This window comes from Metarhizium acridum, assembly GCF_019434415.1.
Source record: "Metarhizium acridum strain ARSEF 324 chromosome Unknown scaffold_141, whole genome shotgun sequence".
Taxonomy (NCBI): Eukaryota; Fungi; Ascomycota; class Sordariomycetes; order Hypocreales; family Clavicipitaceae; genus Metarhizium; species Metarhizium acridum.
In genome coordinates, this window is record NW_027094020.1 from 2,686,093 (window position 1) to 2,754,468 (window position 68,376).

The following is a 68,376-nucleotide window of genomic DNA, read 5'->3' on the forward strand; positions in this document are numbered from 1 at the left end:
GCCGAGACGGATAGGACAAGGGTCGATGGTGTTGCAAGGGTGGGGGGCTAAGAATAATAACGGATAGTTTGTCTCTGAGCTCGTCCTCGGACAACGTCCTAAATGAGGAGCTCGCAGCCATGGCGCACAAAATTGCGGCGCGCAGAGCGAGGACTGCAGACTGCAGATTGCAGATTGCAGACCGCAGAGCAACGTGCAGCATGCACAACAGCGACTCGGGGTCCACAGTGCGTCTGCACTCACGTCGCCAGCGTCTGATGCTGTTTGTAGGCAGAGATTGAGATTGATAACATGCAACTGCAACGGCGCAATGATGGGCGGCGTGGCATCGTCCTGCGCCGGACTGTTCTGTGGCACTCGGTACTTGGAGCTTTGGAAAGCCATTGCGCGCCAAAATAGCACCACATACCAGCCATGACGTCCAAGCGACTGGAGAAGACGAAAGGGGGAGAGGGGGGATGATTGAGCTTACCAGTTCTGGAGACTATTAGGTTTGAATGTCGAGCCAGTTGAGCTCGTCGGGAGCTCGGCAGCTTGGGCTGTCTCTGCAATGCAGGGGTGGAGACGTTGACTGTTAGTGGTGTCAGCGGCCAAAACCAGCACTAAACATTTGGACCGGTTGACCAGTCGACCCTAACAATGACGGGCGGCTGGAGCAGGCAGACCACAAGAAACTTTGGCCGAGCTTGGAGCGACTGGAACCCTGCCTTGCCTGCGGCCCAAGGGGAGGGCTCCCGTACCTGACAAGCCCACGACACTTTTCCAGGCGTTTGGGTAACTAGTGGGGAGACCAGGAAGCGACCCGTTGCGCAATGTATGTATGTATGTAGCCGTGGCAAAAAGTGACTGCACGATCCAGAGGCTTGGGTTGTCAACGAAGAGCCGCGAATGTCGTCGTCCAAACCACACGCGTTGTATAAGTCGAATGCCGTCAAAGTATCATTGAGCGACAATGTGTTGATTGATGGTCGAGTATGGTCAAAGATCCGACACCAGGGGGAGGCCGGACTGTTGGGTGACGGGCAACCACACAAATTGGTGGCGCTCCAGCTCGGTCTTGGTTCACGAGCTCGCAGTTGTCAATGCCGTTGGTGCGCCGAGTAACCAGACAAAGGACGAAAGTGGTTGATGGTCAGTAACCAGCAGTCGTGACAAGGACGCTACTTCGTACCGAGCCTTGCGAATGCTGTTGAGGAAGAGTTGAGGCCGACGTGACGAGGGTGACCTTGCCAGTGTCCCGAAAATTAAGAAACAATGCCACAGTCGGCAACGAAAAAGTCGAGCTGTGGGGAGGAACGCGACCTGCTGGCTGGCTATCTGAGTGCTCTGCGTCGGCTTTGCCGTTCCAAGAGCGTTTATTGTTGTCGTGATGAAATGCACACCGATAGGGCTGTTTAGTCGAGGTTCACGACACGCGTTTGACAGCCTCGGTGTGTCGAGTCTGATCGCAAGTTTTGGAAGAAGACAAAAATGGCAGAGAAAGATAGCGTGGCAGACAAAGGTGCAGGGATGAGTCGGGCTTGGGAAGGGGGTCAGTCTACAATGGATAGATAATGACTTGCCTTGGCTCTCTGACTTACCCGCACTTGGAGCACTTGACTTGAGCAATTTGGATTTGGCACTCCGTATCCGCATCTCGATTCTCGAACATCCACTTGTCCATCACTCGCCAGGATGATGCAGAGGTGTCAAGGCGCCCAAGTTCGTCATTTGGGTCTGCTAGGGGCTCAAGACTCAGGCGCAAGGCTCCACGTTCAGGCTCAACATACTACTAGTACATACCTAGGTAGTCGTCGTCTGCTATTTCCCAGAGTCAGCCCCGGTCAGCCCCCCTCCCGAATCGTCTGTGCCTTCTCATCAAGACCCAGACGAGACATCTCTTTCGGGTAATTGGGTAATTGGGTCCAAGTTATTTGAGGACGTGGGGATGAAGTGGCGTACTCCGTAGTCGCGTACGACAGAAAGGACACAATGCCGAAACGCTATGGTATCGGAAAGGTCTGGTGTTGATTCATCTATTCTAACATTGACAGGTAGTTACATTTTACATCCGTACTTCGCGTCCTCGTCCCCATCCACCTACCAAGCACGTGCTGGCCCGTTCACACGACAAGCACAATCGGCGGAGATGATGGGATATCGATATCCTGACGGGCCAACAGTACATATGTACGTACATACCTACCTACCACCTAGGTAGGTAGGTAGGTAGGTACATCCATGTCGGTCAGGGCGAGAGACAGCCTTCAAGACCAGGCCAGGTGGAAACGGAATTACCCATCAGCGATGGGCAGGGGTTGCCTATCACAATCTGTGCAAACCCACAGGCATCTATTGATCATGGCGCAACATCTGGCCGTGGTCGTAGAGCCGTCGACGCATGGCATGGAGAAGACATGACAAGGTATCATTGCAAGCTCGCAACCACCAACGTCAGAGGGCAGTCTCGAATTGGCCTGCAACTTCGAAGTACACATTCTTAACAATGTGCGGCCGAGACAAGCCAGCGACAACGTTTGATGGCGTGGGTGGCGCCGGTCGCTCGACTCAGCACAACGTGCTCCAGGCACTTGAAGAGGCTCTTTTTCGCACTTGGGGACTAGGCGCTCGCCGAGATTCACCTAGTTGGGAGTCGGCATAGTTGGCATTTGGGAGTTGGGAGCCCAGCGCTATATTGCGCTGGGGATATTTGAGAGTAGCAGATATCGGTACCCTGCCGTGTAAATGCAGAAGGGAGTGCCGTCGGTCGGAACCACATTTCCGCGGGAAGCGTATTGTATTGTGCGGAGGAGATACTAGGGATACGTGGTAAACTTTACGAGTCGGCATCTCTTCCTCTTTCGAGTGCAAGCGATTGAGCAACTGGCCCGTCCTACCGGCGCCTGCAAGGCGCTGATTGATGATTGATGATCAGCCGACGCCCCATTCCGGAGCAGGGACGACGGTGTTCGCATTATTACAGAGAGGTTTACGGAGTAGGATGGAGTCTGGTACAACTTGCAGACTTCACAAGCCCACCGTCGCTGAGTCGCGAGAATTGGGAACTGCTTAGCTCCAGGAGGCAAGTGGCGCCATTTCTCCGGGCGTTTAAGACTATCACGGAATTACGGGACATGTAGTCTATGCACGGGGTATGTATGGCAGGATGTACTGCGAACTCCTCATAGTTCCGCATCGTAATCGTCTGTAGAAAATTTTTCCTCCTTCTTCAGCCGATAGCACATGAATTAATTCGACCCAAAGGGAGGGGCCATGGGAAAGGAGAATGCTAATGCTGGACCCGCAATCATGACCATGTCTCCAATTTTTATCGCAGCTGGCGAATAGGCCGGCGGCCGACACGCGGTGCTCATTTACGACTCGTATAGTGGGCGTGCCTGCCGTCCTTGTCTCCGCTCCGCACTAGTTGCCTGAGGCGTTTGAGCCAGCGAGACGTCAAAGGAGGAGCACTTGAGCGTTTCGAGCAAAACTTAAAAGTTCCTGTTCCTGATCCTGTCCTGTTCCTGTCTATGGTCCCCGCAAGAGACGCCGTTGCGCAGTTAAACAGACGCATCTCTAGAACCGCTGTCGTCGTCCACACTTGCGCTTTCCACGGTTTATATACAGTCAGGGTTGCATGCATCAACCACGTCGACTGTCGCGCATCTTCGTCTGTCAGATGGTCCCCCGTTCCCGCGACCAGGGCCGGGCACAACCGCCACTGTCGAGCACAGGGGGGCAGGGCCGGGCTTCATCCACAGGCTTATTCCAAGGCGAAGGAGTGGCTGGGTGGCTGGTGGATAAGCGAGCTGGTCAAGCATGGCCGAAAGGCTTGACACCTATTCACCCACACCGGCCAACGCTAATCCAGGACAGCACGAGGCATAAGCCGCGCACACGTGGAGTCGCAGGTTGTCGAAATGTCGAAATGGAATACGTAGGCCTTCGGGCGGAGTGGCATGGCATGGGTCCGAACAGCGGAGCCACAGACGGACAAAGAGCGACAAAGCTACTAGTACTCCTGAAAGAATAGAGCAGAGCTACTCTGTGCAATTACAGCCGCGACCATTTCAGCGTCAAGCCGGGGCCGATTCGGGCCTGTTACTGTTGGATGATATGCTTGTGGCTCCTTTCTTGGGCAACCCGCCAAGTGAGTACTTTTCATATAGGGTAGGTTTTTTCCCCTCGGGTGGTTGCTCTGGAGTGTTTCGCATCTGTCCATAAAACCGGCCCGTTTCTGAATATTGGCTTTTCCTTTTGTTCTTTAGTCTAGAGGGTGTATTGAAATAACGTTTTTCTTATCCGTTGCAGTAGGAACATCCATTGTAGGCATGGGGTTTCCTACTGGCTAATTGATTAAACAGATGGGAAACCGGCTGCCGAGAAACCTGTGGCTCGGCATCCACGTTATAATGCGAGCTGCACCGTTGATGCGGCAGTCGTTTCTCTTTATTTTCTGCCCCAATCACCCCGCATACGTGTTAGAGAGGTCGCTGGGGTATCGATGTAGGCCATGGAAAATGGTCACACAACGGGATGGCCCCTTGGGTTGCTCAACTGACATGCCTGCGATGCAAGGTCGACTTCCCTTGACGCACGTTCGGGGGGCGGCCCGCGTGTAGGGCTGACGAACTAAAAGCGCATGCCGAGTGAAGACATTCCAACCACCATGTTCGACGCGGGCGCCCTGGTCCCTGGGCGCCTTGCGTTGCGCACCAGTTATCGACATGGCATCCCCACCGTTCCAGAAGAGTTTAAAGTCGCAACGGGATGTGAGCTACTGGCGCACATGCGTGCGGAGAGCAAAACAGCCCGGCAGGCAAGGATATCGTGTAACATCATCCCCCGTCACCAGTGGACGGAATTACACCCTTGTCATGTTCGGAATCACTCGAGGCCAGCCAGCGCCCGAGTTTGCCCAGGGGCCCGGCAGTGTTCCACAGCAGTGGAAGCCCAAGATCCTGCCAGCCTGCCCACACAAAATGCCTGATGAGTGCGGGAGTATGGAGAGCAGAGTATCTACATGCACAAAAATCATCACCTCGCATATTCATACATCGCAGACAACTCGGCGACGGAGGTAATCAAAGGATAAGAATCGCCAATATGGATATTAAATATTCACCATATTACCCTGCCTACTTCTCTGTCCACTGCCCTGCCATGGGCAGCTCCGGTTTGCAATGGTAGTCGTCCCTCAGCCCAAAAGAGAATACGCGCATTGGGAGAAAAGTGCTGACTTTTTGCCCTCCATAATGACAGTACAAATACCCAAAGCCTAGGCCAAAGCAATCGTGATGGTCAGACATCATGATACATGCCCCACCGCACTACCTTGAGCTTGCCACTTAAAGTCTATTTTGATTTGAGATGTGCCGACCCGAGGTAATTGGGTCGAACTGGACATACACACACAAACGTCCAGAAGCCGCCATGTTACCAAGCATGGTCCTGAATTTCCTCAAGGTTTCATGACTCCACGGAAAAACTTGCCGGAGCAAGTCAGGACACGACTGAACTAGTTGGCCAGAAAACCACAAAGAGACGCAACAATTGCCGATCACAGAGATCTTATCCCGAGAATCCGAAAACATCTGTGCAGAACACTCGATATTAAGAATGTGGCCACAAAACGTGTCAATCGAATGCTTTTGGTTACTTAAACGACTCTTTGAGGCTAGAAATGCCATGTCTTTTTAGCAATATTCCATTCGCGCGATCTCATTGTACCTTAACCACGCAAACAAACCCTGAGTTGGCTAGTTGACGAGCATTGGTTCTATAAATATCTTTCAGCAATAACATGGCACAAAGTTACGTATTAAATACACATCATATTGAATTCGGGGATCCCTCTTTCCGATCACCTAACTAATGTAAATTGCAGGATTGCCGGACAGGTCAAACATGGGACATCTGAATGGCTTATCGGTGCCGGAGTCATATGGAAACGGCTCAGAGGACATTCTCAAGATGCACAAAGAGTTCTGGGCATGCCCCAGAATGCACTTTGTGTTCCCTCAATGTACAATACCTTCCTTGTCTTCGAAACAGACTCGCATTAGTGAGTGCTCCTCATGGGGCTGTTCTATCCTACCACCACTGACTAGACTGGGCTGATGCTATCGGATTCTGAAGGGGACGTAAGCGATACTTATCAATACGAACAGGGTACGTATGTAGTATTCAGCCACAATCATCGCATGACCACGGGTCTTGGTAAGTCACTACCTGGCTAGCGTTGATATCCCGACGTTGTACCAGACAAGGCTGGCTATATTTTTGGCTACAAGAAATATTCTCGGCATAAAAGTTTGAATTGCACACGTTCTGGAAGCCGCAGACGACAATAACGTCAAAATTCGGTTGCCAATCATGAGAAAGCTTGTGGTAGTAGATGTCTAATTTTACTTCATGCAGTGATCCTTTGACTTTTTGTCTTCATCAAACCCAAGCGCAACCATGGCTGGCTGGGGCCCATGAATGGAGCATCCACGCCATCCGTTGTGGGACATCGTCCTTGGACTCACAAAAACTAGCCTTCGCCTTCGCTTGGTGTAAATTCCCCAAGCATCAGGTGTCATCATCATCCCAGGATACACGGGTCGTGTGTTTTGTTTTGAGGAAAAAAAAAGGGGGGAGGGGGGGGGCTTTAAGCAGATCCCTGCTGACAGCACAACGCGAGGAAGTCTCGCAATGAAGGCCTTCAGCCCTTCCTTCTCCCTGTCCCTACAAAGAAGTCAGTGACATATGTACACATGGCTGGAGACTACGGTATAGGAAAGAGGTACCAACACCAAACTATTTTGTTCCTTCTCGGTGTCGAAGTTTCAGCCGTCGGAGCACTCTCTGGAAATTCCATTCCACTCTTTGTTTTGGCTTTTCAGAGTCTCGTTACACACTGCAGTTGACGAGGCTAGCTGGATGGTGCGTTGTCGTACGGATAGCGTGGGAATACTACGGAGAATTTCATGTAGATATTTTCTCCATGAACAGCTAACTGGGCGATCATGGCCTCGTTTCATTCACAATATGCGCCATCATAACATCACGCTTCGACACATTGCACGGCGCACCCAATATATTGACTCGTTGGGTTGAGGTCATGCTCTATAATAGCGGTCCGACACACTGGCAGGCAAATCGCTTTCAAACAGCCCTGCCCACCTTCTATTATTTGTTCTAGACCCGGGATACACTTTTCTCTTCAGCCTCTGATCAGGCTCTTGATCAACAAGCTCGAAGGGCGGACCTTTCCCGGCCAGTACCAGTTTGTGAGATAGTGAACGCGAACCGGCACCCAATTGGAAGGCTGGCAGAATAGACAGCAGCGTGGGGAATGAGAGAGGTGTTATGCCATACAGCCAATAAATGGCGGTCGGGGAAGCTCAAAATCAAGCCGAGTGGTGCAAAAGGTCCTCTAGAGATTGCAAAAGACAGCAGCAAAACGGAGGGCGTCAGTTGTAACTGCGGTATTGTATCCAAATGTCCTGATACATACTCCGTATTTGTGGATACCTTTCTACCTGGTAATTACACCCTGGCAGCAAGTAGGGCACCAGAGTCTCGACGAGTCGATGGCCCAGTCCTTCACTGGTCTTCGAAGACGCGCCAGATGCCATTGATGGGCCGAATCGTCGCGCGATCGCGATAAGAAACGCGACCAAACGATGAGGAAGACAAACAATGATGAAACGTCCTGATGGTGCCCAAGGGTCTCTCTCCGTTGATGAGACCAGGGGCGGCATTGTATTTGTGTCGTGCTGTGGTACAGCCAGTCATCTTTGTCTAGTGGGAGCAACCCGACTGCCACGATTCCTTGCACCATACACATACATCCGGAAGAGTTATTGGGTATGGACGTGTCGAGTCTGGTAATGTTGAGTAACCACAACAGGTTTAACCCATGCCTATCCGAAGTCTACTGGCACTCGGACCCATAACTGCAATATGTGCCACTTAACGGACAGACGACAGATGGGCAGACGGGTTAACCGACGGCTTCCGGAAAAAAGGCAACACTTTTAAAGGATACTCGGTCGTTGGGTGAACTGACGGTGGATGATTGTGGTGTCAAAATGTCAAACACAACTTGTCGAGTGTAGAGAAACCACAAAGTCATGGAGGGGAGATTGGCTCCGCGTTGCAGCCTGATACCTCCAACACATGTCGACAGTCGAAACGTCAGTAAGTGATAAAATGCCTCACTTGTGACATGAATACTATGCCGGGTGTGCTATTTTTATATAACAAACAAGCGTCGAAACTTGACGGGTACATAATACTACATACCTAAGCACATACCCACCTCGGGAGACATGTAGTCTGCTACTGTACATATGGCGCGCAAGTACTCCGTATCGTTGTAATACTCCATAGGCTGGGCCAGCTTCACAACCCTCCCCATTCTCAATTTGCGGCACATCTGAATGCAATACAAGCAGTCCCGTCTGTGACATTGGCAAAGTACAGACGAAGCTAGACGTCTGGCACACAAGGACGCCGACGACAACAATGAGTGCTCGGATCCCCGCCTCTTTCCCCCGAGTCTGCAACAGGGATCTTGGATCTGCACCATCGAGGCAAGATGAGGTGATGATGAGAAGGTTGGTGGTAGTACTTGGTAGTTACAAGGTGCGAAAATATGGGCTGAGGGCCACAGGGACGAGCAACAGGGTGGCCCCACACGTTGCCACTCACATCCATCAAGGCCGACCCTCGGTTTTGGGGGCGGGAGGGAAGGGCGTCCCGGAGGTTGCTTGGTCTGCTTGGTCTGCTTGGTTGATCGCTTGGCTCTTCATGCACTTGCTCTACCGAGGTGTTGTTTGTTGCAAGTAATGCGATTGTCGGTCAGGAAGTCCTCGCATTAGGCCCGGAAGGGCAACGGCTCTGCAGCGACAATGAGGTGACGATTGGACCTGGTGGCACATGTGGGTGGCCATCAGGCATTGCTTGGTCAAGATGGTGCCTCGGCCACTATGAGAACTCGCTTCTGGAACCAGTTGGAAAGGGCTCGTCGACTTGGTATGTTGCTTATTAAGGCGATGCACGGCAGGCATGCGCTTTTTCGGGGCGGGGGGGGACTGGGCCGGCTGTGTCGAGAGACTTTATCCTTACCGCTTTTTATCATGCTACTTCTTGGTACATACAGAGGTTGGTGGTGGCGTCTGCATTTTTGCGCTCCTTAATGTCCGGACTTCCGTGACCGAAACACAAGTCAGTTCGAAGCAGCGGACAATCAATAATGGCCAAGCCGACGAGTTGACGTTGGCTAGGAAAGAGAGGCAAGGCAACCCTCCAGGCTATGTGTGTGACGGTTGGTTAACGATGGCCGCCTTCAACGACCAAAGTGAGGCGGGTTCGGTTCGTTTCAGACAAAGTTAACTTGCACAAGATTTCCAACATGGAGTGCATCCCAATCTTACCCCAGAGCACTTCTAATGGAGATAACCGACGCCTTGGGAGCTACTAGCAATTAAGTATACGCGGCACAGGCATAAGTTCTTTTTGACTTGTTCTCAATGGACTCATGAGACAGGGTAGCCTCGACGCAGATCAGATACCACTACCGAATATCTGAGGTAGCCAACCCCGGGTCTCCAGACGGCTTTTCCTCTCCTTTTCCATTTTTCTTTCATGTAAGCCGACAGTTACGTGGAAGACGACGTTACTCGGTAGAACAGGAAGAAGGAAAATTTGAGTAGCAATGCATGTCTCAAGCGAGCTTAACTGAGGGGGTTTGTTCTGCAACGCCGAACCCAAGTATCTTGTTTGCCATTCCTTCTTTTTTTTTCTCTTTCCTCTTTTCTTCTACTCTAAACATGCTCGCGCAATACTACATTTGTAGTGTACATACGTATACGGTTCGAGAGAAAACTCGAGGGGTGTATATATAGTATGCCATGGCCTGAGATTGGTTTTTTATTTCCGCTGCGGTCTTCAGCTTGGACTGGTATCCCGAGATTCCGCCATGAGAGATTCGAGAGAGAACGGGACGTGTATATTTTGGAATGGCAGTCATGTGCATACTGTTTTGTGTTGAGCAAGTTATAGGAAACAAGTCACATATCACGCCTCCCCTGTCCTAGGCAATGCCCACGAGGTCTTTGATGCATTCCACTCTTATTCTTCTCCCTCTCCCCTTGTTTTCTCTTTGTGTGAATTACTAGTTGCTCATGTCATCTTGGTGCCGATGGGATGGAAATTGTTGCGTCCCATCTCCACAGGGCCAAGACATATCATGTCGTAAGTATCCGTTTGACCGCTCGGGATAACCCTGCTGGGGGCACAGCACTCTCAAACATGATCTGTGACCTAGTTCAGATGAACTTGCCATTTTGCATGAAATGGGGTGAAATGAAGGCAAAAATTGTTGGTGGTAGTTTGCATCGTTGCATTCGGGGAGGAGGGAGAGGACGCCGTTCTGCCTTGCTGCCACTACTTGGCGTGCGTTTGAGGTCCATCCGGCCATTGTACTAGAAATTTCAAGTGGCCGTGGAATGGGCGTTGCTACAACACATGTGGTCAATTCCTGATGCTTGATGCTTGCTTGCTTGCTTGCTGCGTAATGCCATGCCCCCTCCTCCCCCCCGGGCGAGCACGTCGTGATGAAGCATGGGGGTCCTTTTTCTTTGTGAAACACGATTCCCGATGGTCCCTACGCGCCGGAGCCGGGAAACGGGGTTGCATATCGTCTTGCTGTGTACGAAAGGCAGGGAACCTGGCTACCGAGCTTTTTTCATCATGACGATGCGGATGGCGGGTGTGATTTGAGAGCAATTCTTCCCCCGCCCCTTTTCCCGCTGAGCACGCGCTTCTCATTGTCTCCCGGAAACGAAACGAAAGGGGGAACAACAGAAGCGCAGCTAATCTTTGGAAATGCAGCGTACCATGGTCTTGTCGTTTCCGAAAAAAGACCTCGTATCCATCCGCCACGTCTCATTCCCACGTCGCTTTGCAACGCTCGCGCTCGACACAATGTACGACTTGACGATGGGTTCGAACCCCATGGGCTGAGGGCTCGGGCTTCGGCTGTCTCCACGGCCTGCAGATTGTAAATCTCTGTTTTTATTTTTGCTTCTACGGCGGTGGATGGGGTGGCACGGAGGGCGAAGCAGGTCGAAGAATACGGGACTTTTGTGCAATGTTGTACCGAGGCGCTTTCTGGGTGTTCCTGGCTTGCCGCGGAACCGACGGCCAGGTATGGGGAGCGAGGCTGGAGATGGGACGAGCACGGCGGGAGCACTGCAGTCCTATAGCTCGGGGCTGTAAGTTTTGGTGTTTGGGAGCCGAATATGACGGTGGGTGTGCGACGCTTCAACGGACGTGGTCGTCGGGGACGCGGTCCTTGCCGTCACCAACTGGCGGTGAAACTAGACGTGTGGGCAATATTTGCCAGTTGATGCGTTTTGAGCAGGAAACCGCCAGCGTGCTTGATATCAAGCATGGCTCATTGTCGTTGAGCATCATATATATGTACACCGTCTGTGGTGGAAGATTGGCCATCGACAAGTCCACTGACTGAAGATACCATGATGTAGTGGGCACGATAGCCAGGTGTTCCGGTCTGGTTGATTCCTTTTCTTCTTGGCCTCCATTTGACAAAGGGCAACTATGCTAACTGTAGTGTCCACCGCTTCCGTGCCGTTGAACCACAAGGTTCACCTGGCCGCTCGCATCTCATCACACAGTAACCTCTAGCCTCCCCAACTGTCCAACTCCAGCACTCCTGGCTCTTCCAAGCATGCAAGCTGCCCTCGACGTCTAGATCGTCTTCGCCACCCTCGCAACCGGCTGCGTTCTTGGACGGGACGCCAATGTGATGCACCCGCTGTCCGACTCGTCGCTCACCACAAGACTTGAGAAATCTCCCGGGACCCGCCAAACTTGTATGATACTTGGGGGTCATGTCGCGTCCCTCTCCGCCGACGTGGCGAAGCTGACGCTTAGGTCGTGCTCTCATGACAAAGGCAGCAAGCCCCGAGGCGTAATGTCAAATGATGGAGCCATAGTCTCAGCTGTAGAGCCTTGGTTTGCCCTTTTTATACAAGGAGAGAAGTCTTTCCTAAGGGAATGTCGACGTGGGAAGCCAAGCAAGGACAGTGCGTGGTGGTTGTGCAAGTCAGAAGCTTGTCGAGTGAAATTCTAGCCTCGGCTGACTGGGCTTGTTTCTCAAGGAAGGTGAATGTGTGCTGGCGGAGAAGAAACAATGTTGCTGGGCAGAAACGCCCTCTTGAGGGCACAGTTTTATTTGTGTATGTTTTCCTACGTTTGAATATCACGTCTTTACAATCCTCACTGGGCACCGAAGCGCCGTGGCAGGTAACCATCACACTTGGCATCACTCGGAATCGTATCAAAAGTGTTTGCTTCCTTGCTGTGAGCTTCATAACGGCGGGAGCACGGTTCGAATGCCCGGCGCCATGTGCCACATATCACGGCCTGTATCTCGTGAGTCGGGCCCCTTTTCCGTTTTGTACGGCCGAGGTTGCCAGATCGGGGGTTCGAGGAGGCACCTTCCCTTCTTGGGGTGTGCAGCGCCAGAGAATTCCCGCTGAGCCTTGTTGAAATATTGAATTCATTTCTTCTCCGAAACGCGCTAGCAGATTCTATGAGAAGACCGGCTTCATTCTATCTCTTGTTGATGATTTTGGAAATTTGTCGCGTGTGGGAGGAGAGGAGAGCCGTGTGTTGAGTTGGTCTGTTGCTCGGGTTGACTAGTTTGGCGTTGGGGTGAAGACGCGCTCGCGAGCACACTCGGGTTTGAGGTGTGATGCGGTGTGATGAATGTACAAACGCCGGTTAATCCGCCTTGGTGTCAGCATTCGCTGCGCATCTACATATTATGAACCGCATACACGTCGTTCGATTTGTAATCGCAGCGTTGTTGATAGCAGTTGAATAATAACCTTTCCTAATAACACGTTCGTAATTTGAAAAGAGGAAATTTACCCGCAAGACTTTATTCAAGTAAGCGTAACCTATACCCATTCATTATTGAGCAAAAGCGATCACCACCCTGCCACGTGGCTCGGGACAGAAGATGGCGCTGTCCAGGAAGACTGTCTAGTCGGGTATACATGTAAAACCACGAGTTCATCACTGCCGTTTGGCGTTGGGATGTCAAAATGTGACGTGTCCTGCACAAGCAGCTTCAAATCCCCCCTAATGGGCCAGCGGATATCCGACACGCGCGAGGCGATTTATACACGGCGTCACGGAGGAGCAAGCTGCGCGCAAATAGCGACAGGAGCAGTGCTCATCATGGCTATTGTTAAAAGCGTGCCTTGTGAACCAAAATGGCACATCGTCCGCCGTCGTATATCAAGACGACAGTAGTCTAGTCTGACGTAAAGCAGCCAGCTACACCGCGAAATCGTGAAGCCGCCGCGTATAGAAAATGGCCCGAACATTTCTCTTCGTGGCCGGCAGCCGGCCGAGCTTGTTCGCTTTCTGTGGGTGTAGGTCTATACAGAAACTATACGTCAACATACTTCAGAATACGTTTCCCAATCCGTCAAGACATCGTCCGTCTTCCGGTACGTTGTTGGCTAGATATCCCTTGTTTAGGGACACCATCAGCACACAAGTGCCTGCATGTCTGATTCCACGAATTTCTCGCTGCTCCAACATTGCTCGTGGACGAACGGATTCGACTCGCTCGCTACTATAAGTTGAGAAGGGGCCCCTAAACTGCGCAAGACGAAGAGATGCGCCCTCCGACCCTGCACGTCTCAAACCAGAGCTATGGCGAGACTGCAAAAGGAAATTATATCGCGGGAAAGCTCAAGCGGGCACGTGGAGAGCCTTGAGGAGAGCGGCCAACCTCGCAGCGTGGCCTCGGAACAGTCTTGGACGGCTCCTGCATCAAACATCTACACACGCTTCACAAACGTCAGCCGGTTGCTCTGGATGGACAAACACGGATTCTTGCCACGGTACAGCTTGTTGCTGGGTTTATGCGGCGGTCAAGCAGCGCGGTATATACGTGAAGTTGAGCCATCAGGTGCGAGTAAATCGCAATTTCACGCTCCGGGTAGTTCATGGGGAAACTTCAAAGCCTGGATGAGGTGGTAAAGGAGCCTTCAATGATGAAGCATAGCCGGATTTGTGAAATAGTACACGCACCCATGAATAGGTCTGTGTTTGAAGAGCACCTACAAGTTAGTTGCGTTCCGGGACCGTCTACAGAGCCCCCGATGGACTAGAAAACTCCAAATCTGGGCCAAACATGGCGCCGTGTTTGACGGCATTTCTGCGCCGTAGAGCTGTAGTGGCGAATATGGAATGTTTGGCCGCAGTTCTGAAAATCAAGCTCACAGGTAGGCAGTGACATAGGCTCGGTTGAGTATTTGCTAAGCTTCGTTTGATAGTATATCGACACGTCAACTTCAATAGCTGGGGTTTTTGTCTATTTAGTCGTCATGATTAGCCCCGTGTCTGTCCCACCCAACGCCTGCAGCTGAATAGAAATAATGATAACAATCCACCTCGTCTCCGATATCTTGGCTACTGGCAACTATTAATCGTAACAATGGCATGTGGCAACTCTGTGAGTTGTGACATGTACTCCGCGTCTTTACGACCCTTTGCGGCCGATGATGACTAAAGTCGCCCCCTAGGCACTTGCCTCCGCCTTGTCACTCGACGCATCATTTGGCTTCCCAGGTTCCTTTTCCTCCGAGGATCCCGGCGGAGAGTCTTCTTCTACAGGGCCCCCGTCTTTTGACGTGGTGGCTTCCGTGGTTTCGGCCGAGGCTTCATCTAGCATAACGTCTTGTGATTCATCGTCGTCCTCCTTGACCTTTTTGGCCGGTTCGCCCTCCAGTTCCTGCTCTGCCTCGCGTTTTGTACCCGTGCTTTCGGTGCTGGATGTGCTGCTTGCGTCGTCGTCCTTGACTTTGGTTTCTTGCTGGGCGTGCTCGTAGTCATCATCATCGTGCTTTCGACCAACGGCTGCCTCGACGTCGATCCCTTGCATCAAGACACCATCTTCGCCCATGTAACTGGTCGTCACTCCCTGGGGCCCTGTATCACCTACGCCGATCTCTTCGGGCCCGCGGGCGTGTGGCGCTTCCTCTTCTTCTTCGTCCATGTCTTTGTCGTCTTCGTTTAGTGGCTCTTGATTCCTATTCAGTTGACTGACGGGGACAACGCCGGCACGCTGTTCCTGGCGGAGGAGTTCGCCTTGTGTGACTCCGCGTGCGTGCCCTGTGGACGGGATGCCGTTGACACTAACTGATACCGTTTCGATCCTGCCCATGCCGTTTGGTCCATCGATTGTCTCTGTGCTCTCGCTGTGGATCTGTGCTCCTGCTGAGACGGGTACATCTCCGTTGCCCTCGGGACTTCGCCTCGTCAGCCACGGGATGGGAGTCAACAAGGCCCCCCCCAGAGACTCGTCTGTGCCCAGCGTCGGGAGCGTGGGGTTACTCCAGGACACGGACGTGGCAGGATTTTTCTCGTCGCCGTTCAATTCCATGCTCGACATGTCCGGAATGGCGGGCGGCAAAGGGTACACATTGGTGCCGGACGTAACTCGAACCACGCGGTCGACAGCATGTAAGTACGATGCGAGAGCCCTGTAATGTGCCCTGGGCTCCAATATCAGCTCTCCCAGTCGCTGGATCGTGTGCGGCGCATAGGACTCGAACGTCTCGAGGTGCTTCTTGATATCCGTCAACATGTCCTCGATCTGCTTCGGCAGTTCACCTGAGGCGAGGGGACCGGGCTCGGCTGGTTTATCGTCAATGGCGTCTTCCTTATTCGCCTCCTGAGACGTTGTGTGCTCTAATGGTGATGAGGGCAGCGGAGAGAGCAGGCGGTTTTGTAGTGTCGTGGGGGGGGGGCGCTGGCGGCGGCAGGTTTGGTATGGGGAAGTCATTGTGCGCAATCTGCATCAGAATTAGCCCAAGTTTTGCATATGTATATAGTTTGATGGTAGCAGCCGAGCGAATGATACCTTGTCCAACCGCGCAATGATGTCGGCGCGGAGGGTTGGCCATGTGCCTCTGATCCAGGTCGTTAGCATCCAAGACGGGTGGGGATAAACCGAAATGAGCAGGCGCAAACATATGGGACGTACTCCTCGACCGGATCGCCTGCTGCGATCTTGCTCAGAACTTCGCTTCCGCTGTCCACCTCCATTGTGAAGCGGTGCGTGAGGGTATCTCTAAATGAAGCTCGGATAATAGTAGTTTGCGAGTTGTCGTGGTTTGGCTGCGGGACGCGGGTAACTGGCAATGTGGGGCAGTCATTTTTGACTAAGGAACTGCAACTGGTCAGTCTTGCAGCTAACAATTAACTAACTTGCTAACTACTTAAGTACCTCAGGTAGTTAAATGTTGTACGGAAGTCGGCCTCTCTAGGAATCCTCTAGGAATCCATAAAACCAGCGGCAGAGCGCAAGTGGGGCAACGCGCATCGCCCTACCAGAAGGTTCAATGTTTCGTTGCCTTTTCCTCAAAAGATGTCTGGTGGCTCCGTCATTCGCAACCACCGACTATACTACCACCGCCTCCCTTTGGAACAAAAGGAATGATAAATCACAAAGACATCTGCACATGCGGTATCATACGCTTGGCGGGGAGTAAACGATTGAGGATAGTACGGAGTACCGCCCTTTTACTTTGGATACACTCAGTCGGCAAACATTGGGAGTACTAAATGCGACGTGTCCTGCCATCGCCCGAGCCATCTGCAGATGTAAGTGGCAGTGTAGTGTGAATCAAGGGAGGAGCATCCATTGTCTGGATGTCATGAGACCTGAACACTTTCATGGCAGCGTCACCAGACCATCATGTAAGTCTTGGTGCCTGATAACACATGTCTCATTCACAGCCTCAGTTTTTGGATAGGCCTCCATCAAAACTCATCAGATCTCACGACTGAATGAGATTTGGACCTGCAGTTGCGCCAAGGGCCTAAGCCAGAGTCACGGGAAGTAAATATGTCATAAAAAGCAAAGTCAATGCATTTGCCACCAGAAAAGAGCAACATGACGAGATAGATCCGAGCACAATCTCGCAGTCGGTCTTATTGTCATGTCGCGACGTCTCATGCCAAAACAGACACACATTTTCTTTGTTCTTCACCCTTCGAGATGTGTTTGTCGATCTCCCAGTCTCAAACAAGCAAGGCGCGTCTTAAAATAAAGCAAGGTACGCCGTGCTCCGTACGGAGTACCATGCAGGCTTGGCTAGAAATATGCTTGCAGGGATGCCGGAACAATCAGTCTTGTACGATTTGGTAAACAGAGGCAGGGATATAAAGGACGTTGAATCCATTCGCTGGGTCTAATGAGAGACAGGGGAGGCATCTTCGTCCCGTCGCAAACAGGTTTTATCACTATCATGATTATTCCGATGCAAACTTTTCTTCCGGCTGGGACTTGCATACTATGCGCAACTACCACTGCATAAGAGACTGTAATTTCACGAACCGGGTTTTTTTAACACCCGTCTCCATTATAGTCGTCGTGTTATTATGGGAGTGGTACGGAGTGAGCTGAACAAGGGTGAAGACGCCAAAAAACGCTCGTCTCAATGCATATGGGCACGCTAATTGGGCTAGTTGGTTTTGAATCGTGTTTAGCGTGCGAGGCTTGAGCAATAGACCAAAGCACAGGAAAGAACAGGGAACCGAACAATGTTGCACTGTCGTCTGGCCTGTGCTAATAGTGTATATCAATGGCCACACCGTCCCTTCAAAACGAGGGCTGGCCGTCGGACATATTGCTGGAGGAAGTAAGAGTTGGTAATTGATTCAGCGCAGAGGTCTCGTGCTGAATGGGCTTGGGGTCGCCGTCCCCTGCAACTCGACGGTAACAAAAATCTTTCAAACAAGTATTCCAGTTTTAGTGGTATTGTATACAAACAACGTTGCTCCTTACGTACGAAACAGGCGCATGAGAGAATTTCTCCCTTAGAATGCCAAGAATAGTCTTACGCATAGAAACCCCAACAGTGATTGCGTTTGGCGGTCAGCTTGGGGCTGGCTGGCCATCTCGGCTGACGAGATGCCTGAGCGTCCGTCCCTTGCACCACATGGTCAAGCTGATAATGGCCACAATGGTGACATATACGCGTACGCGGCAATAATAAGGCAGTCTTGAATTTGGGGAGACTAACAGACCAACCACAACTATAGCGGCGGCGTTGACTTGCGCCATTATCCTTGAATTTTGCCGGCCGACTGGTCCTAGGTCGAGTCCTCAAGCTGGCTGGCAAGGTATGGTGCAGAGGGCAAACTATGACTGACTATTAGCCGCCATCGAATTGTCTCTTGTCCCTCTTCAACAAGCACACATACTAATCACTGGAGTACATGCATGAGCACGTATTGGCCAAGTACTCACCGCCCGGCCACATCGGCGATGGGCATTTCCTTGGTTAATGACGGTAACTTTGCGCATGAAGCATGAAGCATGAAACGCCACGGCCGCACAACTCGGCCACGCCGTCGGCGGAGGCTAGGTCTATTAATCATTCAAGGCATGAATAACGATGCTTCAAGAGATGAACCAGCTGACGGAAGCCAAGAATGCTAAAATTGCGGAGAAGAAGCTTCCGAAAAACTTGCAGGACAAGCACGTCCAGTCTTGTGCCATCCAAGTTCGAGGATCGAGGTGCGCCGCTGCGCTGGTGTCCGGATTTTGTTGCTGTAAAAAATGTCGCATTCGGCAATGACGACCCTCCGCCATGGCATACATAGCCGGTCGCGCAATCCAAAGATGCAGCGAAGGACCAGAAAGGAGGGCATCTAATTTGACAGAAGTTGTCGTGACAGGTAATTTGGGGTCCTGGCCTCGAGGCCGATCCAGGCTCAGGCTCAGGCACCCAAGTTGCCAGGCCTCGAGGTACTTGTGACTTTGCCGTCCGTTGCGAGGCGCGTACCTGGCCGCCCTTGTCCCGGCGTTGACGGCACCTAAAAGTGGCTTCCCGTGACCAGGCAGGAGGCGACATGAAGCCACATGGAGGTACCTGGACTGGCAAAACTGGCAGGCGCGACGAGCCCACCTGCCCGCCTCGTCATGTTCCTGGCTCAGGACCCACTTCAGAACATGGAGGGATGGAGGGATGGGGCAAGACGCAGCCTCCCGTCATCTCACCAATCTCACAATGCTCATGTTTGCGCTGGGTAATGTCCCGAAAAGCCATGCTCGCCCTGTAGGCCTCCACAGCTACCTGGATAGGCTGGCGGACAAGGCGATTGTAGCCAAGGTCGATGGAGTACGGAGCAGGTGCCATCCAATTTGCCTGGTGATTCAATCTCCCTCCCTTGAGGAAGTTGATACAAGCGGGCTCTCGCTCAAAATCAGACTCCTTCCTCAAGATCTGATTTCGCGGACTTTTGCTCCTTCTGCTCCTTCTGCTCGGTGAGTTGCGCCCCCCAACGCTCCCGCCCCACGAGAAAAGCCGATATCTGGACCGTCTCAAGTTGTCAGCTCCAGCTCCAGCTCCCGTAGTTGCGCTCCGAGCTCTGAGACTTGACCTGTTCAAAAAGTGAGGGTTCATCGGGCTGCCCGCTGCCGACTCACTTGCCGGTATATACAAAACTTGACCGACCTCCTGTCTGTGGTGCTGTGCATCTCAGTGCTGCACAGCTGGGACAAACAAAGAAGCACCGGCGATCCTACCGCGTTGACACGACGACGACCGATCCTGACCAGAACAGCTCCTCGTCGCGTTGGAGTGGATTGCAGGCCCCGTTGAAGCCGCCCGCCCGCGTTCTGGCTGCGCTCCACCAACCAGTTACCTGCAGTGCAGAGGCCACTCAAATCAAAAGCCAGCATCCAATGCCGAACGTGAGCTCAGGCTTTCAAGTCACGTATCCAGACAGCAAGAGTAGTGTGTGTGTGTGTGAGGAAAGCGTCAACACGAGCCAAAGAATTTGCTTGGATCAAACAGATCCTTACGAAGTCCAGGCAGAGCACCTTCCTTGGGTGAGCGTCTGCCGTCTCCCGTAGCGCCGCCCCGTCCAAGTCGCCCACTTCTTCCATCGACCACTCAACACCCGACCACTCATCGCCTTGCCCACCACCAGCCTGGTCACCCGCCAGTCGACCACTCAGGGGCTCGTAACTTCTGGGCCTCGACGCTCGACGAAACGACAAATCGAATAGCCCGCGACTTGACCGCTGAAAACATGAGATAACGGGGCCTGCATTATTGGCACAACCGCAGACCCAGATTTCCTGCGAGTCTGCTCTTATTTTTTTTCCGTGCCTGCCTCAGCAAGCTACGCTGCTGCCTTTCGTTCTGCCGGGTACATTCATTTGTCCCTCTTGATCCTGAATCCGGATCCCCCTTGTGGCCTCCCGCGCGTCAACGCAACGCAACGCAATTCTGCGCCGCGCAGCTGACGAGCCGGCTGAACCTACCACGACGCCCAAGCTGGCTGTTGCGCCACTTGGTTGCTCTGCATCAAGGCGCTGTCGTCTGCTATTGCATCTTACAACATACTTTTTGCGCGTTCGTCGATTGATCGCCGCCAAAACGGATTCTAAATACAACCTTCATCACCCTTGCATCGGCCCACGGCGCCGCTACCGAGGCCAGTTGCTCTTCCAGCCTGATATTCAGTGAAAATTGGGAAGATGTCGTCGGCAGCTCTACAGTCAGCCCCCCATCAGCCAATCGCTCTGCCTTCGGGCCCGGTGCCTTCTTCCAATCTTCAATACGGCTCACCACACTCTTCCCCCGGCCGGGAGCCATACGATGCTCATCGAGCTGTAGCCTCATCGCCCTCCTCGAAACGGCCCCCTTCCCGCAAGACGAGCGGTGGCGGTGGCGGTAGCGGCTCTCCTTCTGCTGATCAAACCGTCCCAAGATCAAGTCGGCACAATAGTTCTGCGCCGCTACCACATGAGCATCGTCCCTCCCGATCTGAACGCCCAGCCAACATGCCTCCAGTTGCTCCTCCTCGGACGTCTTCTTCCACTCAGCAACTTGCGAGTGGCCGAAGAATACACCATCCCAACGACGCGACCGGCAGCTCCCAACGTCACAATCAGGCGGAAGGACCACGAAGTGGCTCGCGTGGTGACACAAATGGCTACTCGGATGCCCCAAGGAGCAAACGAAGCGCCAATTCTCACCAGCCTCAGGATCAGCCTCGCCCTTCCAGCAATGCAGATGAGAGAGCTGCGGAAATGACAATACCCATCCGCAACAACCCGACGTCGAGCTCGAACTTCGTACACGATCCTAATGACAACTTCATCCGCGTTGTTTCCACTTCAGAGGACCCGACTGGCCGGGTAGACCACCATACCTCGTCGCAAGATCATCAGGATGCTGCACAGCCACCTGTTGTACCTATGAATGCTCCGACCGAAGAACGTCGTGGCGGCCGCAGCCGGCATGACCATAGTCGCAGCCACAAAGGAACCACCAAATTCGGAGACTTCATTCTGGGGAACACAATCGGCGAGGGTGAATTCGGTAAGGTGAAGTTGGGCTGGAAGCAAGATAGCAGCGTACAGGTATGAACTAGACGGAATCACTGCTGCCCATCCTCAAAGCCCTGGAGGCCAAGCTGACTTACAACCCACTAGGTTGCTATTAAATTAATAAAGAGAGACACTGTTGGTGGTAACCCTTCACGACTGGGCAAAATCCGACGCGAAGTCACAATTCTGCGAGGCGTGCAGCATCCTAATATCGTACGATTAATAGACATGATAGAGACCGATAGATACATCGGAATCATCCTCGAGTATGCTTCCGGTGGCGAACTTTTTGATTACATTTTGAATCACCGATATCTGAAAGACCACTCAGCGCGTCGCTTATTTTCACAACTAGTTTCTGGAGTTGGCTATCTGCACAAGAAGGGCATCGTTCACAGGGATTTGAAGTTGGAGAATCTGTTGTTGGACCGTAACCGAAACATCATTATTACCGATTTTGGCTTTGCCAATACTTTTGATCCCAACGAAGAGCTCACAGACGATGAAGAGTCCAACCTGGGAGACCGGGATAAAGTCAAGAGACTGGGTCTGGATAAAATCAAACCCAATGGCATGAGAAAAGGCGACCTCATGCAGACAAGCTGCGGAAGTCCATGCTACGCTGCGCCCGAGCTCGTAGTCAGCGACTCCCTCTATACCGGCCGAAAAGTTGATGTCTGGAGTTGCGGTGTCATTTTGGTATGTATCCCGCAAGCTTGTCGGCCCTTTCGCGTCCCGTGTCAATAGTATTGTTAATTCATCCTACAGTACGCCATGTTAGCAGGCTATTTGCCATTCGATGACGACCCTGCGAACCCTGAAGGCGACAACATTAACCTGCTCTACAAGTACATAGTTTCTACCCCTCTCACATTCCCCGAATATGTCACACCACACGCACGAGATCTACTGCGTCGAATTCTAGTTCCCAACCCCCGAAAGCGAGCCGATTTATTCGAGGTCGCTCGTCATAGCTGGCTGAGCGAATATGCGCATGTTGTCGAGTTCATTACCAGCTCCACCACACTGCCCTCGGACGTCCAGAATGCGACCACGGTGGCCCAGGAGTTCGTCGACGCTCCCATGGTGACGAGGAGCGCCTCTGTACGTGAGGCACCGAAACACAAGTCTCCTTCTCAGGCTGGTGTTGGTGGCCTTGCCAAGGCACATGCAAAGATTGACCAGGAGGCTGAGCTGGCCTATCGCACACCCAAAGATGCTAAACGCCGAACCGTTCAGGTCGAATATGTTGCACCAACAACGCAAACACAACGTGGGGGAGATCCCGCTGTCTCGCGGCCGCCAGTGTCGCTTCACCGGGACTACGACGATGTCCGCCCAACGTCTTCAAGAGACAAAACTCTACCTCAGGGTTCTCCAGATGTACATGGCAGATCATCTCAATCGAAGCGACCGCCGAGTGCTCATACCACGACTTCAGCACGTCCGCGTGAGGTTCGTGCCGCGACGGACAACGTCTACATGACTGGAGCCTCAACTACAGCCAGACCTCAGACTGGAGGCTCTATGCAATCAGCTGCCTCAATGAGCTTGCAAGCACGAGGCAGCTATGGACAGCCTGCCCCGCCAGCTGTAGCAGACACTAATGTTCAGGGCCGTATACAGCAACCTTCGAATCCCGACGACGACGACGCCATGGGCCGAACAAGTATGAGTGTGCCACCCAAGTTTGCTAGAATGTCTGGCTTCCACGAGGTGCGAAGTAGTGACGGGAGGGGCCATAAGAGATCAAGCACGATAGGAGACATTGGTTCAAAGCTCCTCGGCCGTAGTGGATCCGTGTTTGGCGGCCGAAATAAGAAGAAATCAGAACAGCAGCAACCTGAAAAGTCGAAGAAATATCCGCCTGTAAGCATGACCAATGCCATAGCGCAAGGAGAAGAGCAAATGGGCAGGGCGTCGGTAGATTCCAGGTCGTCTCGTCGGTCATTCTCCTTGGGCATTGGCAAGAAGAGGAGCGGCAGCATCGCAGGGTCCCAAGGCTCTGGTGACAAGAAGGAGAGACGGCGGTTCTCTCTGCTACCGGCTTCTTTTTCATTGAAATCTATTGGCCTAGGCAAGGAGTATTCAGAGCCTGCCTCATCCGATGTGGGATCTCATACGGATTTGCCTATTCAATCAGGCCGACTGGATCCTCCGAGAAGCGTTACCGCCCCAGGTGATGCAAGAGGAAGCACGCCCTTTTTTGACAATGTGCAAGAAACAGCTAGCTCGAGTCCTGCCTATCACCAGCGTTATGCCTCGGCGCAACTGGATAACCGTCGACCCAACGCAATTCCTCCATATATGCAATCTGGATCCCACTTTAACAGCGGGTCTGAAACGTCGGTAGAGATCCGTCGGCCGCCTACGGAGCCGCAGACGAGATCCCACAGCCACGGCTTCTCTGACGTCGAGGGTTACGACAATAAGCGAGCCAGCAGCAGCCGGGGACAGCGAGGCGCTTTGCAGAAGAATCACAAGCGATTCACAGATGTGTATGACCAAGATGAATATAGGGGACATGAGGGAAGCAGTGGGGCCGCTAAGCGAGTCATGGATTTTTTTAGAAGACGAGGCAAGGCTCGAGGTGGCGATGAGAGGTGATGAAGAGTTGGTAGATTTGAAAGGTGCCGGTGCAAGGAAACGTCAGCGATTGACAGAAACGACGAGCAAAGACATTTCAGGCGATGTTTAGCGTCGGTTCATCCTTTCGAGGGTCTCATACCCAGCGAGTTTTTTGCGGGTGTGCAGCACAAGTGCGCCACGGACAGTCGCCTCTTGGCCGCTTTTGTTGTGCTCAGACTCGGCATGCAAAGATTGATTTGGAGAACATTTCTTGAGAAATGCTCGCAGGCTCCTCGCGGCCCACGGTGGTTTGCCTCGTGGCGCAGGGGGAAGACATAGCGTTGTGAGGGTTTTTTCTTTTTCAACTCATAATGCCTCAAGGCTAGTTTGGGTTGTGATTTTTCTCTGTTTCTTGGCTGTTGGTTTCTTTACACTTATTTTCCTGTCTTTCCTTGGTTCTGTATTCCTCGCAGAATGATACCGCAATATTATGCCCGTTTCATATCTAGAGGGTCCAAATAATGAAAGACCAGATGTGGATGTACATGGGGGGTGTAGACGGAATGCGACCCGAGCCTGCAGCACGATAGGCGGCGAAGAAGTCAACGGGCATATGGGAGAAGGGACCGATTTTTAATCGATGGGAGGGGACGCCTGTGCGTGGTATACTTTTTTTTTTTTGAAATTTGTATTTTTGTTCCCTTTGGGCATTGCTGGAGCGAGCAGTAACATTGGTGCTTTTACTGAAAGGGGTTCGATGATGTGAGGAGGGCCGGAGCCGACGGTTTTTACCCATAGTACAGAAGATTACGGCGAGATGAAAATTGGTCAGATACGTTGAAAAGGCTGAACTGGTTTGTCCCAAGAGCTGTGTAACCAATGCCGCGACTCATGACGTACTGGTCAAGGATACGGCCGTGCCAATAACCCGCCACTACAATAAATGTATGCCGGACTCTTGCTCACTGAAGAACTCGTTTTTTCCCTACCGCATTCTTGCCCTCTCGAATGATGGTCTACCCGCATCTGGGATCTGACGACTTGCATTTTCCTCGGCCAGCCCGGATAATCGGCAACACGAAGTGGTTATCTGCCTTGAAATGGGAGAGTGGGGATGCATGGTCAGTGTGCACATTGCATGGTCGGTACGGATACTCAGTAATCAAATGAATATCTCTTTGCAATTCGCACAGGGCGATAAAAGATGGTCGGAATTGTATGCTTTGAAGTATCAAGTGGTTGCCTGTCTGGTGGTCATGAGCGAAGAAGGCGGCTCGACGTACGTCAAAAATGCACCACGGGCGAGAATACCCGTGCCGAAGACAACAGTTCACTTGTACCACTTAGATGGGCAACCTGGTCTTTAACATGACAGGATTTTTTGCACGGCTGATGCATTTTGGGTTTATCAATGATACGTCATGGCAAAGACTGGTCTCGTGCGCAGGCGACGATCAATTGCTCTTTCTTGGACAAATGCATCCCGGCCCAATGAATGGACAAGGTGGACTGTGGACGCAATGACGTGCTGCGTTTTCAATCACGCTGTACCGCGTTCCGTAGAAGTGATGATTGATAGATAGTCGCTTTCACCTGTCCGCCGACCCTCACCCTCGTTACATTTCGACTGCCGAGACATGAATGGCCTGAAATGGCCAAGAGGCGGGGAGGCCAGGTCTGGACCCTTGATCGGGAAACGGCAGGTATCGAGGCTCAAGTTTGGTTTGCGGTTTGCTCAGCCACGAGGCCGCCAACGTCGAGACCATCAACGACGGCATGTTGGCTGACAGATGCTTGTTTGCTGCCCGCATACCCGGGAATAAGCTTGATTTTGGCCGTGGACCTACGCCACACGCTAACCTAGGTGAATGTGCCGAACCCTTGTGCTCGCTGCTAACGGCGCAATTACGTCGGCGATGGCAAGGGGGCTTTGAATTCTCAGGCTGTGTGCTGCATTGCGTGTTTGCTTTGAAAGGGCGGTTTTTGCAGATGGATGATGTTTGACAAAATCCAAAAGAAAAACGTCATATTTCTGTTCTCCTCGCTGCTACAGAGTAGAGTCTTCTGGGATCGAGACCGTGGTGATGCCTGTAAACCACGAGGAGCCATGCTTCCCAAGGCTGTAGGTTTCACGCCCAAGCAAGGAAAGGGGGGGTGGCGGTGTTTGCTTCAGTCTTGTATCGCAACGCGTGGCCATGTATTAGACTGGGCAGGGCGACGATGAGACGCGGGTTGGAATTCATGGCGCACGGGCGCCCAGATCACGCCACAAAGCTGCCGAGATGGTTCAGGGAGTAATGCGTGATGGTTTTTGTGCTCAGCGTGGAGTAGAGACGTGAAGTATTCTGAGATGGCGTTGTCGCAAATTGCACGGGATGTACGGAGTAGTAGCCAAGGGGAAACGAATATCCTTCGGCCGAGGCCCGAGCAAAGTGGCAGGACATATCCCTTTTAATGTGCGTAGGTGCCCATTTTATAACGACCAAGCTAAATTAAAAGATATATAAATTACTTTAAAATTTATATAATAAAAAATAATAAAGAAATTCCATAATAAAGAGGCTACAAGCCCGTACAGGGAGCTAACCCTCGCGAGGGATGGTACTTATTGAGCATCGCAGAAAAGTGGAGTAGATACATAACTGGCACCTACGCACATTCAAAGGGATCAGGCAGAGCGCACGAAACACTGACTGAAGTGGACAGTGGAGCGAAAGAGACATCATACCTTGTGTCTTGTCTCTATGGTTGGTGATTGGATTGTTTGGACGCCATGTTATTTCGCTGTGTTCGTTAGTACGTGGCAGTGTATCTGGAAGCGGAAGGATGGGATGAAGATGAATCAATAGTATGGGGTCTCAAACCTAGGAAAAGGAACAACAGGGGCCTCGGTGGTGATCAGCTCAAAGAAGATGCGTGTTAATCAAAGTCTACTAAATGAGGCTGAGGACTTTGTCACGGCAATGATGGCTTGGAGGTGGTCGCGAGCGTCAATTGATCAGGGCAAACAGCGAACCCTCGAGAGGCAACTACAACGCGAGTGCTGGCGTCACAGCGCCGCTGCCAGACTCGAAGTCGATCGACCAGTCCTCCGTACTACAGATCACATGGCGCATTGCGTTGTGTGTTAGCGGGCCCCGCTAGCAGAGTGGCACGGGTAGTCATGGCGGGGCAGACGCAGCCCTACAAGGGACGGGAGCCGCGGCGGTGCTGCCAGTGCCAGTTCAACGCGCGGACATGGAGCACTTGAGTATTGTTGAATTGGCCACGTGCCCAAAGTCCGACACTCAACTCTCGCACCTCGGTGCCCATCGTAATGATGCCCTGCCTCCGCCTTGTGTACCCCCGGCTGCTCGAACTTGTGCCTGAGCAAGGAACAGCTGCGTCGTCTCGTCATGGATGGACAGTGAGGCAAGTTGAAGTGCGCGCGTGCGACACAGAAACGCAAACCGAAACGGGCGACGACATGGGTCGTTTACTCGTCAGGCTCGCGTTCGGACTAACCTCTGACCTCACCTCACTCACTCACATCCCGGGTTTCCTAGAGATTAACTAACGTAGCAACTGCATCATCACTGATCCACAAAATCTTGATATGTTGCGTCTGCGCGTCCGCGTTCCACTAGCCAGGTTCACTACTGGGTTGAACTTGACCCATCCGCCACGCCTCTCTTCCTGAGCTTTCTTTGCTAGCCCATGCTCCCCTGCCGGCAATTGTAGTAGTAATCGCCTCCTGTACGGAGTAGGCGCAGCTAGTTACCTACGGTAGGTACCTAAGTCAGGGTCGTTCTAGCAAATAACCTTTAGCTCCTTCCTAGATGATGGCCAGATCGCAGTCTTATCTGTGGCGCACCTTCCCTGCTTTGGACTCCCTCCGGTCCCTTGACTCTAGAGTTCAGGACATCACATCGCCCATAAAAGGCACTCCTCTCCCTCCCTCCCCCGCTACCCCCGACGTTGCTTGATTTGATCTCTTCTTGGCTTCTTAGCTCCTTGGCTTCTTATCTCTCCTACCAGACTCTACTACTTCAATTCGCCTCTTCTCTCGTTTCTTGCAACACCGAGCGTAACTCCGCCACTTTCTTCACGCCACTGCCTTTTGCCCTCTGAAAGCGCTACTCGTGCTTCCAACACCTGTTCGATGACACAATCTTCTTCTGATCCTCCTGATATAGACAGCAAAAGCCCTGGTGCATCAGCAAAAGCCTATGGAGGGTTTGATGCTTTGTCCAATCAACAGCATACGGCCACCAACGCCACTTCAATCCCCCTAACTGAGTCGTCCTTCAGCGCCAATGTCCGTGACGCGACTTCTGCTGCTTTCGGGCACAACAAGAACAATGGCAACCCCTCGCGCAGTCTTGGTGGCTCCGTCGCCTTCAATGAAAAGGCCCAGCCCACTGAGTCTGATGCCAACTACCTCAGAGCTCTCCCTGAGAACACTGCGCCTGCTACATCTACGCAAGGTGATAGGCAAGGGTCCATCGTAGAGATCAAAGAAGGCAGTATTGACAAGGACACTACACACAAATCAGACGCCATCGACGATAATACGGGTGATGATGGCGCCTCAATGAAGAAGAAACGAACCTTTGTCGAAGAGCTCCGTAGATCCTTCTGGCTCGTTGCTACGTACAGCTGGCTCAACGTCCTGTTGATCTTTGTCCCCGTTGGAATCGTGGTTGCCAACATCCATGGTGTACACGGCGGTATAGTCTTTGCTATGAACTGCATAGCCGTCGTACCTCTCGCAGGATTGCTTAGCCATGCAACCGAATCTGTTGCCAGTAAGATGGGTGACTCCCTCGGCGCCTTGCTCAATGTGACTTTTGGCAATGCTGTCGAGCTCATCATTTTCATTATTGCATTGGTCAAAAACCAGATTCGCATTGTGCAGGCATCGCTTCTTGGCTCCATCTTGGCGAATCTGCTGCTCATCCTTGGCATGGGGTTCTTCCTCGGCGGTCTTCGCTTTCGGGAACAGGTTCGTTGTGCTAAATCGAATTCTTTCGTGCCACCGCGCGGTTATGAACTGGTTATGAACTAACCACTCTATTATAGATATACAACAGCACTGTCACACAGATGAGCGCTTGTCTACTGAGTCTCAGCGTTATTAGCCTGGTGCTCCCTGTAAGTATCTGTTTGCGTGCATGCTATATATCCTCGCAAAACAATTACTTACCGACCCCATAGACGGCGTTCCACGCATCTTTCAGCGACGACAAGCTTGCAGATGCCCAATCTCTCAAAATAAGCCGCGGGACCAGTGTAGTATGTGGGACCTATTCTCTAAGCAAGAGCCAATTTGATGAATGCTAACATGAACCCACCACTAAGATCTTGCTTCTTGTTTATATCATCTATCTGTTGTTTCAGCTCAAGTCTCATGCTTATATGTATGAATCCACGCCTCAACATATTGTGGATGCCGAATCGACACCTGGTCCTGCTGCAGCATGGTTGGATACCTCCAGCAGTTCAGATGACGATAGTTCCTCTAGTTCGGACTCGGATTCGTCCGGACATTCCCGGGGCACCATTGGCCGGAAAATGAAGAAGGTCTTACGGAATGGAATGCGTCGCAAGTCGTCGCTCGCCTCGATGGACACGACTGATGCCAGAGCCATGCGAAACGGCTCCGTTGGGACGGGAAACCCAAGCTCTAACGAAGAGTCCATTTCTGAGGCATCTTCGTCTCGCAAGCCATATTTTCCCCAAATGCCCTCCACCGATGACGGTGATTCTACCGATGATGAAAAGACTGGCCGGCATCGAAAGCACCGAATGCGTCGACACTCACGTCGCAAGCATAAGAAGAGAGATCGCAAGAAGCACGATAATGATCCCAAGCAACAAGATTCCAGTTTACTGCCTGAGAATAGTGTGCTAGCTAGTGGCGAGTCTGAACCACGCCGGGTAGATTTTGCCATTCCTGTCCAACTGGATGCCTCGTCTGGTGCGGCAGCGGAAAGTGGTAACGAGCCCGGCAACACCAAACGCCCGTTTCAAGGTTTCCGTTCCCTCTCCGTCAAGAATCTCGCCCCAAGCGTCTTCGTACAGAATTCAAGTACGCTGGTTGCCGCCCCTCCCACGCCAGCTGGACCTGTCCCTCGCGTTCGGTACGGTATCCGTCGCACAAACTCGTTGCCTGACCGCCTTGGCCAACATCAGCAAATTCGCGCGCCCGGTGCTATGTGGCCGGCCCAGATTCCTCTCATGTCTCTTAATACCGCGGCCGCAGCCACCAAGAGGCTCGACGACGACGATGAGGAGCACTTGACCCGCTGGGCTTCTGTCATCCTTCTTCTTGTCAGCACTGCATTGGTTGCGGTCTGCGCCGAGTTCCTCGTTGACTCTATCAAGGAGGTCACCGAAACCTCGAGTCTTGGAGAAGTCTTTATTGGCCTCATTATCCTCCCTATAGTCGGCAATGCAGCGGAACACGTTACGGCTGTCACGGTGGCGATGAAGAACAAAATGGACCTCGCCATTGGTGTTGCGGTTGGCAGTTCGATTCAGATTGCTCTGTTTGTAACACCTCTGGTGGTCATTTTGGGATGGATCATGGACAAGGAAATGACGTTGTACTTCACCTTGTTTGAAACAGTTTGTCTGTTTGTTTCGGCCTTTATCGTCAATTTCCTGGTCCTGGACGGCCGCAGCAATTACTTGGAAGGCGCACTTTTGTGTGCTGTCTACATCATCATTGCTGTGGTTGCATTTTTCTATCCAGAACCAAAAGATGCAAGTTCATGGGGCAGCTAAGCTTAACATTTGGATTGAGATGAACCAGCTAGTTTCTTGACCAGAATCTTGGGCGTGTATTACTGAGTCCCATGACGTCACCAGGGAATTAAGGGGCAGGTGAAGACTGGCATGAATGTTGGGACGGGTAGTTGTGAGTGAGACCTTTTCAGATAGAGTGGATAGATGTGAAATAAATTTAAAAAAAACGGTCATTCAGCACTATATAGTTCCTATTTGAAACTATTCAGACGGGCAGTGTCAAGCTGATCATTTAGACTGGCGAATATGGAGTCACACAGTTGCGATAGCTCAAGACCATTGTATGTCACGATGCATTGACTCAGTGGCTAGTATAGAGAGGTGAGAGAGATGATGCACGCCTGAGGAAATGTATTTTATTTATTATCATTACCCATAATCATTGCTCGTTTCGTTCTTGTCGTTGTTACATGTTCAGCCAAACTAGCACAGCCTTGTATCAATAATGGACCAGTCTCTTAATTCGCCGGTGTCTCATACTGCTGGACTTGTTCCTCAGTCCAATCCCAAAATGCCTTGGAGGTGCCATCCTCGGCGGCCTTCTTCAAGTCCCCCCGTATAGTCAGAAATCGACCCCAGGGCCCAACTGATTCGACAGTGTTAGCATGCGGGTGACCATGGTGAATGGTAGCTAGTCAACCAAGCAGAGGAACAACAACGAAAAAAAAAAGATACACTTACTCCAATCACCGGACTGATCCAAGGTTACCGCGGGCGACAATCCCGCAAACAGCTCGGTGTAGGCGCCGAATTTGGGCGGGTGCAGCACAAATGTCTTGAGCACCCTCGACATAAAGGCCGTCTGAGTCCTCCACAGCTCCGAGTCCAAATTGCCCGGATTCAAGGCGATGCTCAGCACGCCCTTGTCCCGAAACCGCTTCGCCATCTCCACGGCGTGCAGGTAGTTGCCGGCCTTGCTGAGCGCGTAGCTCGTGAACTCGCCCTTATCGAGGCGTTTGCCAATGTCCTTCATATCGACGCCGCCGGGGGGCACCAGGGGTGATTCGGCGGCGGACGAGGCGACCCAGATGACGCGCACAGTGCCGGGTTCCTCGGCGGCGGCGCTGGCCGTCTTGACAAGGCGCTGCGAGAGGAGCTTGGTGAAGAGGAAGGTGCCGAGGTTGTTGACTCACAGCTGCAGCTCGTAGCCTTGTTTCGTGACGGACCCCTTGGGCGGGTTCATGACGCCGGCGTTGTTGAAGAGCACGTGGAGCTTGGGCTCGCGGTCGAGGAACTGGCGCGCCGAGGAGGCAATGGTGGTCAGGTCGGCGAGGTCGAGGGGCAGGAAGATGAGGTCGCCGGTGGAGGAGGGGAGGGAGGACTTGATTTCTGATATGGCGGAGAGGGTTTTTTCCTGGGAGCGGGCGGCCATGTATATGCGTGCATTTTGGGAGTAGAGGATATGGGAGAGTTCTTTTCCTACGCCTGTGTTGGCGCCCGTTACGATATAAACCTGGTCGTTTTTGTGAGGTTAGGAAGAGTTTTTGGGTTTTAATTGTTGGGAAAGAGGATTGAGGGTCCCGGAGGTACCTTTCCTTTGAGGTCAGGGAGTTCTATTTCTGTAAAGGAGGGTTTGGGGGGGTAGAGTTGGGATATTTGGTCGATCATGTGGTTGAACATTGTTGTTGTTTTTGCGGAGCGGTTGATGGGGTGGATATGACTGTAGGTGATGGAATTGTGTGCTATGGGGACTGTATTCGGTACAGAGGGGATGAATATGAGGTGGTTGAATTGTATTCTGTAGGGAGTGTATTCGGTACGGGGAGGATGAATATGAGGTGGTTGGATTGTATTCTGTAGGGGGCGTATTCTGTATATGAGGTGTAGTTGGTATCGTTGGTGTGATATGTAAGGAGTGTTTATATCTAGTTGGTGAAGAATTGCAGAGACATGAGCAGTCGGGAAGGCACGATGAAGCGGGAAGCTAATACCAGCCACAGGAGGCAGCTGCAAGGCACTGGGGCGGTCGATGGCGCCCTGAGGCACCTACCCTTCCTTGCCTTGCATGTGCGCAGTTGCCGCGGGCCGGGGGAACTGGATTACGCCATCACCGACGAGTGGTGCCATGTTGCCATGTCTGGACCTCTTTCTTGCTTGCCACTCCCACAGCGAAAACGAGTCCGAGTGCGATGGGTGTGACAACATCTCACACACGGCCACACCGGTTTTTTTCTGGGTGAAAGCGCGTGCCGATGATGTCTAGGCATTCAATTTTCGATGCTCGCTCGCCTCCCCGCCGTTGCGACAAGTGGAGCCAATCTTTCGGACAATGATTGACAAGTGCCGTGGATGCGGATGCGGATGCGGATGCGATGTGGAGTTGCGACTGGATCGGACAGTGAGTGTATCCTGCAAATCATTTGTGTTCCGCGGAGGACGGGGGTGGGCTGCGGCCAACGACTCGACGGCAACTTGGCCGTTTGCCGAAAAAAGCCGACGAGATTACTCCGTATGGGTCGCGCTGAAATGTCAAAAAAAAAAAAAAAAACGAAACTGCTCCCGTCTTTGAATCTGGGGTCCCCGCGATACAACATGTCATGGCCCACCTTCCCGTACGGAGCACAGTATCAAGCACCAGTCGATAAAATCACGTCACTCGCCATGTCTTGGAAAACTGTGCCCATTGTACACACGCAGCTGTGGAAGGATAGACGCGTCGACGAGAAATACACGCCCGCCCGATCATCCCCCGCCGCAGCCGAAGCTACGTCCACACGACTTTCATGCGGGTGTCGCACCAACAACGCGGGTCTGGCGGCCTGGTGTGTGCTGCATAGCGAGCAAGTCCACAGCGAGGAATCAACCGGGGAGTCAACGTCGTCGTTGTCAGCGGCCGGTCGTGGTGCCGGCGAGGTGCCCAGGATCTTTGCGGCCGCGGCGACGGCTTCCCGGGACGAGATGTTGCTGCTGCACTCTGAGCTGGGCGTGGTTTGTCGGGTTTCACAGGCGTTTGAGTGTGTCAGCGTGACGGACAGTGAGCGCGAGTATCTGTACCGGAGATTGTTCGAGGGCCTCAAGGAGCAGCAGCACGGGGTGAGCAGACAGAGCCAATTGGACGAACTGCGGCATCATGAGCTGCTGGGAACGGCGGATGAGGACGAGCGCGGGAATGAGGAAAAAGACAGGCAGTTCCGGGCCTGGGTGTGGAGGGAGTTCAATGGTTGGGTTGAGTCTATGTATCCTGACGGGAGTCGGAGTGCCTAACGATGGATACTGATGAATTATACAAAATCCGTCCATGATAGTCAGTATGCGGCCACGGCAAGACAAGCACGCCAGGACAATCGTCTCAGACTGGACGGGTTTAACGTGCATCTTCTCTTACCTTCACGTCGGGCTGTCGGGGTCTCTAAAATCTGCGGGAGGTTACTCGGTTGACCCTAGATCGAAAATCTGGCGGCCGCCCCAAACTATCTAATCCATCCATCTGTTTATCCCCCATTCATCATCCGATTCAACCTCGGGGTTGTTCCAGCATTGGCAAGTTTCTACGCAGCGCCAGCCACATCCGGCGTACCGCCCTTTGCGGCTCTATTAAACTAATCGACTCATATCTGACGACTACCCTATCGCAGTCGCTCCGCTGCGACGGCCTCTCCAGCTTGGCAAGGAACTTGTCTGGTATCCTCGTCGTGTAGACGTAAAGCCACTTGGCCTCTCTCGTAGGAATCCCCATCAGCGTTGCCCTCTGTCCGCCTTCAGCTTCACACCCCTCCCGGCTACCCGACCGTCGTCGCTGAAGCTGTGCTAGCCCAATCAGTATGCCGATGATGTACAGGTCTTCGCACGCCTCGGCTGGCTGAATCATTAGCAGCTTCCTGGCTCTCCCCCGGCTGTGCCTTTTCCGAAAAGTCGATATTGTTTCGAAATTGGCGTACGCAACGAGCTGTGGTCCCCCCGAGTTCGTCTCGAAGATGCCATCCGGCCGTAACTGGTTCACAGTCTTGTCACCAAACTGGAACTCGACCTTGCCGGCTTTAAGACCACTGACGTTTCGAGACCGAAATCCATTTGCGCTGATACCACTGCGTCCTTTCTCATCAGCGCCTGTCGAGTAGCCCTGCAACTTGCACCGTTCTGCATCCATCTACACTTCTACCTCGCGCGAACTTACCGAGACGGTACAAGGCCAAACTCGGCAAGAAGAGCCTTCATGGCCAATTTCTGGCCTCTCCGCACCCTCTTCCAGCAGCCCTCTTGTAGCCGCTATTGCATCCGCGCTCGGCCAACGGCACTCGTCTTTTTCCAGTTGCTCTCCGCCAGGCTTGTAACCTAAGCCTTGTTGTAGGCCTTGCTGTGGCTTTCGTATTGGCACGTCTACCTTCTCGAATGCCATGTTCAGCAGCCGAACCTGGTCTCCGGTCCACGCGATGGTGGGCACGTACAGTCGCTTCACACTGTGTTCCCGAAGAATTGCATTCAGTGATCCTGCCTCGGGCTGGCCAATGGGGCTGTGAATTGGCCGAGGGCTTGCCTCCAGGCGTATCGTTTCACCATTTGCGACGACGACAGGCACCTTGCGCTGTACCGTCGTTCCACACTGGTTCCTCGCGATACAATCACTAAAACTGCCATGCTGCGTGGCATCTGATTGCGGCATCGTCGCAAGCATGGTCGTGGCGCCCTCATGTGACAACTGTAGATAAAGGGGCCAAAAAAGAACTACCAAATTCAACAGATTGGGAGGCTTGCAGTGTTCGTCTAATGTTGACGTTAAGGGGGCAGGCACCAGGGACGTCACTCGGTCGTGGCCCGAAGCGTGAATTTGGCTGGGCCCTGTCCGCATGTATATTTGGAACAGGAACCCATTTCGCAGCAACACCTGAGACATAGACCCATGCTTATTTTGAGAGAGATGTTAGCAGACCAAGGAGGGCCAGAGATGCGTTCTTTCAAGGCGCCATTTGCACGGAGCCGCAGGGCGACGGTTCAGAGCCGCGCAGTGGTTACACATGAATTCTGACTGATATGGGCATAATCATCTACTAGGTCATCTGCTGCCAATAGCGAATATAAAAAAAAGACAACCCCCAGTACTGTCACCAATGTTATCTGACGTGTGATTCGCGTGCTATCCTGGCTGCAAGAATAAAGCGTGGTGGGGCATGCATCTAGTAGCCAGGTACCCTAGTGGGTACGAGCTAGTAGGTACCGGGCAAGGCTGTGTGTTTGCAAATGGCTTCGTTGTTCGTGGTCAGTATGACGACTCTTGGCATCGCCCATTCTCTCAACCTTTCTTCATCATCCCCTTCCAAGCCTATTTGCCGGCTCCATCACTACTAGCATCGCGCGAGATTTCAATTTCTACCCCCAAGATAAAATTTAAGCAAAAAAAAAAAAAAAAAAAAATTCAGCGGTGGGTAGCTAACCATCAATCAAATAGAACCATTTCATTGCAAGCGAGCAACCCCACGTCATGACATCTGAGCATCACGCTGACAAGAACCACCACCATCAGGCAAAACTTCAACATCGGTAACACGGCGCCATGTGCTTTGGAGGCAAAAGTGAAAAGGACAATGACCCGGCTCCGAGGCCCGCTCAGCAGCCGCAGCGTCCAGAGCATGTAAAAGACCCCTCGTCCTATCCCTACCCTTCATCCGCTGCATCATCGTCAAATCAGCACACCTACGCACCACCATCCGGACCACCGCCCAGCCAGCAACAATACGCCGCACCACCGGGTCCGCCACCATCCCATCACCAGAATGAATTCGCGCCTCCGGCAGGACCTCCTCCAGGCTACAAGCCCGGATACGCACCGCCTCCCCCTAACCAAGACTGGGCAGTTCCTCCTCCTCCCGAGGCCCCTCCGTCCCAGGAGAAAGCCGAGCACAACTGGCAAGCCGCAGTGCCCGACACGTCTCTCTTCCCTCCTCCGCCGGCCATCTTCAGCGGACACGACTACTCGCCCGTCAACAATGCTACCGAGGAAGAAGCCGAGGCCGGGGAGGCTTGGTGCGCACAGCATCCTCTCACTCAGCCCATGCATATCGACGCCGCGGCCAAGAAGGCCCTCGACGCAAGCAACCTCCGCCTCATGGAGCCCGCCGGCTTCAACGGCAAGCTGAACTGGCTGGCGCTCGGCCACTGGGAGGCCTCGACGGCACAGAAGAGTCCGGACAAGTGCATCATCGGCTACCCGCCGCTGTACCTCGTCGACGAGCATGACCCCACGCGCTACGGCCAGCCCAAGACCATCTACTACGAGGTCAAGGTGCGCCCCGGCAGCAAGAACAACACCATAGCCGTGGGTTTCACCGCCCTTCCCTACCCGTCCTTCCGCCTCCCGGGATGGCACCGCGGCAGCCTCGCCGTCCACGGAGACGACGGCCGCAAGTACATCAACGACCGATGGGGCGGCAAGGACTTCACGCACGAGTTCCGCAAGGGCGAGACGCTGGGCATCGGAATGACCTTTGCGCCAAACGGCACGTCGCGCCCAGAGGTGTCCGTCTTCTTCACCAGGGACGGCGTCCGCGCCGGCGGGTGGAATCTGCACGAGGAGACCGACGCCGAGCAGGACTTGCCGGTGACGGGGTTGGAAGGCTTCCACGACTTGAGCTGTGCCATTGGCATCTTTGACAACGTCGACTTGGAGGTTGTCTTTGATCCCGCCAAGTGGATGTATAAGCCTACGTAGACACCGGCGCTCGGCGGCCTTGTTTATTTATTTTTTTGATTTTTTTGCAAGAGAGCTATGCTGTGTCAAATTCTGTTGAACCCGACACTTGGATGAGTTTAGGGGCGATATTTCAAAGAATCCATTTTTTACATCCTTGCTGGTGCTTTGGATTATCCTGCTTGATGAGGATATGCCGTTATTTCTGTGAAGAGAGCGACTAGTTGGTCCTTGCAGCGCTGACCAAAATAACACAATAATACACATGTATGATTTTGAAACCTTCATCCCAAACTTCATTGCGGAACACGTCGTATATGATGGAAATGGCTTGTCGCAAATGCAGAATCGGGACCACCGTCACTACGCTCTTTAGATATTCTAGGTCTTAAAATCTCGCAGACAAGACTCGCTTCTAATGTAGCGTCCCTTGTTTACAATCGTCACCGCTTCGTGTGCTTGTGAATACGCCACCATATGCCGTATATTTACATCCTGGCCGATCATCTCCTGAGCTACAGAAACCTTGCCATCGCGTCCTCGTCATAACCAGGCCATCAAAAACGCCTAGTACGCCCAGCTTTGCTCATGAAATGTACGTGTTACACACGAGTCCCTCTCATAATGCCAGAACTAGCCGTTTAAAAGATTTTGGTAATGCTCTCCCTGACAATGACACTATTCTGAGTCGCATCCCTCTTTACACGGAAAAAGCTGTCGCAGAAATCACTACATCGCATGTGTCTCAAAAAGTCCTCGTCGTGCGTAATCACAATGAGCTGGAAATTACTCTGCGCCTGCCTCGTCTTGATAATCATGTGAAGAGATTCCGCCAAGCTCTTGATGTTGTCGCGGTCCAAATTGGTAGTCGGCTCATCAAGGGCAATCAGCCCGCAGTTTACGCCAAAGGACTCTGCTAGGGCGAGACGGATGATGATGCTCGCGAGGACTTTTTGGCCGGCTGAGCAGCGGCCGCGCATGTCCATTTCCGTGTCTTGCTTGACCATGCAGAGGCGGTAGTTGTAGTTGCGCTTGCCCGAGGTGGATTCGTTGTCGGAGCGAATGAGAATCGTGTCAATGTCTGTGCCTTGGTAGGTGGACTGCCAGAGTTCGCCTGCAATGCGGTTGACTTCTGCCATCTTCATCGAGTGGAATTGCATGACGGCTTTGTCGACGGCTGCTCCGCACTGGGCTAAATCTTCAATGGCGGCTTTGGTGGTTTCGACACGGATGTGGGACTCGCGATATTTCTGTTTGGCCCCCTTGTAGTCCATTTCCCACTCCTGTAATAGCCTGCCTAGTTCTTCATCCTTGGTCTTCATGCTGCCCATGACGGATCCTCGTTCGGCAAGAAGGCGGTTGGATTGGTTCTCAAGGCTGCGTGCTTCGCTCTGCAGGCGTTCGTAATCTTCATGAGCGTTGCGATCCTCAAGCTCTTCAATCTCTCTCCGGAGAACTTCTAATTGCCGTAGGTGTTTGCGGTAGTTGAGATTGTCGCTGATATTCTTCTTCATACGGTCACCGCTGTCAATGTCTTGCTTCAACTTGTTTGCTCGAACAGTGAGGTCCGCAATGTCCTTTTCAGTGTTGCTAATGGATTTCTCCAAAGCCGCTATCGCCCGCTGATTGGATGCCAAGTTTGACGGTCCGCCTCGGTCAATATAGTCCTGTATATCATTGTCAAGCAATTTCATTTCGCTAACAGAGTTGGCAATCACGTCCCGTTCGTCGACAATCACTTGCTCCTTGGCACGGCCTCTTCGAAGAGTGTCATCGCGAGCGGATCGAGCGTCGACGATGCTAGGTTCTACCTTCTCAAGCTCCTCGTCGGCCCGTTGGATAGTCTCCCGCTGATGTATCATGTCGTCTCTGAGGGCCTGTATTTGGTTCTGGATATCATTCTTCTTGTCCAGTTGGCCAACCGCCTGGCCAATCTTGTTCCTGAGTTCACTTCTTTCCAGCTCCAAGGAGCCTAGTTGGTCCTTCATCCGCTGTCTATCCGTAGTCAATTTAGCCACCCGGTTTTTCAATCCCCTCATTTGCTCTCCAATGCTAGCCTGCAGCTCATGAATCTCATCAGCGCTTCGAGTGGTACCGCCAGACAGCTGTTGTGACATGATGCGGTCCACCTGACTTTCGGAGTCTTGAATATCTTTCATGAGCTGGGATACGCTCGAAACAGTCTTGGACAAGTCATCCAAGTCGCGCACTCGGCCGTCTTCGCCAGCAACTCTAGACTCGTGCTCTTCTAATTGGCGTTCGAGCGCGTCGTATTCGCTCTCAATCGCCTTGCACTCGTCACGTATAGATGGAAGCTCTGCAGTCAGTCGCTTGTATGTGTCGTAGCTAGATCGAACTGAACGCAGCGAATCCAGGCTAGCCATGGCCTCCTTCAGGTCCTTCTCCACGTCAACCTTGCCCTTTGGGTCAAGGTTCTTTTCAATTTTTTTGCTAAGACGATCCAAACTAGCGCTTTGACCGTCATCGAAATGTCGTTCGCAGAGCAGGCAGCGCTTCTTCGACTCTAGCATTCGCTTGCACTTGCTGTAGTAGTCTACAAGTGCATCGAAAAGACTCAACTCGTTGCGGTAGTCTTCGACCTGTTGTTCTACCGAGCCAACCTCTTCCTGGTAGTCATCAATGACTGCGCCATCTCGGACTTTGTGAAGTGCAGTCAAAACTTGTTTCTTGCACGTTTCCGCATCTCGGGACTTGGATTCTTGGGACTCCCTGGCATTTTTGAGTCTGTATTCAACTTTCTGTTGTTTCTGCTTGGCCTGCTCCAGACTCCGGCGAGCGTCTTGGAGTGCCTTATTTTGCTGGGTGAGAACAGTGTGAAATTTTGTTTCCAGTGTATCCAGCTCCCAATCACTGCCAATCGCCGTGGCAAGCTTAGATTTCCATGTATTAGTTAGGGTCTCAAGTTTCCGTTTTCTGTCTGCGACCTCCTTCTTCCTATAGTCAAGTTGCGCTCTTTCAGAAGCGAGACGAGTGCATTCGACTAGTTCTCGGCCAAGCTTCTCGTTCTCAGTCTCAAGCTGCCATAGCTTGTCGTTTTCGTCAGAGATATGTTGGTCCCAGTTGGCCTGTTCCATCTGAGCTTGTGCTCTGCTAAAACGTGCACATATATCTTCTAGCTGGCCATCCAAGATAGCCTTGGCACCTTCGTCAACATCAATTAGACTGGCCTCGTTCTGCAGGACACTCGTGCGCTTTTCAATGGCTCCGATACGTTGCTTTGCCGACACGCGGTCCTGGGTTCTGGCAGCCTTTCGACCCTCCAACTCTGTAATTACTCCAGTTGCCTTGTCCAATTCTGCGGCATTTTCCTTCTGCAGCCGCTCCAGGTCTCGCTTCTTCTCAGCCAGAAGTTTCTGGATCTTTTCGTTGAAAGACTTGACGTGATGTTCTGTCAAATCCCTATCGTAGCCTCGAAAGCCGTGTGTAACTGCAGCTTCTTGCAGCATCTCCATGCGAGCTTTTACCTGTCGCTCATATTTATCCTTGTCTGACTGATGTTTGCCCTGTTCGGAAAGCTTTGTGGACAAATTCTTGCGCGAGTCAGCCAATTCTTGCTGCAAGTCGTTGTACTGCGACTTGCTCTGCTCTGCTTCTTCTCGATATCGCTCCATGCTATTTTCGTATTGGGCGAGTGCAGTCTCAAGCGATGCGTCGTCCTCATGAAGCTCGTCAAACGTCTGTTTCAACTCGTTCACGGCATCTTGTCTGTATTCCAGTTGTTCCTTCTTGTTCCCAACATTCTGAACAATTTGAAGAAAACTATTGGCCTGCTCATATTTGCGGCGAATCTTGTCATGAGTTTCCTGCATCTCGGCCGAAAGAGCCTCGCACTTTTCCCGAGCATCCTCAATTTCGGCCTGCAAACCGGTCATTCGCTTTTCTGCTCTTTCACCCCGGTCTTTATTTGCCTTATTATGGGCTTCATCGTTTTGTAGCTTGCCCAACTGCTCCACATGCTTCTTGCGAAGTACCTTCAAGTTGTCAATGGCCTTGGTATACTTGAGAGCTTCGAATATTTCGTCAAATCGCTTCTTCAAGGCGGCAGGTTCGCTAAGTGGCCACAAGGACTCATCCTGGTGACAAAAGATGACGGCATCAAGGATAGCGGGCGAAACGCCGAGTCTCTCCGGAATCATTTCGTCAAGCTGAGCCTGCCTGGTGGAGGTCGTTGTTCGCTCGCCATTGTTCACTACGACAAGAGAACAGTCAAGGGTTTTCTGCGAGCGAGTCGTTTTCTTGACCGTCAGCTGTAGACTGCGGGTAGCGACATGCTGGCGGTCGTTGATGGAACGAAATTGCAGCTTCACCTGGGCCATGACCTCTTTCTCTCCACAGAGCTGGGTAACATTAGCGCGAAATCCAGGATGAAGATGGCATGGCGACAAGAGGACACTACTCATCGAGAAGACCAGAGCTTACTTTGGGGTCATGGATGAATGCACCGCCTTTGCTGTTTGGCGGCAGCTCTCCAGTAGTGGCATACTTGAGACACTCGATGATGGTCGTCTTTCCAGATCCATTGTATCCGACGATCAAGGTCAAGGGCGTATTGAATTGGATGGCCTCTCGGACCGACGGGCTAAAGGACCGGACTCCAGAGATGGAGAGTTTGTCGATTCTCGACATGTTGGACGGTGCGATGCATTGATTTGAAGGCCAAAGATTGGGCGTGGCCAAGATGGCTTGTTGAGTGAGCGCCGACTAGCTGGAAGTCCTCGTTCTCCTAGGCTGGTTTGGACCCCTGTATTCTCGTTGCAAATGTGCACGTTGCGGGACGCGCTAGGCAGTGGTCACGCGTTTCGGCGCGAGCTTTGGTGAAGATGAGGGGAGCGTCTTCACGTGCAGTGACATTTCATTTCACCAATAGTCCGTACGTGCGCCACACATGCGCCACATGTTGAGTACACAGTACAAAGTAGTACTCCGCACGCAGATATTTTGGGTACGAGCCACCATCGATGGAATTGGCATTTTGTACTTGATCTCTTGAGCTTGACACGTCAATGTTTGGGAAGACGATAACTAAATTATTACCAGTTATTACATTTTCTTGATAGTACTCCGCAGTATTCCGTTAACTTGTGCGTAGCACAGAGGACGGCCGGGACACTCCCTATTGGTACGGAGTACGGAATCGACGCCACGAGTCCGAGCACGCGGGTTGCAAAAAAGGCCGCACACCCCGAACCCACAACCACACACACAGGTGTGCGGCCTTTTTTGCAACCCGCGTGCCGAGCAAATCGGAGAATTAATGTGGCCGATTTTGCCTGATTCAGACTAGGTAGTACTAGTTAGTAGGCTTGGGCCGTTGGATCCCTGTTGAAGCGTGGTGCAGACCCCAGCAGCAGTCGAGCAGCGCGACAAGCCCTGGCCGTTGAAGCAAAGTTCAAGCTTCTTGGTGAGGCGGTATAGTGGTAGACTAGCCTTAAAAGGATGTATTCTGTATATTTTGTAATAGTATTGCAGAAGCCTGATGCCTCTGGAGCTCAAACAGGTAGTGCTCCGTGGTCTGGATGGTTGCTAACCATCATCAGGATGTACATAAGTGTGTCGGCGGCATGGAATACCCAAGTCGTCCCTGGAACCGCAGCTTGGCCCCTGCCAAGGAGGGGTAAAGAGACAAGATGAAAAGTCACAATTTGCTTTTGGAAACAGAGACAAATCTGATTGATGACATGTCAACCTGTCGAACTGGGACAAGAGGCCACCAGCGGGGAATTTCGATGAAACCAGACAGGCCGGTAGAACGGTACGGTGTAAGTGTCTGTGCTGCTCTGTACCGTGATACTCTGGCGACAGCATTTTGCAATGTGGATATGGAGTAGTTACCGCATACACTCCGTATTGCAGAGTGCCTGGTGTTCGAGTCGACGAAGCTGTGGCCAAAAAAAAAAAGGAACTAAGAGCGAGGGGCAAGCAAAATCAAGATTGCGACTTACTACTAGTAGTACGACTGATCTGCTCCCCCCCTGCCCTAACATGAAAACATGGACTTTTCGCTTTTCCCCATGTTCCACTCCATCGCAAATGCTACCCAGGCTCAGCCTCTTTGTTCCTAGACCAGAACCCTCAATGGCTAGGAATCCGTCCACCTCTCAAAGAGAGTTCCGCAATCTTCTTTTCCGTCTCTCGCAGCGTTTACTTTGCACAACAAAGCTCCCCAGGTTCCGCGCCTCGGCTCAATTCCTCGGGTGGCAACCTATCCTCTGGTCCCCATTCCGCCTCGAATAATCCTTTTGACACAAGGAATACCGGTAATATATTCCGTAGCTCCATTCGTTGATAGCAGCCGGATGAGCTTTGCGACCAAAACAACACGTCATGTTCCCTTTGGGGATGCAAACGTGGTGATCATTTGCCGTGCCAGCTTCGAACCTCTCAGACTTGGCCATGACCAGTCCTTATTTTTTAGGCTCCAGCAAGACTTGCTTTTTCCTCTTTCTTTTCTTTTTCTTACAAAATAAAATTCAAAATTCAAATTGCCAACCAGTCCGGACCATTGGAGTAGTAAGCTTGACTACTCGGCCACTCCCCAGCCCAGGAATGACTAGCTTCTGCCTATCAATTCCCGTTCCGTTATGGGGGTTTGGCAGTCGGTACGGCGTAGTTAGTCGTGTACTATTGTAGTCTTGAATGGATGGACCCGAGGGAGCCTGAGATCGACAGCGCCACGGCGCGAGCTTTATTGGCCAAGCTCTCCGCTTTTTGCGGGCGTTTTGCTCCGAACCAGTCGTGACTTGCTGGAGCGAGATGCAGAACGGAGTCCCTGGCCCAAGACAGGCAGGCACCTGGGAGCTTCCTCCGCCCAGGCCGGCTGGCGGACGCAGAGACCAGGGTCAGCTGGTCTGCAGGTTCCGGACTACAAATATCGAAATTGTTTGTCAGTCTGAGTTGCAATTCACCACCATCCCGAATCCCGAGCACCCCCTTGACTGGCTGCTGCCGACTGTTTGGCGTCAAACTGGTCAAGTGGTTTGCCCTGTGGGTGGCGCTGTGGCTCTGCGTCTCCGTAGCCTGGCCGCTTTGGGTCCAAGTACTTGGAGGAAGACATGATAACGGAGTACTTACTCGAGTACGCACTGCTCAACTCAGAATGGAGTAACCACAAGTACCAATCAGCTTTAGAGACCTCATGCATGCATTGCCAATGGAGGAGCCCCCCCGAGCCCCCCCCAGTACGAGGTACCAGTCGCCATGTACCGATATTTTCTGATTAGCTTCCACTCCGTGCCTGCTCCCCCGTAATTTGTCGAGAAGTTACTTGGTGGTGTGTACCAGACATCTGGAGCTGGTAGCCTCTGCGGCCACGGGATTCTTACTTTAAGTAGATACAGTAGCACGCTTGCCGCTAAGAATTCGTACATTCGCTCTTGCTCTTGCTCTTGCTCTTATTCTTCCTGCTCCCGTTAGTTCGCTCAACGATTTCGTTTAACTCCATCATTTTCCCACCGTCGACCGGTTTGCTTTCCCGCTCGCCGGCGTGACGATTCCCGCCAGCATCGAACCGCTCTGGCGCCGGCCTCGAACTCCAGAGCACTGCCGATATCCGACAACCAGTCGCTGGTTCTGCTCTTCAACTCGACATTTGAGCATTCGAAGTGCTGCAATCAGCCTCTGCAGTCCGCACCCGCGCTGTACAAGTCCATATCGGGCGCACCAGTCCCCTCAGCCGATCCATAAAGTTTCGGAACTGCCCAAGTGCTCGCTATGTTCCCGTCACGGGCCTGAACTTTGACGCCAACCCTAACCCTGATCCGATGAGGTTGCATGTACTGGAGCTATTGCAGCTGCTGAACATATCGAGATAATCATGTCCCACGGCCCCCCTCCACCTCCGCCGCCTTCTGGCAATTTCTATGCGTTTTCGCCATTCAACCTGAACGACTTGAACAATGCACAGAACTCTCAGGTTCGTACTTGTTTCCATACCTGTGCCGGAGCCTCCGTTGCATGGCAAGTTCGGGAGCTGACAGAAATTCTTCCCTTGTACCATAGTTTCCCGCCGGCGGGCCATCTAATCATGATTTAATGTCCTTTTTCGATGACGCAGATATGATGGATCCCTTTGGCGACGTATCCATGAACATTGACTCGGGAAACAGCGCACAAGTCATGCACGTTCCTAGTTCAATGCCTGCCAATACAAACGAAGACGTCGCTATGATGAACGATGCCAACGCGCAAGCTTCTTCCTCGAACATTGCTCAACCACAAGACGATCCGCTGGCCATGACGGCCGAGAAGGTGCCCGGAGCTGGCCCTCTAGCGCCTCGTACTTTTGCCCAGATGAGTCTCAACGGTGGCGGTAGCAGTGGAAATGCAAGCACATTGACCGACTTTACGAAACGGAGAAATTGGCCGGCCAAAGTGGTGGAGGAGCTGAAGGACTTCCTACATATTCTCGACGCCAACGGCCGAATTAAGTATGCGTCTAGTAGCATATCTGGCATTTCGGGATATACGGCCGCCGAGATTCAAGATAAGTTTCTGAAGGATCTGATTCATCCAGACGACCAGGGGGTTTTCGTTGCTGAACTGAACGAATCCATCGCCTCTGGTAGTCCTCTGCGAATGTTCTACAGATTCAAGACCAAGTCTGGCAGCTATACTATCCTGGAAACTGTCGGCCACGCCCATATCGCGGCGGCAAGATTTGCACCGAACCCGAATAATCAGTCGCCTTTCTGCCAGGCTGTCTTCATGATGTCCAGGACGTACCCGACCAAGAACGCTGGGCTTCTTGACTCGTTTTTAGAGCACAAGATGGAGAACGAGCGACTGCGACGCCGCATTGCAGAGCTTCGGAGAGAAGAGGAAGCCGAAACTGAGGAATCAAACCGTCAATGGGTGCAGAGTCAGGAAGGCCGGTCTGACATGACACCGTCCGAGACCACAGGAACATCCACTCCGTTTTTCCGCAACGCTAGTTCGGCAAGCGATATGCAAGCAGACGGATCCGCGCTTACGAGAGAGAATCTTGAAGGTGTCGCGGCAGGCCGAAACTCGGACTCCCTGGGCGATAAGATGGCGCGCTACGAACGGAATACGCATGCGGAGACGATAGAAATGTTAACCGGGCTGCGATATCTTGAAGGGGAGCGCAGTAGAGGCATCACCACGGGTGGCAGCAGCCCAACGCTCATTAGAGGTGATGCCGGCATTGCGATCCCCATCGATCGAGATGCCAGAGCAGGCGAGAAGAAGAAGAAGTTGAAGACGGCGGAGGAATATGTCTGCACAGATTGCGGTATGGCTACCCACATGAAACCGCATACCAGTTCGGCCGTTTTATGTTATCAATCCAGTGGCTCTTTTGTGCTTACTGACTGTGACGCTAGGGACTCTGGACTCTCCGGAATGGCGAAAGGGGCCCAATGGACCGAAAACACTTTGCAATGCCTGTGGCTTACGATGGGCTAAGAAGGAAAAGAAGAGGAACAATGCGTCACAGAAAGTAACCATGGCGGACCAAATGATGGGATGAAATTGCTGCCAGGAGTTTCTGGAGAATTTGCTTTGAGGCGACACCTGAGCATTGTGCGGCGTCAGTTGCAAGCACTTGAGGCCATTGACCGTTAATGCGTGACGTCCAGACGAAAATGTTGGGCGTTTGGGGATCACATATCTTCAGGGATACCAGATGTGTACGAATCTGTTGGCAACGATACATTAAAAGCGGCCACAGCGTTTTTGAATATTGCTTTTCTCTTCTCATTTTTGTTCTGGACTAGAGGACGGTACGGAACAGAATTGGACATTATACCTGCGGTTGACCTTGGCCATGCGGGTTTTTTTATGCGTCATTTCTTTACTCATTTTCACATTTTAAAGGTGTATGATGGGCATCATGATACCTGGGCGGAGTAACAAAAATCAGGAGGCACAGTATACGGCGTGGGCTCTCGGGGCTTTTTTTTGGGTCGTTTATTTTGGGATTTATACTTTGAATAGCGCAGGGAAATTTCACAGCAAATTAAATGAGCAGAAATGTTGGAAGCAAATGCCAAACGCATGATGACGCAACGTGCAAAGTATCGAGAGTCAGCGTTCTGCTTCCACATCGTGACGTATGTGATGTTGGGTGAAGCTTCTGTCGAGCTCTGTTGACTTGGTTTGCAGGCTTCGCAGAGGCAGGATTTAGAGTTTGCCCAAGGCTGGTCTATTCAGAGGACAAAACCAGAAACCGGAGGAGCTTGATAAAAAGGACATGCGTCGACGACGAGGCGGGAGCCCTGGTTGTTATGCTCGAGGGCAGTGTTCTTCAATTTTAAACAGAACCGTGCCGTCAATCCGTGGCCGCTCCCCTGCTTCACCATGGTAAGGAGCATCGTACATCCGGAGTGTGTGCTGTACGTCGCTACCCTCATCTATCCCCGGCTCAGCTGTATCGTGGAGCTCTGCCCCGCACGTGCGCAGTTTCGCGCCAGCTTCGGCGTGTCACTGCTCCTGGACCGCTTCTCGGCATTGCCCATGACGAGGCGTGATTTGATGCCAACTGCCAGGGCGGGCAACCTTGACGACGGACCGACGAATGGGCCAGCGGAAGAGTCATGATTTACGCCTGCCCTTTTTACTATTAGTTTCGCTTTCGAGCTTCTTTTTGCTTTCTTTTCCTTTTCATCCCCCATCTCCATCAAGCAGCCTCTTCGAAACCCGGTATCTGCTAGTCCAAAAATACATCTAATCGTCATCCATCATGGACAAACTCCTCAGCGTCGGAAAGGACATGCTCCAGCAGCAGCTGTCTGGTCAGGGGCAGAGCCAAGGTGAGTGAGAGAGAGAGCGCCTCGTGAATTGCGCCTTGATCAAGGGGAATTATTTACCCCTCGTCGATGGATTGCTGTTCCCCCTCCCTTCCGCTTCCCCTCCCTCCTCCTCCTCCGTGGACCCCTGCTTGACGATAAGCTACCCCACCATGGGAAGTAGCCTTGGTCCATCAGGCTGGCGATGAGGCTTTGAGGAAGAGCGCGGCGTACAACTACGAGCTTTTTTGGTCTAACACGAGACTCTGCAACAGGACAGTCCAACAGTTAGTACAAGCCGTGGCGGTACACCTCTCTCAGGCCGAAGCGACTAACAGCCATCAAGACCAGGGCGGCGGCGGCGGCAATAGCAGCAGCGGAGGAGGTTTCCAAGATGATATCCTCAGGATGGCCCAGCAGCACGCGTCCAGCAACGCCGGTCATTCTGGCAACAGCGACCTATTCTCCAACATTATGAGCGCCGTCGGGAACAAGCAGGAAAAGATCCAAAACGAGGACATTGACGAGCAAGGTGGGTCTTGACAGAACACGCCGTCTACATCTTTGCCTTTTTGTTTTGGGGGCTGCCGCAACTGACAACGCATGTGTCAAATAGATGCCATCAAGCAACACCAGCATGCCTACAATAACGACGGTAAAGGCGACTCTAGCTCGCTCGGAACCGCCGCCGCCATGCAGGCTCTCAAGAAGTTCACCCAGTCTGACAACAACGCCAGCTCAGGGACGGGACAGGCTGCCTTTCTGGGCATGGCCATGTCCGAGGCTAGCAAGGTGCGTCATGGCGCCTTTTTCTGCGCAGAAACACCCACGGGCCCCAAATCAGGGGTTGTGTTCATTTGGAACTAATGTGTCTTGTAGCTCTTCGATTCCAAGGCTTCGCAGGGAAAGGTTGCGGACGGAGCTAGCAAGGAGAATGTCGTGCAGCAGGCGGCTGAGATGGCCATGAATATGTATTTCAAGAGCCAGGCCGAGTCGCAGGGTGGATTGGCCGGGCTGGCCTCCAAGTTCATCAAGTAAAAGGGGTGGTTACATGGGGATGTAGACGGTGCGGGTCGAATAAGAGTAGAGCCACAGCTTTTGGGAGTAGTCTGCTTTCTTTCGGCCCAGCAACTACCTAGGTAGTTAGCTAGCTTATCCTTTATGTTGGACACGCAGCGCGTGTGTTCAGGCATGTGACATCGTGGTCGTACCTGCGACATGAAATGATCACGAACGTGTATTCTACAGCAGAGTAGGAGAGCGGTGGCCTTGAACAGCCTACGAAGAGGCCTTGTCAAGACTTCTCGGCTACATCAAATCATATACTCGGACAAAATGCACGTCTAGATGGCACACGGGCATCGCTCGTACATCGTCATCGTCACTATCGTCCCTCTGTACATCATCGCATCACGCAGCAGGGCCTCGTCCCCGTAATCTCGAATACTTCTTGCTCTTCGTGCCCCCTCGAAGACGCAATCCCGCTATCCTCGGCGCGACTCGCCCGCGCCCTCATCCTCCCAAACCGATGCTCCAACCAGCCCGTGAAATCCGTACTGTTGAAACCCCGCGGAAATCTGCCTTGCAAAACTCCATCCACGTCCCCAGCCGGGCCTTCACGTCCTCGCTCGGCGTGGTGACCCAGCCCATGCACAGAGACGGCGGGACAAATGTGCACCCCGGGGGCCGTAGGTCCCTGACCCGCTCGGCAACGCTCACGACTTGTGTAGTAAAGAAGGTCATGTATGTCCTGCTTGAGCAGGGGGATCTGCGGGAGAGTGTTGAAGACGCGCAGGATCTGGTTGAGCATCCCGGCGATGGACATGAGTGTCGCCGCGCCAGACCCGCACAGGAATCAGGATATACGTCTTTACGAAGGATGCTGGGGCCGCTGCTTGCGCGCCGGCGAGCACGTCGCCGAGGAGGTGGACGAGCATGTGGGATTCGAGCCCGGCCTAGTCGTAGCGTTGGCGCATCCCGTCCAGGTGCAGCTCTGGCTCGTTGGGGTGCTCGGGGTAGTTCAGCGGGTTTTTCGAGCTTGGATGGTCTCCGGGTCCGAGATGTTGGTTTTGCCGGGGGTGGGTTGGAACAGGGCCGGCTTTTCGGGACGGCTATGAACTGCGGTGTTGAACTGGAAGTTGTGGTTTGTTACGGCCGCGGAGGTCTGAGGCCACCGGGTGGTTCATAACTTCGTAACCACACTTGCGTCTTCGAGACGGCGCGGCATCTAGCTGTACGATTTGAGAGCCGGTTGGTGTCCTGGTAGGCTACCAATGTGCCTGGACGCCAGATGCGTAGTTGTTGAGTAGATCCATGTCGAGAGGAGACCGACTCGGTGCAGCGTTTGTGCTGGCCGTCACCTGGCACGCAGCTGTCGGGCCCAAATGCACGCAAACGCGCACGCACACACCTTTCAAACATCCTTCCTCTGCATTCATGGAATCTTCTTTTCTGCCCTTCTCATCACCTTCTCGTCCCAAAACCAGGCAAGACCTGCTCGTGCTCTGCCTGTAGCATTAATGTCGCGGCTATGGAATACATATAGTAACATACCACAGCCTTATTAATTCTTCTATTATTTTCCAAGCTAATAAAAATACGCAAAAAGCAACAAATACACGCATGCCTAGGATGACTTGGGTCAAATTCGACCTCAATAAGCGCAGTGACTACACTTTGCCTCATAAGAGCTTGACAGAACAAATAACCAAGTTTCATCGTTACAACCTCAAGCGGGACTACGTCCCAGTCTTCCCAGTCCGGGTCCGCCGAGCAAGAACCATAATGCTTCCGGCAGCATACCACTGGGAAGTAGGGAGCTCGGAAACTTCTGTGGCCGTAACAAAAAAAAAATAATAATAATAAAAATCAGCGATAGACGGGGACAACGCGACAATTACCAAGAGCAGCCCAATCAAATGGCCCGGAAAGTGCCTAGGTCTAGACGTCAAGTCATTATCTCCCAGCGCTGTCCACGAGAAAACCCCCATCCACAGCAGACATGTCAGTTTCAGAAGCCTCACACCTCCAAATACACGGTTTTATAACCGTCACTACAAGAGAAACCAACGAATCATGGAGGGGTGACAGCACTATTCCGCGTCCTTAATCAGGCTATTACCAAGGCCATAACACTGCTCCTAAAGACCTTTACCATTATCTCGCCTAATAAGCAGCAGCAGGCTTCTCTCCAGGTCGCTAAGTAAGGCAGGGGACGGAACTTTAACCTGGGTTGAGTTACGCATAATATTAAGGCGACTCAACACATCGCCAGCAAACTCCTATTTGCAAGCGCGGAATCGACTCCCACACAGTCCTTAACACAGCAGGGGAACTACTCTTGGCCACTAGGCTGCCTTCATCTTTAATAGGCGCCTAGCAAGCCCATACTACGACATGGAGGCCAAACTTTATAGTGAATGTCCACAAGATCGCGCCAGGGTCTTCGTTCGCCTCTTCAGGCAAGCTTTATCTGCTTTATCTAATGCCAGCTTCGCCTACCATTTCGCATATACTATATGTGCCTTGCTCGGAATAGCCTAAGCGCTAATCTCCATATGTTTTCTGCTCTACACCTCCCTCTCAAACTTTTCAACCTCGACCTCTTTTCTTCCTTTCATCCTCTTTCCCCTCCTGCGCTTTTTTTTTTGGCCTCCCGGGGCCCTTTTTCTCCTCTTCCCCTCCTTGCCCTCAAACTTCCATTTTCTAGCAAATGGAACCCACTCCAAACCAAGCAACCTCCGGACCAGCAACCATCAGCACAACGCACATCACGATTGTCCCGCCGCGATGCCCATATCAGACGACGGCCGCAAGAAACCAGGCAGGCCTGCCAAGTCTGCTGCCGCAGGTAAGGCGACCCCGGCAAAACAGGCCAAGCCAAAGGCCACGAAAACTCCGCCAAAAGCCAGACAGAAGCAGACCAATGGTTAGGGTTAGAGGCCACAGGAGTATCAGGACAGCCCGATTGTTGGAAATAACCACAGGCACATCGAGCGCCTCGCCACGAGCCATAGGGCCGAGACCTACGCGAACAACAAGCAGAAAGAGCACAATAATAAAACTCGTTGGAATAATGCGTCCGGCATATTGACGACGCGGGTGCGGTTGAATACGTCACGGACTATGACGAAGACGGCTTTGATTGGGATACCACGCTAAAGACGCACTTCCTCAATTCCACGCAGCAGGCACTATTCCCATTCATTAGGGAGAGCAGCGTCACATCAGAGCTACAAGATAGATACCCGAAGGACAGTACCGAGGTCTTGAGAAAGAGGATTGCCGCGGAAGCTGCGCCACCTTGACCGTGTCATCACGGCAACAAAATAATGAGCTCATATCCCACATTATTGGTAAAGAACCCGTTTGTCGTAGCAGGCCGCCGGTGCGATGCAGCTCTGCCTTTTCCGTTACTAGACGTGATCCTGCTCCTTCTTATAAGAGCGTCAAAAGCTCCTAGTTTATGAGGGAAGTTCTAGCCGGTCGTCTTTGGCCAAGGCGTCTTTTTAACGTAACTAGGGGAGGTTTTGAAGGGATTCCATAATCGTGGAGAGCATTTGCAGATGGGTTTCTTGGGCGGAGTGGCAGCTGGGGTTGCCTTTCTGGGCATGATGCTGTCCGCAAGAGATAGGTACCATGAAGTCGCTACCAGAAGGGTAGAGTGCGGGAGGGCACTGCAGCTCTGATTCGTATATGTGTCGGCTCAAGCATGGAAGGAAGTAAACGTGCTATTAGGCTGTTCCCAGCGTACACGGTGTGTCAGATGCGGGGTTTTGGCAGAACGGGTCGGCGATGACTTGCATAACCGACTTGTAGTAGAGGGTAACGACGGTACGAACGGGATTTTCTCGGCTCTCTGTTCATGCTATTTAAACGGTGAATTATATTTCTTATTCTTTGACCCATCCAGGTAGCGGTCAACGAGGACGCTCCACGGTCCAAGAGGTGTTGAAGTGCTCAAGTGCACCGGTTGATAGGGCTATTAGGAAGGTTTCCCTAATAACTTAAAGCATCACCATGCAGACAACTTGCAGATTATATCACATCATGCTGCAATCTACACTCATATACAAACCAAAGTGTACAATACACATACAGAGGTCATACACTCAAGCATGCTCACTAAGACCCCCCATTCCCATTCGCATCAACCTTCTCACTGTCAGCAACACCCTCCACCAATGCAATTACGTCCAGCCATGTACTGGGTCTTCGTCTGCCTTCCTCGTAAACCTCGTGCAAATATTCCTCTGCTTCACCTGCAAATGCCAAGAGCTGCTCCTCACTTCCCCATTCACCCGTAGCCATCAACCCCACGGGAATCTTGCCTTCTCCCTGTTTCGGCGCAGCATACCCCACGGGTACCGAAACCGACGGCGTGCCCGTCATATTCGCCAAGAAGATGTACATCATGTTCCTAAATGTCGTGTTCGCGTCATTCATTCCCAGTGCTTCGTCACCAGGATGCTTGGGCCAGCCGTTGAGGGGAGTCGTGGGCGACATAATGAGCAGGCCGGGGTATTTTCGGAACAGGAAGGCGAAATGGCGCATCAGGATTGTACGCATGGTGTTGAACTTGAGGAAGTCAGCGGCCGGTGTCTGCTGGCCAACCGTCATGAGCAGCCGGTTTACAGGGCCCACGAGGGAGAGCCAATCTGCCGGGTTGACGGTTCTTCGACGAGCTGCCTCGGCCATTTCAGTGATGCAGATCATGCCGTGGGCCAGCTGGGCATCAGCAAGGTGCGGGAGGGAAATGTCAACAATCTCGTAGCCTCGCTCCTTGGCGAAGTAGTCTAGTGCCTTGTTGCAGTGCTCGATTACTTCAGGGTCAGCCGCGTTCAACCACTCGCGGTACACGCCCATGACACGCTTGGCGGATGGTTGAGGCGGCGTAGAGCGGCCAAATACACCTTGGGTGCCATCGTCGGGGTTAGGCTGCGACATGAGTCGGTAGGCAATGGTCAGGTCTGCAACGTTGGCCGCAATGGGGCCTGTAATACACATGGTGCTGCCCATGTATCCTGTTCGATGGTGGGACGTCTTGAGGCCGTATAAGCCATTGAAGCTGGCTGGAATGCGGATACTACCGCCGGCATCCGTGGCAACGGAGAAGGGTACCACACCGGCACAGACGGCAGAAGCTGGTCCGGAGGAAGATCCGCCGGGATAGTACTCGGTATTCAGGTGGTTAGTCGGCGAGCCTTGTGCTACCTGGATGATATGGGGTGTAAGTTGCTAGTAGTTATGGCGGGTGGAAAGTGGAATGTGTGTGGTGAGCCGGCGCTTACATTTAAACCGCAAGTATCTGTGAAAGAATAAGTCAGTATGGTTATTTCGTCGTCGCTAACAAAACTGTAATAGATGGCAAAGTGACTGACCTGAACCAAGTTCATGCATACGATTCTTGCCGAGTACCACAGCTCCAGCATCCTGAAGCGCCTGCACACACCACGCAGACTTTTCCTGTCTCTTGAAGAAGGGCGAATCGGCATTATACTTCATGCCATTATGGTTGACATAGCCCTTGACATTCACATCGTCCTTGACACCAATTGGTACGCCATCCAGTATACCCAATGGCTTGCCAGCAGCCCATCGTGCTGTCGACGCCCGGGCAGCCTCAAATACGAGCTCATCGTTACCGTGGTTATTGGCCCAAGCGTCTTCATAACTGGTTTTCTTGTCCTTTCCAGGTTTGGTCAGGGGGAGAAGAGCCTTTGCGACATCGAGAGGGGTTGCCTTGCCCGATTTATAGAGTTCATGATAGTCCTTGATGGAATAGTACTTCACTTTGGGATCGACATGTTTGGCCTCTAAAAGAGCAGGCTCGAATTCGAGCACTGGGCCAGTTTCACCTAACGGGGTCACGCAGGGCTACATCGTCCAAACCATCAATACCGTTCTCCTTTAGATGACGACGGTGCTCGTGAAAGGAAAATACCAGTGTCGCGTCCTGTAAAATGCCGAGGGGGGTATCGACTCACGTCAAATGTATGCGGAACGCCATCCAGGACTGAAAGGTTCTTGACCTTCCCGAATCCAGCATTATTCCAGAAGAATCGTTGCAGAAGTCCTGATCTAGATACTCTTCATGTTGATGGATTTGGTCCGAGTTAGCATATATCTTACTATGGAGGGGAAGCATATTGTCAAGACGTACAGAGCACTAGCAACGACAAGAAAATACCCGCGCAAAATGGGATTCTTCGCCGGAGGCGGCGCATATTTAGTCTCTGGGCCTTCCACAGGCTTCGGGTAGTTGACGAAGGCGTTTGATGATGCCATTGCAATTGCTGAACAGGCCCTTCGATATGCAGCTGTCGAAGGTGTCTGGCCGTTGAGGTCAGTCTGGCCCCTCTAGCGAGAAGTTAAAAGCTTTCAAAAGTTTCGAATGGTCCGAGGGCCCGGCTCGGAAAATCGGGCGAATTGGCGTCAACAACGATCTCGTCGGTTACTCCTGACTGAGGTGGCGCTGGGCTGAAGGGGAGCAACGCGGGCTCAACGGCATCGAGAGAGTACTTCGGTTTAAATATAACGACGAATGGCTAGGGAGATAGGATACAGCACACAAAGTCGGGCTTGACAGTTCCATCAACTCCGGAGATGGCGCCAAGGTAGCGGCGGCCATTTCTGGCTGGCGAGCCCTCGGCCCCTACCTAGCTAGACTTTGGTAAACCGAGCGCAAAAGTGGATGAAGCGGGTGCCGTCGTCATGGAGGTACCTCGCGAGACTGCTTAGAATGCATTTCTATTTGTAGGAGTAATATGCCTGCATTGCTCTGGGCTGGGACCCTGTATAAGTAATGGTAGGTGCCCGGATTGGCACTGAGCGCCGAGCTTGGACGCCATGGCCGCAGCGGGCTGAGGCAATTGATGCGAAGGGGGTAACTGGCGCTGTGCTTCAAGCTTGGTCAGCTCGCTCAAACAGAGATCTCTCCGAAATGGCGCTCTGCTGTTTCTTGCAATAATAACCAGGACACAATTCCGGAACTGAATTTCGGCCGAGGGACCTCGATGTGACCGATAGTGGCATGCATGTGATTCTTACTCGATTTAGCATTCATGGCCAACTGGGTGGTACGAAAAGTCGGTACTCCGTACCACGGCAATAACGACATGAGGTGTCGCTTGCAGCTTGCAGGCCAGTCAGTACCCATTCAATTGTCAACGTCGGCCAAGTGTCCACTGTCGCAGTGATGTATTTCTTGTAGCCCTGCAACTGCAACAGAGTAGGCATTAGGTATCTTTGCATCGCCGGATTGCCTCTGTGATTTCTAACGACACCCGTCGGCCAACAACATATACTTGATTCGCAGATATTCGATGCGGCTGCGCGAGCCATGCGCGCTGCCGTGATGCCACCGGATTCCTATGGAGTAGCTGAGTTCTCCCGCACCAACAAGATGCTCTGTCCACCGCGTCGCCGACTCTAACGTCTTGATTGCTTGTCTTTTCCAGTAATTCAATTTCTGATCGCCCTGCTTTGCCTCCTTGGTCTCGACTGCGTTGACAGCTTCACGTTTTGTCACGCCCGGCGGCAGAATAACACATTGTGACTTGATCTGCCTATGGGGCAAACGGGGAGGATTTCTGGTTCAACTGCCGTTTCAGACGTGTGGTACTCCGCACCAAGCCCAGTGATACAGTGGATGGATGGCTCCAGACGCAATGCACGCGACTGGATATAGAGTGATGTAATGCTTCAAGTCTGATGTACTCGATGTTCTCCGTACGCTGCATTCAACCATCGTGGCAGTGTCCCTAAGCGCATACTTGGCTCTGTCTGTTCAGTGCTTGGCAGTCTGTACGCGGTACGGAGTACTCCGTGCTCTCTCCAGTCACCCAATCTTTCTCCTGGCACCCTCATATCAGCAGTGCCACGCGAAAGCTTGGTGATAGATCCACAAGCGGGCCACTAGAGAGGGACAGGCACATCCCAAAATGTGGGCCGTGGTTGAGCGAGAGCCAGGCCAAGAGTGCAGTCCATTGATTTCAAGGAGGCCACCAGCAGGCTGGCTAGCCATCCAAATCCAAGCCACCCATCCAGCCCAGCACAGGAACGAATGGGCAGCAGCTGGTCGCGGGTCGGGGGACGCAGGACCACGAGTTGTTCGACGTGTCAGCCAGACACAGGATTGTGATGTGGGCTGGTCGTGTGGTATGGGCGAATACGTAGCATGGTGCATCGTTCCTATGGGCTTGTTGTATCCGGCAGAGATAGGATGGGCTATTATCTTTCGCTCTTTCTTTTTTCTTTAGTGGAAAATAAAATATAAAAATAAAATTATTAATGGGCGACAGAGTTGAAAGATGGGGCAGTGCTGCTCTTGTGGTGTTCTGGCAAGGGAGGGAAAGCGCAGCCCCCACTTGCACTTGCAAGAACAACCATCAGAACGTGGGACCTGGCTGCCCCTGCCGTTTCAGTATCATAAAACACCTGTACATCTTGACTCCACAGACTTGACTGACTCTGCTCGTCATGAATTCTGGCGTAGTGGCTTCTTCCGTATCAATCATCTACTATAAGTGCTTTTTTTCTATAAAAAAGAAAGCTTTTGCGAATATTAGATGATTTAAATAGTTATTCGATTGAGGGCGGTGCGGCGTGCCGCTTTTCAAACAGTACTCCGCACTCAAGTACCATTGAAAATGGTGCCGATGCAGTAGGGCCGGCCAACGCGCCACACCCTTCGGCTACGAATGTACTTCAGTGCTCCGTGCATAGTCTGACAGGCACAGGCACACAAGCACCTGCCGGCCACCGTCAGCGCCACCAAAGTCGAGTTCCAAGGGTCCAGATCAGCACGAGGTGCTAGTCAAATGGTTCAACTCTTCCCGTCCTGAACATTGAAGTCCTCCGAAAAACCCCCCCCCCCCTTCTCCCCCCCCTTTTGACCGCGCAACACAGCCCACTTGAGCAGTGCGCCTTGGGACCTGTTATGGAGAAAAGTGGATTAAGTCACGTTACATGGTGAAATGAGGGGTAACATTACTAGGAACACTTTAGGTAAAAATGAGAAAGAAGAATAGTAATTAATACAATTAATGCTATAAATTATTATACAGTTTTAGTAATAAGACTAAGACACTAATAATCCTAGTGCCTTTCTTTATTTCTTTCTTTCTTAACTTAATATAAGTGTGTTACGAACGACACTACACGAGAGACGGGACGGGACCGCACTAGCTAGGATAGGCACGACCTATAGGTATAAGAAGAAGGTAAGGGCACGTGATTAGCTACGTGACCTAAAAGGCGATTAAAGAGATTAATATTTAAACGTATTAATTAAAGAGAATTAAACTAATTAAATCTTAAGCTAGTTAATTAAGGTTTAAAGGGATTAATAGTTAAGCTAATTAATTTAAGATTATAATAAAGAAATAAACGGGTACTTAAAAAGAAGGTATTCCACTATAATTAGGTAATTTAATTCTCTATTAATTGATTTAAGTAATAGTCTTACTATTAAAAGTTATACTTTTAATAGCCTTATTATAATACTACTTAAAAAGCTACTTTATAGCATTTAACTTAACTTACTTTTTAAGAAATAAATCTATTATACCTTAGAATTTAAGCTACTATTATATTTTAATTAATTCTATTTAATAAGTTACCTTAAAACTTTAAGTAATAATAACTTTTAAGATATTTACTTTAAGTAAAAAGACTATTAACCTTAAGAAGATAATAAAGTACCTTTATAATAAGATTACTAAAATAAAGAAGTAAAATTAACAGCTTCTTAAATAATAAAATAACCTTTATAAAAAGATTAATAAGTAAAAAAAGAAACTTATAATAGTTTATAGAATTATACCTATAACCTTTATAAATACTTATAATATATTAAAATTTCCTAAATTAAAACTATATAATAGTTATAAGGGTAATATAAGAAACTTTCTTATATAAGCTTAAGCTTACCTTTAAGTTAATAAGAAAACCTATAAGACGCTTAAGTTATAAATTCTTTATATTAATAATCTCTTAATTAAAAAGGTAATAAAATAATAAAAGTTAACCCTTTACATATATCTTAAGTATAACGTTAAAGTTAAAGTAAAAGTTATTTATATCTTCTTTAATTATAAAACCTTTAAAGAATAACTTCTTATTACATTTAAAAATCCTAATAAGTATAAGAAAGCTATATAATAACTTACTTAACTTAAGTAAATTAAATTTATAGCTTATTATATTAAAGAGTTTAAACGTATTATAGTAAAACTTAACTAAAATATTAAACCTAAAATAAAAGTTTTTTATTAAGAACTTAAAGAAGAAGTAAAGAATAATATTTACTAAGAAGATTATCTTAAGTTATTTAATAACTTTATTAAAATAGTTATTAAAGTAAATAACCGTTTATATAAATAATATTAAGAAAAAGGTAATAAGAATTACTAATCTTATATTAAGTGTAATAAAGCTAATAATAGTAAACTATAATAAACCTTTATTATATATAAATATTATACTAGACTTATAGAACTTAACGCTATAAATAAGGAAAAGGGAAAGACTTATTATAATTATAGTAAGACTAGATACTTTATAAATAAATGTAAAGCCCTAAAAAAGCTATAAAAGCTAATCCTTAAAGATAAAAAGCTTTATACTATAAATTAAAAAGACTTACCTACGTGAAATCTTAGTATAATAAGTAATAAAGAAAATTACACGTTAATAAATAATACTAGTTTAAATAAAGATTAAGAATTTAAAACCTAATTAATACCTAATAACTTTTAGGAATATTAAACGCTTTTACTAAAAAGTAAATCTTTACTAGAATTAATTTAAGAAGAAGAAAATTATTTAATTAAGAAAGATAAACTTAAAGTTAAATATAAACTTCTTAATTAAACTTTTATTATAATAATAATTACTACACGTATCTTAATAGTAAGTAAAATAGTAAATAGTTTTTATAAGAATAAAAGGGAAGGAGAATAACCCTTATAATATAACTAAAATTATAATAAACTAATTCTAAGATATTAAACGAAAAATTATATTATACTAAGAATAATATATATATTACTTAAACTATAACCTTATAATATAAAGATAAAGGGAATTATATAATTATAAGTAACTTACTCAGCTTAAGTTTAATTAATATAAATAATAGATTAAGTAATTATTAAGAAAGCTTTAATAATACGTTAAAAGATAACTACTAATAATAGCGCTTAAAATAACGCGCTAAAGAATAATATAAGAATAGAATTAATAAATTAAGAAATAATAGCTATTATTATAATTAAAACTAATTTCTTAATAAAGATTTAATAGGTCTTTATATACTATAAATATTAATAGTATAATACACCTTATAATTAATATAACTATAATAAAATAAAAGATTTAAGTAATAATTAATAGTAAAGTATAAGAAAATTTTATCTTATTAAATCTTATTAATAGATTATAATTACCTTAAACACTTAAAGATAAGCTCTATTAACTTATAATTATAAAAGAAACTATAATAAAGTATAGCTAAAAAGTAATTAATATAAAAGTAGCGTAGCTTCTTATTAATATATAAGGTATAAAACACTAAGTTATATTAAATATTATAATAATCTTAAAATACGATATTATATTAGAAATACCTTAATTACAAGTAAGTAATTTACGAGTTAATTAAAGAACTAGCTAACTTTAATAGAATTTATTAGAATATAATTATAAAGCTAAAAGTAGCCTATAAAGAGCACCTTATTTAAACTATAATAGGCCTTTAGAAATATATGTAATTATTAGAGAGTTAAAAGCTAAGATAATAAAGATTTCTAAGAAATACTTAAAGTATAATAAGCTATTTAATAAAGAGTTAAAAATAAAACTATTAAAGTATTTATACTAGAATTATAAGATTAAACTTTAACTTAATATTAAATTAACGTTTAATAAGATTTATTCTTAGAACTTTAAGTAAGATAAGACACTTAAAAAGTATTTAAAGAATATATTATAAAAGGGATATATAAAACTATTAAAGTCTCTAATAGAATACCTAATTCTATAGGTATTAAAGAAGAATAAGAAACTATAATTATATATTAATTATTAATACTTAAATAAGATTATAATTAAAAATTAATACCCGTTATTACTTATAATAAAAATTAAAGATAAGTAAAAAAAAGCTAAATAGTTTATTACACTTAACCTAAAAAAAGCTTATAACCTTATATAAATAAAAGAAAGCTATAAGTAAATAATAGTATTTTAAATTAATAGAGAATACTATAAATATTTAATAATACCTTTTAGGCTTATTAACGTATTAGTAACCTTTTAAAGAATAATTAATATAATTTTACGAAAATAACTAAAAGTATTTATAGTTATATACCTTAATAATATTCTTATTTATTTAAATACTCTTAAGAAATATAAATAATATATATATAAGATACTATAAACTTTATAAAATAATAAACTCTTAGTTAAAGCCTTAAAATATTAGTTCTACTAGAATACTATATACTTTTTAAGGTATATACTTATATATAAAGAAATATAAATAAGCTTAAATAAGATTAAAATTATTAAGAAATAGCTTATATTAAAGAATCTAAAAGAAGTTAAAGAATTTATAGTATTTATAAACTTTTACTATAAATTCTTAAGCGAATATAAAGATATTTTATAACCTCTTATAAACCTAATAAAAAAAGAAGTTAGCTTTTAATAGAATAAATCAAAAGCTATAGTATTCTAGAAAATAAAAGATTTAATTATATTAAAACTTATATTAAAAGCACTTAATTAAAATAAACCTTATAAGCTTAAAATAAACGCCTTAAACTTTATATTAAGCGAATAGCTTAAATAATAAGATAATTAAGGAAGACTATATTTAATTATATTCTTCTTAAAGAAACTCTATAAACCTAAACTTAATTATAGAATTTATAATAAAGAACTTATAACTATTATTAAGTGCTTTAAAGAATAAAGATACTATCTTATAAGAGTAAAGCATTAAATTAAGGTTTATATTAACTATAAAAATCTTATATTATTTTTAACTATAAAGAATTTAAATAAATAATAGATTAAATAGTATAAAACCCTTATACTATAACTTTAAGATTATATATTATAAAGAATTTAAAAATAAAAGAGTAAACGCGCTTAATTAAAAAGAGAACTTAAAATTAAATAAGTAAGTAAGTAATATACCTTTACTACGCGCTACTAAGAATAGAAACCTTATATTAAATACCTAAGAAATTAATATAATATAATAGATTAAGCTAAATAAAATATAAATATATTAAATTATATTATATATTAGTAATAATAGCTATTTAAATAATTAAAAAACGAAAACGCATTTATTTAAGAAAAATAAAACCTTCTTATATAATAAACGGTAATATATTTCTAGTACACTTTAAGAATAGCTTATTAAGGAAATATATAAGTACCTATTATACGAATATTAGGGTATAAAGAAAATAATTAGTAGGCTAAGAAGATTATATGACTTTTTAAAAAGCAAAAAAATAATATAAGAAGTTATTAAGAAATATAATATATATAATAAAGTAAAATTAGCGTAATACGTACTATATAAAGAATTATAACCGATATTACTATTTAAAAGAGTATAATAAACTATTATAATAGACTTTATTATTAAACTATTAAAGTTAAAAGAACTTATAATAAAAGTAGCTTATAATAGTATCTTAATTATTATAAATAAACTTATAAAATACGCCTATTATATTTTATATAAGAAATTAAGTAATACTAAGAACTTAGTATATATATTCTTTGAAATAATTATTATATAATATAAATTACTAATAAAGCTTATATTAAATTACAATAAATTATTTACCTTAAACTTTTAAAAATACCTTATAAAAACTATAAAGATTAAATAAAGCTTATTAATAGTATTTCACTTATAATTAAATAAGTAAATAAAAATCTTAAATTAAATACTTAAATAATATTTACGAAGCTATATTAACTACTAATAGAATAATTAAGTAAAATAGCTATTACTAGTATAATAGGCTTATAATAGCTTTAAGATTAATAATATAAAGATATTATTATTTAAGGTAAATTACGAATTTAACCCTATTATTAAAACATATATAATATAAAATATAAACGTGCTAGTAGCTATAACGTATATAGTAATTATAATAGAAATATAAAAACACTTATAATAGAAATAAATATTTTTATAGAACTAAATAAAATACTACGCGAATAAAAAAAGATTACTAGCGCTAATTTTAAAGAAGAGATGTAAAGTATACCTTATTTATAAAAATATTAAAATTGAGTAACCTAATAATAAACTTAACTAAAAGAAAATTAAACTATTTCTTATTAAATAGAAAATCTTAAATACTAACTATAAACTATTATTATCTAATAAAATAAGAATTTATCTTATATTTTATATATTACTATTAAAGAAAGTATTAAATAAATTTATAATTATTATAAATATTATAATAGAGAATACTAATAAATATAAAGTTAAACGAATACTTAAAGTATAAGAGAATATAAAGAATTATTATTATCTTATTAAATAAAAGGGATATCTAAACTTTAAAAACACCTAAGAATTAGCTGAAAACCTTATAAATTACTTAACGTTACTTAAATAGTTTTATTTCTAAGAAACGTATTCTAATTAATCTTTTAAGCATTACTTAATAACTTAATATTAAACTTAGTATTTAAGAAATAAATTAAAGTAGAATTTAAATCCTTAAAAGAAGTAAGAAGAACCCTTATAATCTTTTAAAGCTATTTCGCTTTTTCACGTTTTACACGCTTTAACTCTTTAATATTATTAATATTACGCGTAATTACACGTATTATTTTCTTAAACTATAATTTCTTTTATTTTTATAAATATAAGACCTTTTAATTCTTAGCTAAGATACGCTTTTTAGCTTCTTTAAGCTCTCTCTTAAGCTTATAATATTAATTTATAATACTATAAAGCTATTAAAAGGTTACCCTTATAATATTATAATTCTCTTACTTATCTACTATATACTTTATATAATAACTTAAATTAAAAATAAAAGCTTTATATTAAGAAAATTCTATATAAGCGTAATAAGTATAAGCCTTTATAAGAGATAAAGATAAATTATTAATTATTATAGAAAGAAGATTATTCTAGTAAAGAGAAGAGAAAATAAAGCTTTAAATTACTATTTTAAGATATAATTAATTAATATAATAGTATATAATAATAAAAGAAGAAAAATATATAACACTTAACTAGCCTATTTTAATAGCCTTAAGAATAAGACTAATAAAGGAGAGGTATAATATTATAAATAACACTATATAAGAGATAAAACGAGACTATATTAGCTAAAATAAGTATAACTTATAGGTATAAAAAGAAGATAAGAGTATGTAATTAACTACGTAACCTAAAAGGTAATTAAAGAGGTTAATATTTAAACGTATTAACTAAGAAGAATTAAACTAACTAAACCTTAAGCTAATTAATTAAGGTTTAAAGGGATTAATAGTTAAGCTAATTAATCTAGAACTATAATAGAGAGAGAACGGGTACTTAAGGAGAAGGTATTCTACTATAATTAAGTAATTTAATTCTCTATTAATTAATTTAAGTAATAGTCTTACTATTAAGAGTTATACTCTTAATAGCCTTATTATAATACTACTTAAAAAGCTACTTTATAGCATTTAACCTAACTTACTTTCTAAGAAATAGACCTACTATACCTTAGAACCTAAGCTACCGTTATAAAGTGCTAAACGCCTAATAAAGCTATACGAATAAGCCCTTACTATTAGACGAATGTTATAAAGCTTACTAGTACTATAAAACGAATTAATTCTTACGAGAACTTAAAACCATAATATTAAGACTTTAATAAAGCTTAGAACTAGTTATAAAAGATTATTAGACTTATATAAAGCTAAGAATAATATAAATAAACCTTTACTTTACACGAAGAAGGGAATAATACGAATAAACCTTTACGAGAAATTAAAACTATAAGATTAAGATTATAAAGAAGGCTAGAATTATTTATAAAAGATTACACGAATTATAAGGCGTGAAATAGTTTTAATACGAATAAAACGGGAGAAGAACTTAATGCTATAGCATTAAGATTATAGAGAAGTTATAGGATAATACTTACACTTTAGGAGACTATAGGAGCTTAAAGAAGGTAATTAAATAAAGGCTAAATATACGCGAATAAACGATTTAAACTTTTAATTTTAAGGGAGCTTTAAAACACCTTCTAAATACCTAGAGAGAGATATAAAAAGGTTTATTTTCCATAGTTTTTTATAGTTATAGACTTAAGCGATTTAAAAGCCTTTAAATAATAGCTAAATACGCTATAATATAGCTTTACTTTACTAGACTTTAAAGAAGTTCTAAAACCTACGCTAAACGCTTAAAGAATAAAGTAATAATCCCTATTTTTAGGACTATAAACTTAACGAAATTAAAAGAGACTAAATATATTAACTAGGCGCTTATAAATAGATTAAAATACACGATTATTACTTCTCTTTTTTTAGAGAGTATAAAAAGACCCTTAAAGCTTTTAATAGAACTTTAAAGACGCTTATTCTTTTATTAAAGAATTACACGAGATATCTTTTTATAGAAGTTATATAAGACTAGAAAACTATAAGCATTTATTCGTTTTATAATATATTAAGATATAGTAATAAGGCTAATAATATATTAAATTTATAGAAATAATTAATAAACCACGAAACTAATTCCTAGAAATTTATACTAATAGCACCTTACAAAATAGTAGGACTAGTAGTAGGTATACTTACTTTCTTATTATATAATCTTATAATTATAGTTAAGTGTAAGCTTAAAGTTCTAGCTAAATAAAAGTAAGGTAGGAAGCTACTAAATACTAGTAAATACGAGATTATTCTTTTAGTTTTTAAGGTTACTTTATAACTTTACTTTAAAGCGAGAAACCTTAGTTTTTATATATAAGCGCGCTATACTTAATATTAAAGAGCGTATAAATTACTTTACTCTATTAATCTTTTATTTGACTTATTTAATTAAATAAGAAGTATTAGATATAAACTATAAGAGTTACGTTATAAAAACGCGAGATTAATTAAACTTAATTAAATTAAATATTATAAGAAATTTATAGAGAAGGTAATAGTAGTTAAGATACTACTTACTATTAATAAAAAGGGTAATTAAAAGTAAGACTAGAATAAAAGAAAAGGGTTTCTTTTCCTAGGGAATTTATATTAAGATTTTTATCTATTAATTAATCTACCTATAAGAAATAAGAGGCGTAATAGATTTATTAAAGGTTTAGCCTTAATTTTACCTTTATTATAACTTTTTCTAGCTTATAAGTTACTTTCTATTACCGCTTAAATAAATACGCTTATATTTATTAAACTTCTTTTATTAAACTTTTATTACTAGCTTATAGTAGTATAATAATACTTAAATACTCTTTTTCTTTTAGTCTTTTAAAAGCTAATATTAACTTAAAGATATTTAAAAGACCTTAAAGTTTAACCTTTTCCCTTATTATATTAAGCTAATTTAAAACTATTAAACTTAAACTTAAACTTTAAACTTAACTTTACGCTTTTATTTATAAAAGATCTCTCTCTTAATTCTATATATTTATTAAAGGACGTTTTACCTTTATTTTTACGTTTATTAATTAATTTAAACTTAAGAGAGAAGAAAACTAAAAAACTACCTTTATTTCTAATACTAAGAATTATAGACCCTTTAAGCTCTTATTTTATAAGGGAAGTAAGAGGAATTTTATTTATTAAATACCTTAAAGATAGTTTTGCTTAAGATTACGTTAATTACTATAATACTATAATAGTATTAGTAAAAGTACTAGAATATATAAACACTTTAATCTAGGTATATTTTATATAAGGTTTAAGGGGAAGAGTAATAGTATAGTATAAGAACTTAAACTATAAGAATAAAAGATAAAACGCGCTTTTAGTAAAGTTTATTAAGAAGTTTTTAAACCTTAACCCCTATTTAAAGGTAATTATAAAATAAAAGGTATTTTATTTTACTAGGGAAAAGAGAGAGTTATTAATAGCTTATATTTAAAGAGCGAAGAACTTAATAATAAAGGTAAAGATAAACGTGAGATAAATATTACTTATTAACTTTATTACTTATTTAGCTAATAAAGAAATAAACGCTTAGCTTTATGTTACGAACGTCACTGCACGAGACGCGGGAAGCTGGGCCGCACTAGCAAGGGTAGGCACAGCTGCTAACTAACAAGGACATCAAGTCACGTGATAGCTTATTAGATTATGTAGATGATCCAACGAGACGGGATTATTAGGATTATTAGGCGATCTAAATGATCCGGGTCTATAATAGAGAGATAGACGGGTATTTAAGGAGAAGGTATTCCTATAGTTAAATAGTCTAGATCTCTATTAATTAATCTAAGCAATAGTTTTACTATTAAGAGTTATACTCTTAACGGCCTTATTGTAATACTACTTAAAAAGCTACTCTATAGCATTTAACTTAACTTACTTTCTAAGAAATAAACCTATTATACCTTAGAACCTAAGCTACTATTACATTTTAATTAATTCTATTTAGTAAGTTACCTTAAAACTTTAAGTAGTAACGACTTTTAAGATGTCTACTTTAAGTGGAAAGACTACTAACTCTAGAGAGATAATAAAGTACCTTTATAATAAGATTACTAAGCTTGAGAAGCAGAATTAATAGCTTCTTAACCGATAAAATAATCTCTACGAGAAACTTAAGGCATAAGAAGAGAAACTTATAGTAGTTTAAAATCTCACACCTATATTCTCTATTAATAATAATAACATGCTAAAATTCCCTAAGCCTAAATTATACGATGGTTATAAGGGTAATATAAGAAACTTTCTTATATAAGCCTAAGCTTACCTACGAGTTAACGAAAAAATCTACACGATACTTAAGTTATAAATTCTTTATATTAGTAACCTTTTAACTAGAAAAGTAATGAAATAGTAGGAGCTAACCCTTCGCGTATATCTTAAGCACGGCGTTAAAGCTAGAGTAGAAGTTATTTATATCTTCTTTAATTACGAAACCTTTAAAGAATAACTTCTCACTGTATTTAGAAACCCTAATAAGCATAAAG

At 47.7% G+C, this 68,376-nt stretch overlaps 12 protein-coding genes across 13 annotated transcripts; 7 read left to right on the forward strand and 5 right to left on the reverse strand.

Moving 5' to 3' along the window:
- Positions 1-7,318: 7,318 nt before the first annotated feature.
- On the forward strand, positions 7,319-7,633 carry J3458_009466 (uncharacterized protein; the record flags this gene model as incomplete). The annotated part of the gene is made up of 1 exon (XM_066119802.1): positions 7,319-7,633. The coding sequence occupies one exon, from the start codon at positions 7,319-7,321 to the stop codon at positions 7,631-7,633; it is 315 nt and encodes a 104-aa protein (XP_065975599.1).
- Positions 7,634-14,118: 6,485 nt separating this feature from the next.
- J3458_009467 (uncharacterized protein) lies at positions 14,119-16,606 on the reverse strand. The gene is made up of 3 exons (XM_007808952.2): positions 16,064-16,606; positions 15,941-15,989; positions 14,119-15,872 (listed from the first exon to the last, which is right to left on the reverse strand). The coding sequence occupies exon 3, from the start codon at positions 15,860-15,862 to the stop codon at positions 14,597-14,599; it is 1,266 nt and encodes a 421-aa protein (XP_007807143.2). The 5' UTR covers positions 15,863-15,872; positions 15,941-15,989; positions 16,064-16,606; the 3' UTR covers positions 14,119-14,596.
- A 3,581-nt stretch (positions 16,607-20,187) lies between these two features.
- On the forward strand, positions 20,188-25,019 carry J3458_009468 (uncharacterized protein). Its single transcript, XM_066119803.1, has 3 exons — positions 20,188-21,463; positions 21,536-22,129; positions 22,199-25,019. The coding sequence occupies exons 1-3, from the start codon at positions 20,576-20,578 to the stop codon at positions 24,035-24,037; spliced, it is 3,321 nt and encodes a 1,106-aa protein (XP_065975600.1). The 5' UTR covers positions 20,188-20,575; the 3' UTR covers positions 24,038-25,019.
- A 2,451-nt stretch (positions 25,020-27,470) lies between these two features.
- On the forward strand, positions 27,471-31,002 carry J3458_009469 (uncharacterized protein). The gene is made up of 4 exons (XM_007817687.2): positions 27,471-28,982; positions 29,060-29,131; positions 29,195-29,272; positions 29,339-31,002. The coding sequence occupies exons 1-4, from the start codon at positions 28,140-28,142 to the stop codon at positions 30,764-30,766; spliced, it is 2,421 nt and encodes an 806-aa protein (XP_007815878.2). The 5' UTR covers positions 27,471-28,139; the 3' UTR covers positions 30,767-31,002.
- Positions 31,003-31,245: 243 nt separating this feature from the next.
- J3458_009470 (uncharacterized protein) lies at positions 31,246-32,407 on the reverse strand (the record flags this gene model as incomplete). The annotated part of the gene is made up of 4 exons (XM_066119804.1): positions 31,246-31,373; positions 31,469-31,851; positions 31,921-32,240; positions 32,318-32,407. The coding sequence occupies 4 exons, from the start codon at positions 32,405-32,407 to the stop codon at positions 31,246-31,248; spliced, it is 921 nt and encodes a 306-aa protein (XP_065975601.1).
- A 493-nt stretch (positions 32,408-32,900) lies between these two features.
- On the forward strand, positions 32,901-35,111 carry J3458_009471 (uncharacterized protein). Its single transcript, XM_066119805.1, has one exon. The coding sequence runs from the start codon at positions 33,077-33,079 to the stop codon at positions 33,989-33,991; it is 915 nt and encodes a 304-aa protein (XP_065975602.1). The 5' UTR covers positions 32,901-33,076; the 3' UTR covers positions 33,992-35,111.
- On the reverse strand, positions 34,242-34,874 carry J3458_009472 (uncharacterized protein; the record flags this gene model as incomplete). Its single annotated transcript, XM_066119806.1, has 1 exon — positions 34,242-34,874. One exon carries the CDS (start codon positions 34,872-34,874, stop codon positions 34,242-34,244), a length of 633 nt encoding a protein of 210 aa, XP_065975603.1.
- Positions 35,112-35,941: 830 nt separating the features above from the next.
- RAD50_1 (DNA repair protein rad50) lies at positions 35,942-42,427 on the reverse strand. The gene is made up of 2 exons (XM_007817692.2): positions 41,850-42,427; positions 35,942-41,767 (listed from the first exon to the last, which is right to left on the reverse strand). The coding sequence occupies exons 1-2, from the start codon at positions 42,054-42,056 to the stop codon at positions 38,051-38,053; spliced, it is 3,924 nt and encodes a 1,307-aa protein (XP_007815883.1). The 5' UTR covers positions 42,057-42,427; the 3' UTR covers positions 35,942-38,050.
- J3458_009473 (uncharacterized protein) lies at positions 36,276-37,430 on the forward strand (the record flags this gene model as incomplete). Its single annotated transcript, XM_007817691.1, has 1 exon — positions 36,276-37,430. One exon carries the CDS (start codon positions 36,276-36,278, stop codon positions 37,428-37,430), a length of 1,155 nt encoding a protein of 384 aa, XP_007815882.1.
- A 2,254-nt stretch (positions 42,428-44,681) lies between the features above and the next one.
- J3458_009475 (uncharacterized protein) lies at positions 44,682-47,457 on the forward strand. Of its 2 annotated transcripts, XM_066119807.1 has the most exons (3): positions 44,682-45,342; positions 45,429-46,680; positions 46,772-47,457. In XM_066119807.1, exons 1-3 carry the CDS (start codon positions 45,244-45,246, stop codon positions 46,915-46,917), a joined length of 1,497 nt encoding a protein of 498 aa, XP_065975604.1. In that variant the 5' UTR covers positions 44,682-45,243; the 3' UTR covers positions 46,918-47,457. The 2 variants fall into 2 exon arrangements, with proteins under 2 accessions (XP_065975604.1, XP_065975605.1); XM_066119808.1 differs by having other exon boundaries at positions 45,429-47,457.
- Positions 47,458-48,129: 672 nt separating this feature from the next.
- Positions 48,130-49,213, forward strand: J3458_009476 (uncharacterized protein; the record flags this gene model as incomplete). The annotated part of the gene is made up of 5 exons (XM_066119809.1): positions 48,130-48,199; positions 48,451-48,462; positions 48,522-48,707; positions 48,792-48,967; positions 49,055-49,213. 5 exons carry the CDS (start codon positions 48,130-48,132, stop codon positions 49,211-49,213), a joined length of 603 nt encoding a protein of 200 aa, XP_065975606.1.
- Positions 49,214-53,175: 3,962 nt separating this feature from the next.
- Positions 53,176-56,122, reverse strand: J3458_009477 (uncharacterized protein). Its single transcript, XM_066119810.1, has 5 exons — positions 55,338-56,122; positions 55,162-55,264; positions 54,556-55,051; positions 54,466-54,482; positions 53,176-54,388 (listed from the first exon to the last, which is right to left on the reverse strand). Exons 1-5 carry the CDS (start codon positions 55,460-55,462, stop codon positions 53,300-53,302), a joined length of 1,830 nt encoding a protein of 609 aa, XP_065975607.1. The 5' UTR covers positions 55,463-56,122; the 3' UTR covers positions 53,176-53,299.
- Between the last annotated feature and the right edge of the window lie 12,254 nt (positions 56,123-68,376).

What these genes read in the sequence shown, in the direction of transcription:
- J3458_009468 (XM_066119803.1), top strand. Translation starts at nt 20,576, where the DNA reads ATGTCGTCGGCAGCTCTACAGTCAGCCCCCCATCAGCCAATCGCTCTG. An exon ending in AGCAAGATAGCAGCGTACAG is followed by an intron (nt 21,464 to 21,535) that starts GTATGAACTAGA and finishes ACAACCCACTAG; the next exon opens with GTTGCTATTAAATTAATAAA. An exon ending in GGAGTTGCGGTGTCATTTTG is followed by an intron (nt 22,130 to 22,198) that starts GTATGTATCCCG and finishes TTCATCCTACAG; the next exon opens with TACGCCATGTTAGCAGGCTA.
- J3458_009477 (XM_066119810.1), bottom strand. Translation starts at nt 55,462, where the DNA reads ATGGCATCATCAAACGCCTTCGTCAACTACCCGAAGCCTGTGGAAGGC. An exon ending in CTTGTCGTTGCTAGTGCTCT is followed by an intron (nt 55,265 to 55,337) that starts GTACGTCTTGAC and finishes ATCAACATGAAG; the next exon opens with AGTATCTAGATCAGGACTTC. An exon ending in GCGTTCCGCATACATTTGAC is followed by an intron (nt 55,052 to 55,161) that starts GTGAGTCGATAC and finishes TGGACGATGTAG; the next exon opens with CCCTGCGTGACCCCGTTAGG.
- RAD50_1 (XM_007817692.2), bottom strand. Translation starts at nt 42,056, where the DNA reads ATGTCGAGAATCGACAAACTCTCCATCTCTGGAGTCCGGTCCTTTAGC. An exon ending in CATTCATCCATGACCCCAAA is followed by an intron (nt 41,768 to 41,849) that starts GTAAGCTCTGGT and finishes AATGTTACCCAG; the next exon opens with CTCTGTGGAGAGAAAGAGGT.
- J3458_009469 (XM_007817687.2), top strand. Translation starts at nt 28,140, where the DNA reads ATGACACAATCTTCTTCTGATCCTCCTGATATAGACAGCAAAAGCCCT. An exon ending in GTCTTCGCTTTCGGGAACAG is followed by an intron (nt 28,983 to 29,059) that starts GTTCGTTGTGCT and finishes ACTCTATTATAG; the next exon opens with ATATACAACAGCACTGTCAC. An exon ending in TAAGCCGCGGGACCAGTGTA is followed by an intron (nt 29,273 to 29,338) that starts GTATGTGGGACC and finishes CCCACCACTAAG; the next exon opens with ATCTTGCTTCTTGTTTATAT.
- J3458_009471 (XM_066119805.1), top strand. Translation starts at nt 33,077, where the DNA reads ATGCGGATGCGGATGCGGATGCGATGTGGAGTTGCGACTGGATCGGAC.
- J3458_009475 (XM_066119808.1), top strand. Translation starts at nt 45,244, where the DNA reads ATGTCCCACGGCCCCCCTCCACCTCCGCCGCCTTCTGGCAATTTCTAT. An exon ending in ACAATGCACAGAACTCTCAG is followed by an intron (nt 45,343 to 45,428) that starts GTTCGTACTTGT and finishes CTTGTACCATAG; the next exon opens with TTTCCCGCCGGCGGGCCATC.
- J3458_009467 (XM_007808952.2), bottom strand. Translation starts at nt 15,862, where the DNA reads ATGACTTCCCCATACCAAACCTGCCGCCGCCAGCGCCCCCCCCCCACG.